General features: G+C 37.2%; 1 protein-coding gene across 1 annotated transcript; it reads left to right on the top strand.

Moving 5' to 3' along the window:
- The first annotated feature begins 7665 nt into the window (after window positions 1-7665).
- LOC140168772 (uncharacterized) lies at window positions 7666-49588 on the top strand. Its single transcript, XM_072192182.1, has 4 exons — window positions 7666-7693; window positions 28757-30046; window positions 47906-47914; window positions 49128-49588. Exons 1-4 carry the CDS (start codon window positions 7666-7668, stop codon window positions 49586-49588), a joined length of 1788 nt encoding a protein of 595 aa, XP_072048283.1.
- Window positions 49589-63393: the final 13805 nt, after the last annotated feature.

A 63393-nucleotide genomic window follows, 5' to 3' on the forward strand; every position in this document is an offset into this window, starting at 1 on the left:
TTCTACATAACATATCTGAAAATGACACCAAAATTTAGGTCTACTTTTTGAGAAAAATAGCGCTATATAAAAGGGCCCGATTTTCCCGTGTTTACGTCCGACTGCTAACCGCGTTTTGACCTCGTGTGTTCATGCGCTCATCATCGTAAACATCACTCAAATTTTCGCGTTTTCTGTTCAAATTAGTATAGATCACATTCACAAGTTCTAGCAAAACACGATTTGCAACACTAAAAGTGTTAATATTGTACCGATTGTGCACAATTTTTATGCAAAGTTGGGACTATAGGCGTGATAAACTTTTGCCGGAAACCGCTCCACAGGCGGATTTAGTAGTATGTACCCTAAAACATCTTCATACCATTAATTAAAGAGGGTCATCCTCATCGTTTACCACTGAAGCAAAATGTAAAAGGTCATTTTGAGACGATGTCCAATTTACACCGTGCATTACAATTATTTGAAGATTCTAATTACTTTTGTTGTGATGAGTATTGTATAATAATAATATTAAACACGTACTAAATGCAGAGCGATACGAATTCTATTTTCGGTATGGGGAGCTTGCCCAAGTACAAAGAATACAAAGCATACGATCAGATACATGGTCAAAATAAGCAAAAATACGACTATTAGTAGGACTATATTCTGGATTCACCAAGATATTCCCTGTTTTTTGATATCGAGCACACCATCGTCAAAAACAACCCTATTTTTTAAACATCACGAACATAAAATGTTTGCAAACATAGTTTACAAATAACCCCTTCTTAGCGAAATTGGGAAAAATCATGCGTTGTGTTTACCCAATGTATATGTGGTATTTTTATTTGGGTCAAAGGTCATTAAGGGGTCACTACCGGTATAAAACGAAATACCAACAAATTTTATCAGCAAAGAAAACAGCACAGTGATAGTATGTATACAAATGAATTGTGTTTATATATAAGTGGTATTTTTTATTTGGGGTCAAAGGTCATTAAGGGGTCACTGCCGGTCCGAGACGAGAAACCTTCAAAATACCTCTTCTGCCACAAATAACATAGCAGAGTGATGCTACATGCACACACGCATTGACATTAGCCAATGTCTATTTAGGGTTAATACATTTTGGGGTCAAAGGTCATTAAGGGGTCACCCCTCGGCTGTGTTTGTGGTCTTAGACCACAGCTATGTCTAGTTACACAGCCGTGACGTTAGTCACGGCTGTGTCTTTTTTCTTACAGGTTCTTTCTTTCTTTCTTTCTTTCTTTCTTCTTTCTGTCAACCATTACATTTGCTCTCGCACTCACATGCTTACATTGATTTTGACCTAACTTGGTCACAATGATCATTGACCGTGCCCCTACATGTCACATGAAACTTGTGGGGTCAAAGGTCACGCAGGGGTCACAGAGGTCAAAACGTAATTTCAGCTCAAAATGCATCTTCTCCCACATATAACGTAGGACAGTAATGCCACTTGCACACGTGCATTGTGATTACCCAGTGTCTATTTGGTGTACACAGATTTGGGGTCAAAGGTCATTAAGGGGTCACTTCCGGTAAAAAACAAAAAACCTTCAAAATTTTTTATTAGCTAAGTAAAACATAGCACAGTAACGGTATGTTCACATATGATCTGTAGTCATCCAATGTATATGTGGTATTTTTTTTATTTGGGGTCAAAGCTCATTAAGGGGTCACTTCCGGTATTAAAAGAAATACCTTTAAAATGCATCTTCTTCCACAGATTATGTAGGACAGTGACGCCACTTGCACACATGCATTATTATTACCCAGTGTGTATGGGGTGTACACAGATTTGGGGTCAAAGGTCATTAAGGGGTCACTTCCGGTATAAAACGAAATACCTTCAAACATTTTTATTAGCTAAACAAAACATAGGACAGTAACGATATGTTCACACATGAATTGTGGTTACCCAGTGTATATGTGGTATTTTTTTTTTTTTGTGATAGGTCATTAAAGGGTCACTTCCGGTATAAAACGAAATACCTTTAAAATGCATCTTCTCCAACATATTACGTAGGACAGTGACGCCACTTGCACACATGCATTGTCATTACCCAGTGTCTACGGGGTGTACACAGATTTGGGGTCAAAGGTCATTAAAAGGTCACTTCCGGTATAAAACGAAATAATTTCAAAAAATTTTATTAGCTAAACAAAACATAGGACAGTAACGGTATGTTCACACATGAATTGTAGTTATCCAGTGTATCTCTGGTATTTTTTATTTGGGATCAAAGGTCATTTAGGGGTCACTTCCGGTCTAAAACGAAATTCCTTCTAAATGCCTCTTCTGGCACAAATAACATAGCAGAGTGATGCCACGTGCAAACGTGCATTGACATTAGCCGATGTCTATGGAGTGTTCTGAGATTTTGGAGTCAAAGGTCATTAAGGGGTCACACCACGGCTGTGTTCGTGGTCTTAGACCACAGCTAAGTCTAGTTCTTTCTTTCTTTCTTTCTTTCTTTCTTTCTTCTTTCTGTCAACCATTACATTTGCTCTAGCACTCACATGCTTACATCGATTTTGACCTAACTTGGTCACAATGATCATTGACCGTGCCCCTACACGTCACATGAAACTTGTGGGGTCAAAGGTCACGCAGGGGTCATAGGGGTCAAAAACGTGATTTCAACTAAAATGCATCTTCTCCTACAGATTACGTACAACAGTGACACCACTTGCACACATGCATTGTTATTAACTAGTGTCTATATGGTGTACACAGATTTGGGGTCAAAGGTCATTAAGGGGTCACTTCCGGTATAAAACGAAAAACCTTCACAAATTTTTATTAGCTAAGTAAAACATAGTGCAGTAACGGTATGTTCACATATGATCTGCAGTTACCCAATGTATATGTTGTATTTTTTTAATTGGGGTCAAAGCTCATTAAGGGTCACTTCCGGTATAAAAAGAAATACCTTTAAAATGCATCTTCTTCCACAAATTATGTGGGACAGAGATGCCACTTGCACACATGCATTGTTATTACCCAGTGTCTATGGGGTGTACACAGATTTGGGGTCAAAGGTCATTAAGGGCCACTTCCGGTATAAATTGAAATATCTTCAAAAAAATTTATTAGCTAAGAAAAACATAGGAGAGTAATGGTATGTTCACACATGAATTGTGTTTAACCAATGTAAATATGATATTTTTTTATTTGGGGTCAAAGGTCATTAAGGGGTCATTTCCGGTATAAAACGAAATACCTTTAAAATGCATCTTCTCCCACAAATTACTCAGGACAGTGATGCCACTTACACACATGCATTGTTATTACCCAGTGTTTATGGGGTGTACACAGATTTGGGGTCAAAGGTCATTAAGGGGCCACTTCCGGTCTGAGACGAAAAACTTTCAAAATGCCCCTTCTGCCACAAATAACATGGCAAAATAATGCCATGTGCACGCATACATTGACATTAGCCAATGCCTATGGGGTTTTCATATATTTTGGGGTCAAAGGTCATTAAGAAGTCACAACACGGCTGTGTTCGTGGTCTTAGACCACAGCTAAGTCTAGTTAACTTTGGTTTCAAAGCAAATAATACAAAAAATGGTATCAATCTTGTTTATAAATGCACCAAGCTATATACATAATATCACACAAAACTTCAAAGGTTTTTAAAAGTTGAGTTTTAAAGAGATATGTGGTCTGTCATAGACACTTCTGTGTTATTCTGCCTGCTTTGAAACAGCAGAGGGCGGTCTAAATGTAAACATGTGACATCATAGGTCACCTCATCTATATTAATTCAGCCTGACAAGGAATCCAACAAGCATAATAGATTCCTGCAAAAAGAGCAGTTTTTTGAGAGAATCACTACATTTGAAAAAAAGAATGGCCTGTGAATGTATAAATAGTTATAATTAAAAAAAATTGTTGAGATAAATTTTTGATCCTCCCCCCTCCCTTTTTTTAAGATTCTTAGGCGCCCTGGCTAAAAAAAATGGGTTAACCTTTTCGGGCTGTTGATGGGGGGGGCACATTTTCACTTTCCTGCAGCCACCGGGATAGGAGCGGTCACGGTACGCCACTGTTCCTTGACAAGATACCAGTAGCACGATGTGTGACCAGTGGCGAATCCAGGAAAGGGCGGCACATTCAAAGTTTTGAATGCCCGCGAAGCCCCATCGCGTCGCGCGACGAAGGGGGGGGGGGATGTGTCCCCTCAGCATTGGAAACTTGGTCAAAATAAAGATATTTCAAGGACCATTTTTAAACTATTGTTGTAATCATTGCTAAAAGGTGTCTAATAACAGAACCCAAAATCGACCCTTCTTTTATACGCAGGGTGGTGTATGGGGAGGGATGTCCCACCTCACCTCGAAATAAAGGCCCAAATGAAGCCATTTTGACAGTATCGTTATTATCATTGCTATAAAACAATAAGTGTACATGTGTCCAAACAGACACGTCTTTATCCATGCACAGTAGTAGAAGTGAAGTCCATGGAAGACAGCTGAGAAACGCAGCCCATATCTCCAAATTGCGTGCGCGCACAAGCAGATTTGCCGAAAGCCCCATTCCCTACTACATTAATCTGCTGAATAAGCAGTAGTTGCCTGCGTGCTGGTGGCTTCCCATTGTGCCCTTTTGCATCTCTCTGCTGTTTGCCATGCCAAGTTGCCTTTTTTCTTTTTTTGCTTTATAATTTTGTGTTATTGGTTTCTTTCATAATATTTGTTTCTTGTATAACATTGGACTTCGGGTATATATATAAATGCGCATTTATAAATGCGCACGTGACATCTACAAGTCGCCATACCGTGTTCAACGATGTAAGGTACCCGGATGTACACAAATTCCACACGCAAAAGTATAGGCAAAAATGACAGGTTACAAGGAAAATTGGTTTTGCAAAATAGTGGCATTGATTGCAAAGTGCAAAATAATTTGACCCGAAACATAAACTCTTTATTTGGATTTTCCATAACGGACACAAAAAATTAATGACGGAAAAGCTAGATATAGCTGATTTAAAAACTTGTATTTCATTATTTTCGTGCTAAATGGGCGTGGCAATTGGCCACATTGATGACGAAATGTGATTCTTACTGGCATTAAGGTCAGAACTGAGTAGCTGCCGATGATGTTATTAGATAATTTTTGCACATGATGATATGGAACTTAGGGGACTGTGATTTTCTTCGGGAGGAATGGGTCATGGATTAATTTATTTGGGAGCCAAGATAAGTATTTCCACTCCCCCCACCCCCCCGTAGTGCCGCCACTGAATATAACCATAATTTTAACTCTAATTTTAACGTAAATTGACGATACTATAACTTCAGCCCTTTTCGGAATAATGACCCTCTCGAACTTAATAGGCTAGATGTTCCCGCCCGACCTCCTCAACCTCAACTTACTCATTCGCTCGCTCACATTCAATTAAGTATCAAAATGGATAAAAAAACAAATTCAAAATGTGTTTTTAAGCACCTTTTTGTGTCCCCCATGCTAAATCGGTAATCTGTACACCCTTTGACGTACAATTTAGAGTATAAACACTTAGATGACTTTGCATGAATCATCCCGGCTGGACCCGGCTGGAAGATGTTGAGGAAGACTCGTATACTATACATCACGCTCATACGTTATATGACAATTTGACCTACAATAACGTATGTTATGAATGGCTTATTCGGCTAGTATGGTCGTCATACACATTATTGTCATGGTATAATATATTGTAATTGTAAACGTCAATTTTGTTCAGTTTGGTTCAAACTGCTTATAAAGTTTTACTTTACACGGAAGGGGAATCTTAGAAAAAACAAGTAATTTATGAGTGTAAAAGGGGGGTGGGGGTGGGTTTTGCCTAGCCGAAAGGGGAACAAATAATATTTATAAAATTATAAGTAAGGCTGAGAAAAACCTGTTCTACGGGCAGACGGCTCGTTTCAAGTAGGTTTGAAATAACCCAAAAAAATCACCAAAATCTGTTAATAATTTGCAATTTGAGAAAATTAAAAAAATTAGAAAAATTGTTCCTGAAATTTCCGAAATTTGGGTCGGCATTCATTTGTACCGAAATTTTTTTTTTCCCAATTTGTTCAAAATCTGGGTCGGTCGGACCCGTAGAACAGGGTTTTCTTTTTCGTCGCCTAAGTACATAAGTAATAATAAATAAATAAATAAATAAATAAATAAATAAATAAATAAATAAATAAATAAAGAAATATATAAAAAAATAAAAAAATAATAAAAATAAAAAAAAAATAAAAAATAAAAAAAAATAAAAAAATAAAAAAATAGTTATGTTTGTACATGGGGGGGGGGCCTTTGTTTCCAATGGACAGTTTATTGTGAAATGTCATTGTACAAGGAATACATAAAAAAAATTCCACATAGCCCCCGAATGAAAAGTATTTAATTATCTTTGTAATCACTCAAAAAGCATTTTGTGTGAATTTTACATCCGAACTAGAGGCTATTTAATTTTTACGAGCCTTTTTGTTTTACATGTAAAGCCTATGGGGGTGACGATTAGAAATGGACGGCAATATTGAAAAACCCTCATTTTGGGCCATTTTAGACACTAAAATGCCCATAAAAAAGAATAGCCTCTAGTCCGGATGTAAAATTCACACACAATGCTGCTACCTGAGTGAGTACAAACATAATTAAATAAATTTCGTTCGGGGGCTATAGCAAAAGCAGAAAGGGTCCTATACCTTCATGGTTATGAAACAAAGGTGGGGGGGGGGGGCAATAATCATGATCCTTCGATATCCATGATTTATCCTTGCAAATTTATAGCATCGAACCTCCAGCCAATGTTCCTTGCCAGTGCTAGCCACGAAACAAGGTCACAAATGTAGCCACTCCCTCAATGGTCGTCATTTCAGTGATTGACAGTGATGTAATGCAAATATGGCACTGGCCATCTGGTCACGTGCGCATTTATAAATGCGCATTTATATATATATATACCCGAAGTCCACTGTATAATGCAATTCGGCCATTTGGCCGCGATGTTGTGCAGGTTAATAAAATCATATGATAATAATCATATCATATCACACAGGGGTGTGTCTTATTGTACCCCTTCAGTATTTGTGGAAAATCGAAATAACGGCCTAATTGAAGTCATTTCATGGACCATTGTGACACTATTGCTTAAAACACAAGAAGTGTATGCGATTGTCCAAAACAATGATAAAGTGGACACTTCTTTATCCATACGCAGGGGGGTGTCTGGGGAGGGATGTCCCATTTCAGTATTTGAAAAAATTCAAAATAAAGGCCCAAATGAAGCCATTTTGTGTACCATTTTGACAGTATTGTTATTATCATTCTTTGAAACAATAAGTGTACATGTGTCCAAACAGAAGCCAAAACAGTTCCTTCTTTATCCATACGTAGGGGGGGGGGTGTCTGCGAGGGATGTAACCCTCAGTATTTGTGACAAATCGAAATAAGGTCCCAATTGAAGCCATTTCATGGACCATTTTGACAATATAGTTGTTATCATTCATTGCTTAAAACACAAAAAGTGTATACGATTGCCCAAAACAGTGCCAAAGTGTGCACTTCTTTATATCCATATCCAGGGGGTGTCTGTATTTGGGAAAAAATAATTTAAAGGCCAAATTTTCACACGATGTGAATGTTTCAGTGCCCGGCACATTTTTTTTAACATGAAAGATGGGCTTCTAGACCAGAAAAGTGAGATTTCCTGACTAGATGATAGTAATACATGTCTAGTGACATTGTTTCGCAAGGAATTCATGCTCTGTACTTCAGTTACCTGTCTGTCAAGTGGCCTGTTACAGCGCTCTTGTGATCGGCTTGTGATTTTATTTGTAAGAGATACCACACTCTGTACTACAGTTAACTGCCTGTCAAGTGTCCTGTTACAGTAGGCGTATGTGATTTTCTGATATATCATTCTCTGTACTACAGTTACCTGCCTGTCTGTATCCTGTTACAGTGCTGCGTGATCATGTGAGAGATAGTATCTAAGAGATACCATTCTCAGTACATTTAACTGTCTGTATCCTGTTATAGTGGGTTGCGTGATTTCTATTTCTAAGAGATACCATTCTCGTGATCTTGTGATTTCCATTCTCTGTACTACAGATAACAGCTGTGTATGTTTAGTCAATTGGCGGTCACTATAGCTCCGGGGGGGTCACTCCCATTGTGGCCTGTACACCATCCGCGATAATGAAAACACGTAAAAAGGGTCGTTTTTCGTGGGTAGGCACGATACGCGCGTATCGCGTTTATGGTGTCAAAAACATGAAAAATTGGAAAAAAGGGTAGCAAAATTGCAATTGCTAAATACGCGGAAATGAAATTTAGGGTATGAAATTTGATGTTAGGAATGAAATCCCTGTTTAGGGTGTCGTTTTAGCCAAGGGTTAAATCCTTGTTTAGGGTGCTTTTCAAAAGTTGATTATCGCGGATGGTGTACAGGCCACAATGGGAGTGACCCCCCGGGCTATAGCTTAGTTTATCTAAATGCAACCCATGATATAAGTGATGCAACTATGGGCTTGAGGAATAGGCCTAATGTCACTTGAGTTTTCAATTCTATACCGACATTGAGACACTCGAAGTCCGACAATTGAAATTTGCCTGGATATTTTGAAAGACAACTCATACAGGGTGTCCCAAAAAAAAAGAGGCCCCTCATTGCGCCCTCTTTTTCTCCTATTTCTGAAAAGTTGATCAAATACATTTTGGTATGTAAGGAAACCTTGAGTCGTTAGCTTTAATAAACCAAAACAATTATATCAATCGGCTCACAACTTTTGAAGATATGCTCTTTTAAAGAAATGTACCTGTTTTTCACTCTGTCCACGGAGAAGGTTTCGCTACTTCAAAAATTGAAAAGGAGTACACATACTATGCATGAATATCAAACATTCCTCAATGATAACTTTATAAAATACCTTTATTTATGGAATGGGCTTTACCGGTGGGTTTATGGGCAATGGATTTTGTTAATAGTGTCATTAATTTGTGGGTAAAATGGATGCCGAATGGGACTTCTTTTGCTTTACTTGCAATTACTTATTTTTTCTTGGTTATGTATGCCTTTTTGTTTTATTATGTTTCTTACTTTCTTACTTTGTTGTTTCTTGCTTTCTTTTCTTTTATTTACAACATAAGTCATTTCTCTTTTTAGGGTAAAGGTAGCCCTAAAAGGCTGTTTGGTTTGTCTTTAGTTCTTCTGAAGTGAGTTTACTGTGCTGCTCTGCCCTCTACCTGGTTGCCTCCTTGGCGAATACAGGTTTCAGCCTTGGTCCTCATTGCATTAATTGCATTGCGTACCATCCTTGAGCGCCGGATACGTGCGAATGCATTCAGTAATACGTTTGCGAAGATCTTGGATTTTGCCATAAAGGAAAAAAATCAAGTGGTGTGAGGTCTGGTGATCGTGTAGGCCACTCCACAGCATGAGCCATCCAAACCACTCTGTTTGCTATCCGTGGACAGAGTGAAAACGGGTACTTTTATTCAAAAGGCATATCTTCAAAAGTTGTGAGCCGATTGAAATAATTGTTTTGGTTTATTAAAGCTAACAATTAAAGGTTTCTTTACATACCAAAATATATTTAAATAGCAACTGTTAACATTATTTTACAACGTTGTGTGTCTTCAGAATGCTGGTCTAACATGTGCCAGTGCTAAACGTTTACAATCTTTAAAATAATATATACAATATAGGTAATCCTGTCGCATCTATTCATACATGGTCCTTTTGTTCATCCATTTGTACATCTTTGAATAGATGCGACGGGATTACCTGCGGAATTATCTCTATTGTATTATTTTATTAACCCTCCTCGACCTTCTCTAGGTGTAAGGCGGCGTTTATTTGCACAACTGTTGGAACTGTATTGTGTTGTAAACTATTAAATCATTCTTTTGTCTACCTATGTTTTCGCGGAAGGTGTAAAACGGGTGATGGAATGCAGTTTAAAATTTCCGCCAAGGCCGAATCATTTCACATTTTGGATGCATTGTAGCCGACGGGGACCCAACTAAAGGCTGCTAGTCAGGTGTAGGAATGCGTGTATTTGGATTCGTCTATAGCGATTACCATTATAGTGTAATATAGATATATGGACTGGACATGGCAGCCTTCTTACATTCTAATGTGTAATCGATCAGCAAGAGCATTCAATTTATTTAAATGAAACGCCTAACGTCAGGTGGGTGGTAAAGATGATTGCATCGACAGCTAAAGCCTCCTTATAGACTTCAGACCCACACATTCCGGCCCTGATTTGGTAAAACGATCTAACTTGAAATTTTGAAATTTTGAGATAAATCCATATTTTGGGTAATATGAGGGTGCTCTTTCCATTGGTGACATCCTCAAATCACCACCATGCTTCGTTTTAAAGATAGCAGAACCTATCTTGGCACTTTTTTGTCACTTTCCGTGTATTTAATATGGTAAAATGTTAGATCATTTTACCGCATTAGCCAAGATCCCTAGAGCACCAGAACACATTAATGATAATACGGCAAAACAACCTATCTCAAGATAGATCATTTTACCAAATAAATGAGTATCGCTTTGTTTATTTTTGTTACAAAGTAAAACAGTGCAAAAGAATCTAACTCCCTAAATATTGTTGTTATTTCAAAATTACTCAACCAAATTAGCCAAACTTTTGCAAATGATAAGATTGTTATATTTTCTAAGATATTAGATGTGTTTAATAATTTATTTTATAAAAAAAAAAACGTCAAGTGTTCAAACTTAAAAGCTCTTTTTCTCAAAACAGCGATTTTCAAGTTAGATCAGTTTACCAAATCAGGGCCGACAAGCACACATTTGGGATACGTGAGTACAATCCCTCATTTCAAATATATAGTTTTGGTTTCTCTATTGTTCAGAAACCAAAAATCAAGGGATTAAAATGTGGAGATGAACTGGTATGCAATCATAACACTATTGTGCTGGGAGGACACAAGAGGGTATATAATCAAAAGTATAATGGCCTATAACCATACGTATATAATAGCCTATTGTGCTAACATTTTCATTATCGATATCTATCAACGCGGGCAACTTTTGCCGTAGGTGGCACACTTCCATGACACCATAAAATTACACCCGAGTTCCGAGATTCGTTTGATAAGTTATGCATATACATCGTTGAGACACAAATGATGGATATATACGAGACCTAGGCCTACATGTAGAAATCATGTGCATTTATTGAGGGGTGGGGGGGGGGGGTGTTTTGTTTATTTGTCTGAAGTATAAACGATGCATGATGATGTAGATGATTTGATTATGAATTAGATTATTCCCCGGAAAGCACAACCCATACCTCTTACCTATGTTCCCTCCGCCACCTATATATAACCTCCTCCCTCCCCCTCCCCACACTCGATATCGACTCTTCCCTATTATTCCACTCCACTCTTGAGCCCCCTCTCCCCTCCTTCCCTTCCCACTTCCAATGCTCTCTCCCTCTGTTTCTCTTTCTCCCTTACCCTTACCCCCCCCCTCACACACACACACATACCCTCTTTCCCTGGCGATCTCTTCTATCTCTCTCTCTCTATTCTCCAATAAATAAATTGAATAAAAGTTAGTTTAAACCAGCTTTCTATGATATTGATCTTCCGTCATGCGACATGCACATAAATAGAGTTATGTATAATAGTGTTGATATCAATGAAGTCATAATCTGTCAAGTGGCTATTGTAATGTCTGTGGAAATATTTTGATGGTCTATATATTTTCACAGTGAAATCAGCTTAGGCTAATTCGTAGTCTCAAGTCAATGCTTTCAAACTAAATCAATGCTTTCAAATGTAGACTGCTTTGTTCGACTTCTCTGCTCGTGAATATTGCACTGCGAAATTTAAACATTTCTTTTGTATACTTAGAGTAGGTAACTTCAAATCAAATAATTTTACGATCCACACCACTTATAAGAAACTGAAACCAAAACCGAAACTGACTGACACAAATGTTCGGTTTTAAACAAAAGGTAGAAACAATGAGTTCGATATCTTATGATTCAAGTGCTTAGGCAGGACAATAGGAAACCACGTGACCAAAACCAAAACCAAAACTAAAACTATATATTTGAAATGAGGCAATGGTACCACTTTACACATGACTGCCCTTACACATGACTGTACATGTAGTGTGGTCACTTATTGATACTCGCCTGTTGTGTAAAGCGTTAATATGATGCCGGATCAGTGACCAATTTAATGGCGGAACGCCTTTATTCGAAACAATGGTACCACTTTTATGAATAGTCTGTCGCAACTTCTAATCGGCATCAAACAAAAAAAAGATTATATAATCTATTGCGACTCTATTTCTATTTAAAAGCTCTTTGCTAATAACCACTTGCCTTCCGTTGATACACATATCCCGAGTTTAAACGAGTAGACGCTGTTGATGCAGTAACCTATGCGACGTTCGCGTTCAACTAAACTTGAACAATTGATATTTCTGAAGTTGCTCCAGTTGAAGTAAATTGTCAATTCACTCCACTTCGCAAACTCTCTACTGTCGTTTTTAAAACTCGATGTTATCCTTTCTTCTGAACGTCATGTTTTTATTCTTGACGTCATTTTTAAGACTCTTCGTGTTTTTTTGGTTTTTTTTACTCAGCGTTTAATGGCCGCTGTTCTATACGGATCTGGCACTTTAGTCCACCACACAGTTCACTAGCAAGTTGACGCTCACAATACACGCCATGATCATGAATATCTCATGCACTGACATCCCTTAACTACTGCTTGGTACACTGTCCGCTGTCATTTTATTTATTTTATTTTTTAACGAAATCTCTTAAGGAAATTGATAGATAAATATCGCCTTGGGTCTAGGTAAATATGCTCAGGTGCCACTTTGTATTGATATTAAATCTCTACTGGGAATCTACAGTTTCATCTATGTAAATAAACATGTTTTTGTCTTGTTATTTTTATCCGGGTTTTTATCCTATTCTTGTGCAACCCGGGCTGTGCCATCACAACTCTCTGTTTTATAAACGTATTTCTAATATCTGATAGTTTCAGACCGGAATATAACTGGCATCTTGTATTTACATTTTTCAAGATAATTCCTACTCTCAACCTTGTCAATAATATTTATAAAGGTCGATATCTCAATTTCCAATTTTATGATACAATAACTTACGAACTCAATATCTTCGCTTAATAATGTCCGATTTCATTGGGGAAAACGGCTTTGTGGAGCAAAATATCTCTATATTTAAGATATGTAAAAACCCGACAATTGATAACCAGCCCAAAAGTATTTCCTTTTCCCATGACACGACACATATTGCCATATAATATTTTATTGGTGCAATTTCTTTAATTTGATAATTTTTGGTGCTAAAAAAAGATCGTTTTACTGATAATAACTGAATTGTTGGAAACTGACCTGTATCAATGTTTTGTTGAATGAGTTTTCAACACTGTTAACAATGTGGATTTAATCGAAATACAAAAACATTTATTGTAATATATTTCCGTCGTCCAATAAAGTAGAATAAAACTTGAGAAATGTGCAAAGACTATAAAGACAATTAAGCATTTCAAAACCCAAGTCAAATTAATTACGTTTAGTTCTTTACTCCTTAAAAGTAATTTTAAGGTTAGCAACTATTTTAAGCTGCTGTGATTTGGTAATTCACAACATCTTGCTAATGGTAGTGAGCTTTGGCAAAAATTGCATTGATCATTTCATATCGAGCGTTTAGAAGAATTCAAATATCACAGATATACGTTTGTAGGTCCTGTGGGTCTTGAGTTATGCTGTAAAGAGGGCTGAAACAACAATACTTTGTAAAACGTAAAAAATCAAGCAAGTGTTTAGTATACAGGGTGTCCCAGAAAAAAATACCGAGTGAATAAAATTGAATGTTAGTCGAGAAATAGACATCAGAATCAAACAATTTAAAATGTCACGCATAGCCTATTTTATTGTGCATCACATACGAAAATTTTATTTGATTCGGTTGACTGGTTGCGAAGAAATTAACGATTACATAATGCGCGCATCAATGCAGTTCATTCCAAGTTTGATCAACAGGCACCTTTATCATACTCGCTCACCGCTTCCTAAAGTTTGTGTATCTCATTAAATTTAGTTCACATTATATGTTTTGTAATTCGACGGTGTTATGCTATTCATGCTTTCACTGCTTTGTCCGAGAAAACTTTGATTTCTGCAATTGGTAGCTTTCCAACTTTAATTCTTTAGGTTGTGCAAATATGTTATATTTTAACTTTCCAAAGAACATTTGAGCCAAGAATGACAATGATCAAGTGCTTACAGCTTCACGTGTAATTTTTGATACCATGCGACATTAATGTTGAAGTTTTAAACTTTGCATTACAATTTCTTGGAAATATTCCAAAAACATTAACGTGTGTGAGAAAGATTTTTAAGGAGCTGGAATTCTGTATGCAATAATTCTTTATGCAACATTTATATCAACATTAACGAAAAAAGATATTTACAAGTACTGAGCATTATCTTACATGCAAGCTATCTTATTTTTCAATATCGTGCAGGTTTCAAATTTGAACACAACCTAATTAAATGTTTTGCAAGAAAGATTATTTTCAAATAACCACTAGTGCGCATTGTGTTGAATGGTCTTTCTTTCAAACTTGGAATGAAGTGAACTGACGCATGCGTTATGTAAACGCTCATTTCTTCGCAATCAGTCAACCGATTCCAGTAAATTTAGCATATAAGATGCAGAATAAGATGGGCTACACGCTGATATTTAGATTTTTAGATTCTGATGTCTATTTCTCGACTTACGTCCAAATTTATTTGCCCGGTAATTTTTTCTGGGACACCCTGTATATTTTGTAGAATGAACTTTTGTAAACCATCAAAGTGTTGTTTTTCAAGAACATATTTAGATAATGAAAATCGATTTTTATTTACCCTTAATCTACCCTTAATTGTGTGTTTTACATGAGGTAACATTGAATTTATCATGGTAGTTTTCGCCCTACTTTGGTTTGCATGTTTAAATTGTCAGGAAATTGAAAGAAAGCAAACTCAGCTTTAATCTGATATTCAGAAAAATTCACTTATTAAATTATTTGAAATAAAAATTGCAAATGTTTCGGCATTTTTATTTGGTCACCCTGTTTATGGTTAAACCATCACAGCTGTAATAACACATGTAATACGATAGACCACTCTTTGTGTATAGTCCTTTAAGTTAACACTTAAGGGCTCGGATAACGACGTTTTGGCATATTTCTTGTGGGACCTAAAGGCATATCAAACATATACGAGGAATGTTCTTCTGATTTTTGTTTATTTGATTTTTTTAAATTGGTAATATAATACACATTTAATGGCAAATTATTAAAAATTGATATTTGTTTTAAATCCACAGTCCTCGAGGTAAATTGTATAAATCTAATGATATGTGTACTTACAATGAATGTAGCTGGGATGAAAAAGCAGTCCATCATATATAAGTTTGACCTTTTCTGACCATTGGTATTGAAGATATAGATTTTTCCCCAAACACCTAAAATTTTAGTTCTTTTTGGAAGCAAAAAATTATATTCAATATAAAAGGTCAACATTTTCAATTCACGGTCGGCTTTTCATCCCAGCTGCATATACTTTTTTTATCATTAGATTTATAAAGTTTACTTCGAGGATTGTCAAATATTGAAAATATAAAATTTTCAACCTAAGGTTTTGACATCGATGGCTTTGACATCGATGAATCAAGACCTGCAAATCACACTAGATCACACGGCTTTAGAAAGAGCGCATCAAACTAAATTCCTTGGTGTACTAATAGACGAATGTCTCACTTGGAAATGTCACATAGATTGCGTATCTAGAACAATTTCAAGAAATGTTGGTGTCATGAATAAATTGAAACATTTTGTTCCAAGTCGTATTTTATTTACACTTTATTGTTCGTTAATATTGCCTTATTTAAATTATGGAGTACTTTTATGGGGAAATACATGTAAAACTTACTTAAATAAAATTGTAAAAATTAAAAAATGGGCTATTAGAACGGTGGCAAATGTTCACTATAGAGACCACACAGCGCCATTGTTTGCTAATTATAACATATTAAAAGTTGAAGATATGTACACACTGGAATTAGGTACATTCATGTACAGGCACTCTATAAATGAGCTGCCCTGTTCATTTGATAATTATTTTACCAAACGTTCTGACATACATAACTACAAGACACGATATGTAAATGACCTAAATAAGACCAAAAATAAGAAAGTCTTTTCTGATCATGCCATACGTACAAGAGGTCCCATTCTTTGGAATTCTTTAGATAAAAATCTGAAAGCTTCAAAATCTGTTAAACATTTCCGCAATCAATTCAAAACAAAACTGATCTCTATATATAATTAATCTTTTTCGTGAGCACCCCCCCTTCTCCCCTTCCCTTGTCTTTTGGTTATGTTATGTGATGTTGATTTATTTTGTTAATTTCATTTGGTTTCAGGGAAAGGCTAACTTTCAGACCTTTTTGGTCTTCCAGCCTTTTCCTCCATATGTACCGTGTTTATATATTATTTTTTATGTAATGTCTTTGTTTTTTATGGAAATAAAATATGAATGAATGAATGAATGAATGTTAAATGTTAACATTTTATAACGGATACATGTGTCAAGAAATGTATCGAGTATCTAAAGAGTGTTACCCCAAAATATTTTATTAGCACGTGTTTTAGAGTGTATGACAATTCTTGAATACTAGAACATTGCTCTACTTTGATGGACATTGCTTATAATCTATAGTAAATTAATGTAAGTTGAACACATAGAGCGTTGGGATGTGATGCTTGTCAGAGACAACCTTGTAATCATTCAAGTTGGTGCATAAGACGAGTTTATACGATAGATAACGATGTACCTCGGATTAGGGAAGGACTGCAACTCAGGGAACGTAATTTATTCAAGAACATTGATAGAATGTATATTAAGCCTCTTATCGATTACAAAAGGTTTGTTGAAATGAAAATAACATTTAAAATGTGTCCACCAACACGATCCTGCATGCACCCTTACAAGATGTCTCCGGCAATTACAACATTATGCCTTATATGATCGTAAATTAATTATCAAGCACGAATCACGTGGTTTTATTTGAAACAAACTTATAGTGATCATAAAAACTAATTAATACCGGACAGCCGTCTCTCAACACGCGTTTTTAAAAATTCCCGGGCGCCGAAATTGTCCAGCGCAATGACGTCCTAGTTATGCAATGAAGGCTGACAGCAATAATATTATTGAGCACATGTAACCATGACTTCGATACACTAGACAATTTCGGCGCGTGGGTTTTGAATATCGCGTGTAGAGAGCCGGCTGCTTTTATTATCTTTGTTTTGTTTTTTTGTTTATTTGTTTATCATAGGAAGGGTAAGATATTAGAGCGTAACCTTCACTTTGCAATCCAAAGATCTTACATTCTCATTTTACCGGTTACAAAATCCTTGAGGTGCGTTGAAGGGGATGAGAATATTAAGTTCCTCGATCACAAAATCTCCTGAATGTTAAGATAATTCCCTCTGGCTGGTTAGATTCAATGGATTTATTTATTTATTTATTTATTTATTTATTATTGCTTGTTTATGTTCAACAAAAGTTAAGCTTATAAGCTATACTTTTGTAAATATACACCACCATCAAACGTTAAGAATAATTATGATTATATCTTCATGCGATACAATCATGAGGCTAAACTGAGAATAGGTACCTATTCAGGTCAATATCAATAAATCCAAATTGACAATGACCTATTTTGCTGCGTTACCTAGGCACTAGGTCATTCTAGGTGGTTCAAACTATTCTTTTTTTTTTATAGTTGTTGATACAGAAAGAACCATTTGAGACCATTTTTATCACAAAAGATCATTTCTCTATCTTAACCGCTGTGGAATTCTTTTTTAAAAATTCGACCTTTTTGCTCATAACTCCACAACGATATTTCATAGATATAAGAATCAATTTTATTATATATAATCGTCATAAGGATTCTGAATCCTTATGACGAGAGGAATCATTTCACAGTGAACAAAATTGGGCCAGTTTTTAATTCAACTTTATGACGAGAGGAATCATTTCACACAGGTGTGAACAAAATTGGGCCAGTTTTTAATTTTGACCCGTGTATAAACTTTGACCTTCGATATTTCGAATTGCCAAACGGTGATTACTTTCCACCTCAGTTTCAATCTCAACATTAATCATATAAAAAAACCGTTTTAACTGGCAAAATCTTGGCCTACCACCGGAATAAGTGTAGGCCAAATTGAAATTGGCATTTGAAAAGTATATAAGTACTTATAGTTTGTATGGTAAACTAGTTAAATGGTTAAACTGTTAAACTTTATCATTGGTTTGCAGATTGATAGATCCTACAGAAGTAGTCGCAAAGGGAAATTGTATATTTCCGATTGAGCTTGTGAATTAAGAAATACTCGCTTTCTTGTTGAAAATCCTAAAAGATATTAGATTTCAATTAATTTATTATTATAAAACTATCGTACAACATATTGATTAAACAAAATGCTCAAAATGAGCTATTCCATATAAAATCCACACTACCCCTATGGAAGATTTAGCTAAAGTCTGCTACAGAGGGAATATCAGTTTTAATACACAATTGGGTAACTTCCATTTGTAATACTCACTCCAGTTGTGGAAGATATAGGTAAAGCCATAATACAGGGGGAGTATGGGTTTCAAAATTATTAACTCTAACCAATTACATTAAAAAACATACTCCCTCTGTGGAAGATATTTCCAAAATCATCCACAGGGGGAGTGTGGATTTCAACTGGAATAGCCAAATGCTAAAAAGATTAACTCTCTCCACACACGTATCGACTGTTACCAATTTATCTATTTATTTATTTCAATTCAATAATTTCAGAATTGTAAATTTTCATGACCATATTTGGATCCAGCATCCCAAAAAGAAAATATCCAGTTTGATTTGGGTTCATAAGATGGGGTCTTAAATCAAGACCTACCAAAGGTTTATCACAGATGAATTTATTCCGCATAGTTTGATACCTCATTTGTCCAAATCGATGCAGAATTGATTTTAAAAGTTGAAGTAATCCCTATTGATGTGGTGTTCCTGCTTCGCAAGATTCTTAATAAAGGTACGCCATAACAGAGACCGCCTAAGTATGTTTGATCTCACTTCGTGTATTTTATTCAATACAGATACTCTTATACCCCTTCCTCAGTGTTTTACCCTTCACTCAGTATCTTGTATGTCCTCCTGCTGCATCAATGACTGCCAGATATCTGCGGCGCAATATCTCAGTGAAACGTCTAATGCGCCCTGGCCTTGATATATCGCTGCCCATGAATAACTACACTTCTCCGTAGTCCACTTGCTGATTTGTATTAAAGGGGGGTAACCCTATTGGTTTTGGATATGGATTGTCTTTAAAATTACATAATAATATCAAATATCGCCTCCTTTATGCTGCTTTGTGAAAAAACGAGAGCATTTTCAGCGTAAATGTGAATAAATAGCCAAATTTGCAATCCAATACCTTGGTATACGTGAATTGCATTCTGGGCAGGCAATGACGAATGCTGACATGCTGCACAATGCCCGGCCCGTATTGAACGGAAAATGTTTTTTTTTTCGTACCGTTTCAGAAAAAAAGGAAACAAAATATATTTCCCCTTGCAATATGTACATTTCAAATGAATATAAAAAAGTTTGGGTAAAATGGAGAGGAAAAAAAACCTTCCGAGACCGGGTTTTGAACCGGGTACCTCTCGGGTAAAAAAAACAAACGCGCTAGTCAATTGAGCTATTTAGCACACCACGCTTACTGTTGCCGTTTTCATAACTATATATACGGCGCACCGTCTCCTCAGCAGTTAGTGTGGTTCGCTTTTTTCACAGAATGTGTATGACGCGAAACCAAAGTAGCTGTTGCGGTGACTGATATTTCGTTCATAATTCCCTCCCAGAAATCCAAAGTATTTACCATTGTTTACAAACTGGTATACCTGTAAAAACCGCTGTGATTCATGATTTCTCCGGAAATACATCGACTTGGAGTGTCAAATTTCAGGATAGTAATGAGAAAAATAGTATCTATTATGTGATACCAAAACCTCATCAACAATGAAAAAAATCGGGGGGATGATGCTGTCGATCGGGTTACGGACCTTTAATTTGTGTGTTATTGATAGATTTTCACATCTGATCTTTTCAGTCACCGTACTCCCTCTCGTACTCCCAAGTGGACTACTTAGATTGCGGTTAACTTGCTCAACACGGTTGTCTATGGATGAGATCATATTTCTGGCCTACTAAAATTGGCCATGATGTAATGCATCTATAGGCCTAAATGGATTTGGCTTGTGATTGGTTGCCCATATCTCGTTATGGTTTTCCTCCGGGCACGTGCCATTACCATTAAATACGTCGTACGCAACTAACTCTGGAATGTGCGGCGTTTTGTGTTGGCGCGAACGTTAAACTATCACTTGGTGCATGGACGTATGCCTAGCGCGTTCTTGTACTACTATGCTTAGTGCTTGTGGTTAAATTGGACTAATAAACAAGTATGATTGACATTCCCTCATTTCAAATGTATAGTTTTGGTTTCTCTATTGTTCAGAAACCAAAAATCAAGGGATTAAAATGTGGAGATGAACTGGTATGCAATCATAACACTATTGTGCTGGGAGGACACAAGAGGGTATATAATCAAAAGTATAATGGCCTATAACCATACGTATATAATAGCCTATTGTGCTAACATTTTCATTATCGATATCTATCAACGCGGGTGACTTTTGATGCATGCTCTCTGCCGTAGGTGGCACACTTCCATGACACCATAAAATTACACCCGAGTTCCGAGATTCGTTTGATAAGTTATGCATAGACATCGTTGAGACATAAAGGATGGATATATACGAGGCCTAGGCCTACATGTAGAAATCATGTACATATATTGAGGGGTGGGGGGGGGTTGTTTATTTGTCTGAAATATAAACGATGCATGATGATGTAGATGATTTGATTATGAATTAGATTATTCCCCGGAAAGCACAACCCATACCTCTTACCTATGTTCCCTCCGCCACCTATATATAACCTCCTCCCTCCCCCCTCCCCACACTCGATATCGACTCTTCCCTATTATTCCACTCCACTCTTGAGGACCCCTCTCCCCCTCCTTCCCTTCCCACCCCTCTCCCCTCTGTTTCTCTTTCTCCCTTACCCTACCCCCCTCCCTCTCACCCCCCCACACACACACACATACCCTCTTTCCTGGCGATCTCTTCTATCTCGCTCTCTATTCTCCAATAAATAAATTGAATAAAAGTTAGTTTAAACCAGCTTTCTATGATATTGATCTTCCGTCATGCGACATGCACATAAATAGAGTTGTGTATAATAGTGTTTATATCACTGAAGTCATAATCTGTCAAGTGCCTATTGTAATGTCTGTGGAAATATTTCGATGGTCTATATATTTTCACAGTGAAATCAGCTTAGGCTAATTCGTAGTCTCAAGTCAATGCTTTCAAACTAAATCAATGCTTTCAAATGTAGACTGCTTTGTTCGACTTCTCTGCTCGTGAATATTGCACTGCGAAATTTAAACATTTCTTTTGTATACTTAGATCAGGTAACTCGAAAATCGCGTAATTTTATTCGTCACACCACTTATAAGAAACTGAAATCAAAACCGAAACTACCTGTCACAAATGTTTAGTTTTAAACAAAAGGTAGAAACAATGAGTTCGATATCTTGTGATTCAAGTGGTTAGGCAGGACAATAGGAAACCACGTGACCAAAACCAAAACTAAAACTCAATATTTGAAATGAGGCATTGTGTGTTAGAGACAAAGTCCCGGGGTAAGGTCCTGCTTAAAAATCCGAAGTACATAGTCGGATTTTTTTACTCGGGCTTTCGCGATCAATAAACGGGTAGATTCCAAAATCAGAATTGTTTAATATTGAAGTGAGCCATTATAATTATGCAAGATATTATGTTGCATTCGATAACTTTTATTGTCACTAATCATCTATATAAACTATTTATGACCAATTTACTATTGACACTTTAATTTTAACATGTTTAATAAACATCAGTATAATTTTGAGTTCAGCTGAATGCGTTCATTATGATTAAATAATAATAACATATTATTTTAATTAAAATTCGACTATGGCATAGTCTAATGAATAGCAGGACCAAATCAATAGGAATAACTGCAAATTTTTATAATTGATGTGATAGCATTTAAAAAGCCACTGTGTTATCAATTCTGTATTGATTTGGACAAATAAGGTATCAACAAACTGTGCGGAATATAAAATTTATCTGTAACCTACTTTAGGTATATCTTGATTTATGATCCCATCTTTGACTTATGGACCAAATAAATTCAAACCGGGTACTTTCTTTTTGGGATGCGTTTATTACTAACGGGTGCCACTCATACAGCTCAATTATTATTATTCAGTTAGGACGCTGGACTACCGATTGTTATTGTTCTGCAAGGCTCACTCAGTCATTTAATAAGGCAATACAAACGATCGAATTTGGTATTCAAATGAACAAAATTTTGAATTTTTTTTCTCGGCCAAATGAAAAGCAATAATTTTCATTTTTTCAGTAAATGTCAGGAAAAACTGTAATGCTTGATACTGTATTTTTTTTTCAAATCTTAGTGTTAAACTTAGTCGTGAAATTCAGTCATTTAGTGTAAGATTTTCGATTTTGATAGGCTTCAACTCTGCCCGCGAGCTTTTTTTTGGATCAACCTTTTAGCTTTTCAAAGTAATATAGTTGGATTTTTCCCAACTTTCTAACGCACATCACCGTGAGCGATATATCATAGTTTTGTCAGAATTTCCGTTTTGATTCCATAATTTTTGACTACCAGCTGAAAAATTTTCAAATCCACGCGTGAAATTTTAGGCCAATACTAGCATTGTGGATCGATATCTCTGGGTGCCCGGCCTGGATACAGAGTTGCCAGAACTTCAATATAGCAAAGAAATTACCTAGTGTTTCGATTGTCATGAAGGTGACTGGGTATAGTGCCTTTTGTTTGTGTTTGTTTGAAATTGCTTAAACCCACCGAAAGTCATAATGAAGCAGCCAAAACAATACAAGGTTAAACATGGAAGTTTATAACAACCTATTATAATGACCTAAAGGAAAAATCATTTATGGCAACAATGAGCCTTGCATTGTAAGTCATGGTTAAAATGTGTTGAGTACCCACTCCACCCCCATAGGCCTACATAATATTACATACCGGTACCATATAATATTTATATAGAAAGTAGGTCCTATAGCGCTAACTTATGACAAATAGGCCTACACAAACCCGAACGCAAGTCTGAAGGGTGTAATGAAAATGCCAACCCGCGATGGGGGGGGGGGGGGTCATTCAAAATTCACCTGGAGATAGGAGGGACAGAAAATTAAAATCCCATCTAATAACACGCGAATTTTTCTAGGTTTGGACAGTGGATTTTCCCAAGGACCTCATCCTAGGTAAATAAACTAACAAACAAACAGACAAAATGGTTTTCATAATCATGGAATCCATAGCCCCTATAAATTGAAATTACAGGCTATCACGGGAGCAAATTTCCAAAATTCACCTCATTTACTAGAATTGGGGATTTGGGCTACCAAATCGCTGGTCAGGAAATCCTGGTTTTCAATGGAAAAGGGGCCTGGTTGACAACAATTGAAATATCGATTATTTCTGCTGGTTGTTCTCGAGATAAAGTACTGAGTTTGACATTTTCGGAGCATGAAGGGAAAAAGGGTAAATAAAAATGGAAATTCTGACAAAACTATAATATATAGACCCACACGATGTGCTTTACAGAGGTGGGAAATATCATTCTTTAGCAAACTATATTAGTTTGAGACGCTAAAAATGAATTCCGTAAAAAGCTCGCGGGCGAACTAAAGGCCTATAAAAATCAAAAATATCACACTAAAAGACAAAATATGATGCTTGAATTTTAACACCAGGATTAAAAAAAAAAATGTATATCTAAGCACTATGTCTTTAACTGACATTACTGAAAAAAAAAAAAATATTGCTTTATATTTGACCGAGAAAATAAATTTCATAGCAAAAAGGTGTATCTCTGAATTGTGCTGATTTTAACATGTATCGATCGACTTTTAGCGCGACTATGCATTTCTAAAGAATTGGTAGTCCAGCGTCCTAACTGTATTCATGATAGAGCAGATACCGCAAATTTTGAAAATCGATCCCTTGAACAATTTGAAATCACATCTCATTTTGTGTGCAGTCCACCACATTGGTTAGACGACAATATAGAGCTTTTCATGTTAAAATATTGATCTCTTTACCCAGGCTTCGGCGTATATAAAATACCTCATTGCGTGACATAACCCGGTCTTTTTATCTTTTCGGTTTCTGTTTTCGTTGCCGTTTACGCTTTCGGGTGACATTGTTATTTGAAGTGTTAGCCTCCTAGGTGTGAACAATTTGTTTTATTATAGCATTTTGTCACTCACTAACAAGTTGAAGGAAGCCAATTTTTGTTTTCAGTTTCGTGAGTTGTGTAAATGTCTGACTTCAAAGCTCGAGGTGGGAGAGTACGTGCTCATCATACTGCAGTTACTGTCCGTTTTCCTATACACAATACACAGTGCTCTCACCATTGACGCGTGACCTCTACAAATGATGTACGTTGGAAGAATGGGCACTTGCCTAGTTAACATCACTGTGTGAAAAATAACCAGCCAATATTTTAACTATTCTCCAAACTTCTAGCAAATATATTTCTCTAACATGACCTAAAATTACAGCTAGGTTAGATGTTCAGAAATAGTCGCACTTTTGTAAAATATGAGTGAGGGCAAGGCATAGCTAGCCAACTCCCCGTGTTAATTGAATGGAGATTTGACCGAAAATATTGGTATCGGACCGCTCACTTCTGAAGGATGCCACAAAAAAACGGTACAAGCTACATTTTAACTATTCTAAATAGGTTCTAGAAAATATAGTTTTGTAACATGTCCTAAATTTTAGCTAATTTAGATGTTTGGAGAGGGTCGCACTTTTGTGTTTTAGGAAGGATATGTAAACGACAGATAACACCAAAAATATGAAGAAATTATTTCCAAACCGTGTTAAGTCAACAATCATTATGTTGCTCATTTTGAAGAATGCTGGTTAACAAAAAGCAGGTCTTTGTCTCATTTCGTGAACAAAGGTACACATACCATTTACCCAGTTACCCAACTGAAGCTATAATACCAGCTTTATTGCGATGTCGCACATTGAAAACAGACACTTGTGCACAACCAGAGAAGATCTGATTTAATCAGTTGAGCTGCTTCAATGAGTGTTATCTTGGTTTAATAGCTTTTAATGGGGTTTAAGTCCTGCAAAGGTCGAGATGAATTCTACTGTAGACATGACTGCATCATGTTTAGACAAAAGAAGTATCTAATTTGTACGGCCCAAACTTCGCAAGAAATTGTACGGCTTCATTGGTTTGTGTGTATTCTCCTGCCTAAGCAAGATTACTCGTTAAAATAGTCTAGCATCGAAATATACTAACTAGTGTTGCCAAGATTTATTTGGCTTTGTTTGATGGCATGTAAAACTACGTCATTTTAAAGAAAACGTGAATAGCGCTATTTATTCTTAAATTGTGATTTTATCTTTTCAAAATGTAGACACTGGTATAGTGGCATTAAAACACCGGAAAATGTGTAACAATTATCATGGAAATTGTCAAAAACCTTTTTATCGTTATTATTTGGCGAAATTATATTAAAAATATGTGTAAATAGCACCCTCAATTTGAACATAAATATACAGCATATAGAATACAAATTACCACAAAAAAGCAAAAAAAGATGAATAATTTGATAAAGAAACGAAAATTTATGTTAAAAAATTTATACTAATGTGATAGCTGTTGGTATTGTCCAGGTCTAGAATTGAACATTATGATAATGTTTTGTTAGAAAATTTTATAAATGATCACATCAAACAACCGTGGCCAAGGCACGAGAAGACGGTCATATGATTTATTATGTGGATAACATGGGCGATTTGTCACCGCCCAATCAAGCAAGAAAGTGTGTGGTAGTGTGTCCACAAGCGAATTGAAGCTATTGATTCCTTTCATTTTCGTACCAATTGGAATTGGCAATTATTGTATTGCCTTAGGCAAGCCAGACTCGAATCGTTTTTAAATGTATATTATTTTCAGGCAATGACAAGGCTGATAAAGATTGCAAATTGCGAATAAGGAGAGAGGAAAGATGAAGAGTGTGGGAGGATAAGAGGAGGAGAGAGGGAGGAGGAGATAGATAGGAGGGGAGAGCAGAGCAGAGCAGAGGAGGGCGAGTAGCGGAAGGAGGAATAGGTCCCCAACAGCATTCAACTACTAAAGTTTGAACATTGCGTAGCATGGTATTAAATGTCACATCCAATAAACAGATAAATTAAAAAATCAAAAATGAAAAAGATGACAAACAAAAACCAAACAAACAGGGTGAATTGAGTGTGAGTGGAGAGGGGGAATGAAACTCGCGTGCTGTTTCATACTGCAGTTACTGTCCGTTTTCCTATACACAATACACAGTGCTCTCACCATTGACGCGTGACCTCTACAAACAGTGTATGTTATAGGTATATGGGCATTGCCTAGTTAACATCACTGTGTGAAAAATAACCGGCCAATAGTTAACTATTCTCCAAACTTCTAGCAAATATATTTCTCTAACATGACCTAAAATTACAGCTAGATGTTCAGAAGGGGTCGCACTTTCGTAGAATATGAGTGAGGGCAAAGCATAGCTAGCTCATAGCTAGCCAACTCCCCGTGTTAATTGAATGGAGATTTGACCGAAAATATTGAGCTATATTGGTAACGGACCGCTCCGTTCTGAAGGATGCCACAAAAAAACGGTACAAGCTACATTTAAACTATTCTAAATAGGTTCTAGAAAATATAGTTTTGTAACATGTCCTAAATTTTTAGCTAATTTAGATGTTTGGAGAGGGTCGCACTTTTGTGTTTTAGGAAGGATATGTAAACGACAGATAACACCAAAAATATGAAGAAATTATTTCCAAACCGTGTTAAGTCAACAATCATTATGTTGCTCATTTTGAAGAATGCTGTTAACAAAAAGCAGGCCATTGTCTCATTTCGTGAACAAAGGTACACATACCATTGTTTCCTTTCGTTTCCTTTATAATCGCTTACCCAACTGAAGCTATAATACCAGCTTTATTGCGATGTCGCACATGTAAAACAGACACTTGCGCACAACCAGAGAAGATCTGATTTAATCAGTTGAGCTGCTTCAATGAGTGTTATCTTGGTTTAATAGCTTTTAATGGGGTTTAAGTCCTGCAAAGGTCGAGATGAATTCTACTGTAGACATGACTGCATCATGTTAAGTCATTTTAAGTGTCAGATTAATATGGACCAGTTTAACGTCAATTTCGGACACAGTTCAGACCTGTTGTAGGCTTCATGCCTATAAAAGCAGTAAATTCTAATAATCACCAAGATCATGATGAGTCAGAGGTGCGCTTGACTACTTGAAGCACCGGTGTTGCATATAATTGATTTATCCAGCCTTTGACAAACATGAGTGTGGCCCATTATTACTTGAAAGCTGTTGAAATCAGAGGCATTGATGCGCCAAATGCAACAGTGAAGTCAAATTACAGACCATTGAATACCTTGTATTTTCATTTCCTAAACAATAGACTCCCAAACCCGTTTTAAAATCACGTCCCTGAATGAAATTGTTGGCCAAGTACCCTAAGCGAATCACTGATAGAGCCTTTAACTTACTTAGCTTTTCAGAAATAAGACAATAAATAAATCCATTTAATCCATAGAGCTAGAAGGAATTGCTTTCTAGTTTAGAACTATAATGGCCTTGTGGAGATTCAGTGATCTAGGAAAACCTACTTAAATATTCTCAAGGAGCTCTGATTTAAATCGACGGTCGCAACACATCGTGGCGTACGTGAAGGACAAAATACGTTTCCAAGTAATACGTATTTGAAAGATACTCCGGATCGATCTTCCACTGTTATATTTCAGTGACCCGATTCCATTTGAAATTAAATTTTAAGGTTCAAACTATTAAACTATATTTTCCATAGCTAGACGGAATTATCAGGATTATAGGATATAGCTAGCTCTAAACCTTTACGTCACTATATGAAACGTTGGAAAAATCACTCAACGCCACTATGTGTTGCGAACCGACGAAATAATTATTTTGTAGTTGAAGAAGGTCACTCAATCAGTTTAGTAGCTTCGTTTGAAACATCTAGTTAGATAATTTCGCCGGTTGCAACATAGTGGCGTAGAGTGATTTCTTTTTCAAAAGTTTCCATTTCACATAGTGACGCATGTGTCTGTTTTGGACAACATTAACACAATATATATTTATTTATTTATTTATATATTTATAACAATAGGTTAGGACACCTGGACAAGCCCAATAGTGAAAACACTTAATTAATGGGATGTCCATTACATCAAAAACAAAAACGATACAAAATATAACACTGTGTATACTTTAAAAAGAACAAAGACATTACCATCCTTCCAGCTGATAAGGGGCGGTGCACAGTGGTGTTGAATTCGTCAGACTATGACAAGAAAGCCAAAGAGTTGTTAGGGGATACAAAGACTTATACCCCCTCAATAAAGACCCCACGAGTGGTATTAAACGCAAGATCGCGGCTAAGTTGAATCAATTCTTGGAGAAAGACAAGGTTATTGACATCAAATTGAAACATCAATTATACCCCACGTCTGAAACTATACCTACCTTCTATGGACTTCCGAAGGTTCATAAGGCCAGTGTACCTTTACGTCCTATCGTCAGCAGCATAGGATCGGTCACTTATACCATTGCCAAGTACCTCGCTAAGATCGTAGGCCCTTTGGTTGGCAAATCGAAACATCATATTTGGAATTCAAAGGACTTCGCGGAGAAAATTCAGGGTATTGTGTTGGACGCGGACGAGACGATTACATCCTTCGACGTCACTGCCTTGTTCACGAGCATCCCTCCAGCAGACGCGGCACTCGCGGTTCGGGACGTTTTGAAGGAGGATAAGACTTTGTCAGAACGCACAGACTTGTCGCCAGATCAGATTTGTGAATTGTTGAGCCTATGTTTGGACAATACTTATTTCAGCTATGGCAATAACTTTTACCAACAATGTCATGGTTGTTCGATGGGCTCCCCTGTGTCGCCGATTAGTTCCAACTTGTACATGGAGCGATTTGAACAGTGTGCCTTGTCGTCTTACCCCGGATCTCCACCTTCCAAATGGTATCGTTATGTTGACGATACTTGGGTTATAGTCAAGTTTTCGGAGCTCGACAAGTTCTTTGCGCATATCAACCAAGTGGATAATAACATCAAATTCACCCAAGAAGGTCTGACGGACAATAAACTTCCATTTTTGGATTGCTTGGTTACTGTCAACCAAGATCGCACTCTCTCAGTATCAGTATTTCGCAAAACAACATATACTGATCAATATTTGCAGTTCAGCTCTAATCATCCATTGGTCCAGAAACTCGGTGTAGTGAATACTCTTTATCACAGGGCCGACACCATCATCACAAAGGACTCTGATAAGATCAATGAGCACCAACACTTGCGCCACGCCTTGAAAACGTGTGGCTACAAAGACTGGGCAATTGACAAGGCCCTAAATCGTGGTGAGAAAGACGCTAAACCAGCCAGCGAACCCACCGCGTCTTCTGGTACCAAGACTTTTGTCACCATCCCCTACCATGGGGATGTTTCAGAGAAATTAAAGAGGATCTACCGCGATCACGGCATCACTACACACTTCAAGCCAACCAATACTCTGCGGCAGTCGCTAGTACACCCAAAGGACAAACAGCCCAAGGGCCGTTTAAGTGGTGTTGTGTATGGTGTCCAGAGCGCTGAAGATCAGGTGTGCCAAGAACATTACATTGGTGAAACCGGCCAACCACTGCAGAGTCGCATGTCCCAACATAGACGCGCCAGTTCAAGTGGCAACGATTCAGCTGTCTACAAACACCTAAAGGGCAGTGGTCACAGTTTTGACATTGACGACGTTGTCATTTTGGACCGTGAACCCCGTTGGTTTGAACGGGGAGTCAAAGAAGCAGTGTGGGTACGAGCCGAACAACCGTCACTCAACAGGAGCGGGGGCGTTAGAGTGAATCTGTCACATGGTTGGGATCGGGTCATCAAGCAACTTCCTCATCGATTGACCTCGGATGACCCTAAATCATCCACCCAGCTGAAGGCCAAAGGTTTTGGCCGAAACGTCGGTGATTCCATCTGACCAAAAAGTGAGTTTTTCTGGTTGACCAGATTTAATTATCCACTAATTGATACAAAATATAATAATAATAATACATTTCAGGACAAGGACAAGGGCAGTTGGAATGGAGAAATAATAGGAGACCAAACGAAATGAGGTGGAGACAAACAGATTAAAAGGCTGGTAGCGGAGATGCATTTGACAACATCCTCAGGCAGGTAGTTCCACAATGTGGGAACATATGGGTAAGAAGACCTTTGGCAGAGGATGAGCCTTCGAAAAGGTGTATCAAAGAGAGGGGCTATTACTGAGATTACGGAGAGTGGTCTAGGGGTGTGGCCTGTTGGTTAAAGTGACATTTTAATGAATGGATGGTGATGCTGCCATATTCCAGGATTGGTTGAACAAGGGCTAAGTAGAGCAAATGCCGGATAGTCGGGGATGCACAATAAAATGCTCTATGGAAATAGCCATTCATAATTTTGTCAAAATTACCTCATTTTATGTCATATTTGCATTTAAGCTTTAAAAATTTTTCCAACGTTTCGCGCGCATATGTACCGAGGGACTAGATTCTCTCTACATGTACTTCAAGTGGTGTTGTGTATGGTGTCCAGAGCGCTGAAGATCAGGTGTGCCAAGAACATTACATTGGTGAAACCGGCCAACCACTGCAGAGTCGCATGTCCCAACATAGACGCGCCAGTTCAAGTGGCAACGATTCAGCTGTCTACAAACACCTTAAGGGCAGTGGTCACAGTTTTGACATTGACGACGTTGTCATTTTGGACCGTGAACCCCGTTGGTTTGAACGGGGAGTCAAAGAAGCAGTGTGGGTACGAGCCGAACAACCGTCACTCAACAGGAGCAGGGGCGTTAGAGTGAATCTGTCACATGGTTGGGATCGGGTCATCAAGCAACTTCCTCATCGATTGACCTCGGATGACCCTAAATCATCCACCCAGCTGAAGGCCAAAGGTTTTGGCCGAAACGTCGGTGATTCCATCTGACCAAAAAGTGAGTTTTTCTGGTTGACCAGATTTAATTATCCACTAATTGATACAAAATATAATAATAATAATAATACATTTCAGGACAAGGACAAGGACAGTTGGAATGGAGAAATAATAGGAGACCAAACGAAATGAGGTGGAGACAAACAGATTAAAAGGCTGGTAGCGGAGATGCATTTGACAACATCCTCAGGCAGGTAGTTCCACAATGTGGGAACATATGGGTAAGAAGACCTTTGGCAGAGGATGAGCCTTCGAAAAGGTGTATCAAGAGAGAGGGGCTATTACTGAGATTACGGAGAGTGGTCTAGGGGTGTGGCCTGTTGGTTAAAGTGACATTTTAATGAATGGATGGTGATGCTGCCATATTCCAGGATTGGTTGAACAAGGGCTAAGTAGAGCAAATGCCGGATAGTCGGGGATGCACAATAAAATGCTCTATGGAAATAGCCATTCATAATTTTGTCAAAATTACCTCATTTTATGTCATATTTGCATTTAAGCTTTAAAAATTTTTCCAACGTTTCGCGCGCATATGTACCGAGGGACTAGATTCTCTCTACATGTACTTCAAAATTATCAACAAAAGATATTTCAACAGTATATGGCCTCATTCTTTCTAGAATGTTTTGTACATGTATGTGAAATAGCTTCAACAATGGTTCGCTGCATAATGGTAAAAACAGCCTTGACCTAAAAAAGGGCGAGAGGTACCATATTTACGGATTTGTTTTTTAATCGATTACAAAAATTAAATTTTGTCATATAAAGAAATTGTGTCTGGCGTGAATTACACTACAGTTTTTTATTCTTAGGGCTCTTTGACTTCTTCAAATATTTTTTTAAATGATAGAGTGAATCCCCTGGCCCTCTGTAATTACGCACAAAAGATCGAGTCCCCTTAAGGTCAGGTGAACCCTGACAACAATCACACAAACAACAAGCAATGCCCCGGGGCAATACCTGACTGTCAATCTAATACCTTTTAGAAACAATCTGATTCGATTCATTTATTCGTCGTTTAGACAACTTTGATTTTTGATAAATTATTGTTGGCTTATCTTTTGAAAACAAAAATGCCTTGGAGTAATATCGTTAATCCGCTTATGTATGATATAATCTGTAATAACATACGATAAGAATACTAAGCGGATATATTGTGTTTTTTTATAATCCGATAAGCTGTGCGTATCAATTTTGTCCTTTTTGCAAGAACGTGGAATCAGTTAAGATGTTTTGATATAAAATGCGCCCTTTTATAGTCACAGTGAACTTGAAGCGAAGCCATTTATAGAGCAATAATTTTACTCCCGGTTAATCAACATGCTTAACATGAACCAATGGCAATTTAAAATCGAGTTGTATTAATCAGACATTCATCATATTTTGTAATTGATGTGAAATATCTGTAGTAAACTAAATAGATTTAATTTTTATATATTTTTCAAAAGAAATAAATACATAATATAGCTGGCAAACTGAAAAAAAAGTACAAAACTATGGAAAACACTCAAAACGCAATACCCTAACCTAACGTTAACCTTACGCCAACGTGATCGCCGTGTAATCCATATGGCGTTACATTTCGTCGGCTTCGTTCCATTGTGGCGTATATGTCCGATACGTCACTATGACATGTAGCGAGGTGTACGCCACTATGACATACAATGGTTTTTTTTTCCTTTTCATTTTTGCCGATATTTCTTAATTATGAACTGTGTATAGAAGGTGGCGTATAGTCGATACGCCACTATGGAAATCACAAAATTTCACTTTGTAACTATACGCCACATTTAATTAAGTAATTAATTACTAACTAATTAGCTAATTTTTTACAGATGAGACTTAGAAAAATGAAAGAAAACACCATTAAAAACATATGTGCCAATTAAAAAAAAAAAGACCAAAAATCACTATACGTCACTATGGAATACAGCCGATGACTTAATATAAATAATATTTAAATTTACATATTTAGCTAAAATTCCAGTGAGTGACGCAGGTTAGTACGAATGCTTATTAAATATAAACGATAGCCTTAAATGTCATTGTTTGTGTTAGTAAGATCAGGTTGTGGTCACCGTACATTCTCTAAATTCAGTAAATTTGTATCGTCAACCGTGCAATTGAATAGGATTATTTTGAAATTTTAAAACGGTTGAAATATCACAAACAAATGGGCCTATGTTAATAAATAATATAAATACAAGCTTGAACTTCCGGCTCTATCATGCCACTCGCCGCCTGGGTAACATTTTTTGCGGCGAGGTACACTGACATTATGATGTCATAGTGACGTCATGTGGATAATGTTGGTATTTTGTTATCGAAAAACATAAAAGCTGTCCCTCGAAAATCCCTTATTAAATCATGTAAACCAAAATACCGCAAATGAAAAAAACATAACCTTATTATAATAAATAGAATACTGACTCAGAGAGGCTACCGAGCAATATTTTATAGACAAATATCTGTTATATTGAAAATAAGATAGATATTTAGAGCACTGCGTTAACTTATCTGCTCAGCGTTGAATTGTGTTCGTGAGTTTCGTTGCTTGATTATATAAAATCGTGAATGTTTACACAAAACGCTGATTCTAGCACATTTGGCATGGTTTTTGTAAAAAATTGGTATACTGTCGGATTGCCAAAACAGCAAAAGTAGGTATAGATAAAGTCAGCATCCGAATGTTTGAAGACCCCAAGCGAGGTCATTCATTTGAGTAATTTTTCAAACCCTCATTTCAAATATATAGTTTTGGTTTCTCTATTGTTCAGAAACCCAAAATCAAGGGATTACAATGTGGAGATGAACTGGTATGCAATCATAACACTATTGTGCTGGGAGGACACAAGAGGGTATATATAATCAAAAGTATAATGGCCTATAACCATACGTATATAATAGCCTATTGTGCTAACATTTTCATTATCGATATCTATCAACGCGGGCGACTTTTGATGCTTTCTGCCGTAGGTGGCACACTTCCATGACACCATAAAATTACACCCGAGTTCCGAGATTCGTTTGCATAGACATCGTTGAGACATAAAGGATGGATATATACGAGGCCTAGGCCTACATGTAGAAATCATGTGCATATATTGAGGGGGGGGGGGTGTTTTGTTTATTGGTCTGAAATATAAACGAGGCATGATGATGTAGATGGTTTGATTATGAATTAGATTATTCCCCGGAAAGCACAACCCATTATACCTCTTACCTATGTTCCCTCCGCCACCTATATATAACCTCCTCCCTCCCCCTCCCCACACTCGATATCGACTCTTCCTTATTATTCCACTCCACTCTTGAGCTCCCCCCTCCCCTCCTTCCCTTCCCACTTCCAATGCTCTCTCCCTTCTGTTTCTCTTTCTCTATTACCCCCCCCCCCCCCACACCACACACCCCACACCCTCTTTCCCTGTCGATCTCTTTCTCTCTCTCTCTCTCTCTCTCTCTCTCTCTCTCTCTCTCTCTTCCCAAATAAATAAATTGAATTTTAAACCAGCTTTCTATGATATTGATCTTCCGTCATGCGACATGCACATAAATAGAGTTGTGTATAATAGTGTTTATATCACTGAAGTCATAATCTGTCAAGTGTCCATTGTCTATATATTTTCACTGTGAAATCAGCTTAGGCTATTTCGTAGTCTCAAGTCAATGCTTTCAAACTAAATCAATGCTTAATGTAGACTGCTTTGTTCGACTTCTCTGCTCGTGAATATTGCACTGCGAAATTTAAACATTTCTTTTGTATACTTAGATCAGGTAACTCGAAAATCGTGTAATTTTATTCGTCACACCACTTATACACCAATCCGACTAGGCCATTCCTGCGGTGTCCCCGACGTAAAACTGCGGTGTCCCAAGGTCGGGGGTTCAATCAATTACTTGTTAGTGTGCTATACAGAATTGTACACAACAGTAATTTTCAATACACGACCATGAATTGATTGAACAAATTAAATCTCCCGCACTGGTACAATTGTGGTTCCGTCAATAGAGGGCCAAATACAGTAAACGCTTCTCGGATTGGTGTATAAGAAACTGAAACCAAAACCGAAACTACCTGTCACAAATGTTTAGTTTTAAACAAAAAGGTAGAAACAATGAGTTCGATATCTTGTGATTCAAGTGGTTATGCAGGACAATAGGAAACCACGTGACCAAAACGAAAAAAAACACACCTAAAACTCAATATTTGAAATGAGGCAATGTTTGGTCAAGTTAGTAGTATTAATCAAACATACCCTCCATCCCGGACCGATCCTAACTAGAGCGGTTACCGCACCATAGCTGATGGACAACAACGCGATGGTAAATTTCGTAGTACTGAATCACAATACATTTCATTGGATTGAGCACAATGCACACAAGTACTCGATAAGTCCATTTAATAGTTCTTCCACGTTCATGTGAAAAAAAATTCGAGTCAATCTATTCAAACTGTATGACCCGATAACTGACTGACTGATAGCGCCTTTTAAACTTAACTTGGCTTTTCAAAAAAAGTCAATAAATAAATAAATCCATTGAATCCATACAGCCAGAGGGAATTGTTTTCTAGTTGAGGACTATAATGGCCTTGTGGAGATTCGGTGATCGAGGAAAACTTACTTAAATATTCTCAAGGAGCTCTGATTTAAATCGACGGTCGCAACACATAGTGGAGAACGTGAAGGACAAAATACGTTTTTTGAAGGATATGTTACTGAAAACGGAGTCGATATTCCGGATTGATCCTCCACTGTTATTTCTCAGTGACCCGATTACATTTGAAATTGAATTTTAAGATACAGTCTATCAAACTTAATTTTTAATAGTTAAAAGGAATAGCTATTGTCATGATAATTGGATATAGTTGGCTCTAAACCTTTACGTCACTACGTGAAACGGAAAATTTGGAAAAATTGCTATATGCCACTATGTGTTGCGACCGACGAAATGTTTCGTAGTTGATGAAGATCACTCTATTTAGCAGCATCGTTTCAAACAGATAATTTCACCGGTCGTAACACACAGTGGCATAGAGTTATTTAATAACTGATTTCACGTTCTTGCAAAAAGAAAATATTGATACTGCACATCGGATTATAGAAACTTTATACATCGGCTTTAGTATTCCTATCGGGTGTTATTGCAGATTATATCATACGTAAGCGGATTAACGATATTACTCGAAGGCATTTTTGTTTTCAAAAGATAAACCAACAATATTAAAAAACAAAGTAGTCTAAACGACGTATAAATGAATCGAATCAGATTGTTTCTTAAAGTTAAGCTTGACAGTCAGGTATTGCCCCGGGGCATTGCTTGTTGTTTGTGTGATTGTTGTCAGGGTTCAACTGACCTTAACAATTTTGAAGTAGATAGAATCTAGTCCCTCGGTACAAATGCGCGCGAAACGTTGGACAATTTTGCCATTTTAAAGCTAAAATAGTCCAATATGGCGTAAAATGAGGTAATTATTGTGAAAAAGAAATCCCCAAACCTTTGCCATTGTAAACCTAAAAATGGTCAGATATGCTACCAGTGTGGTCCAAAACACATCCATGCGGTATCAACATGATTGTACGGAGCATTCCCCTTAAGGTTACACAAAGAAACGTATAAAAAACGTATAAAAGACGTATAAAGTTGTTCTCTAAAACCGCGTTTTCTCAGCAATCAAATATCGCAGTGAGTCAAATGTTGGTGCATGGATGTATCTTTACATTATTTTTGTGTGTTTATACAAACTTTTAGAATCTGTTTGAAAATCCTTCGTTTTTTACGCACCATGTTCACAAGATCAAAAACGCGTTCTACAAAACTACAAATCGACCAAAGAAATAATGTTGCCATGGGAAGAACCAATTACAGTACCGATTAAATTTTATTAGCCCGTTTGTGGGAACAATTTTCGAGAATCTTGTACCACAAAACACTGTTATGTAACATTATCGATATCTGGATTGTGGAACGTTAATTTTGATTTCTAACTGCTTACATTAATTCTCAAATGTCTGTCGCTTACTTTACCATTTGAATTTCACTCCAAATTTAAGCTACTTTTGCAAAAAACGAGGTTTTTTTGCCATCGATACCTCCGACATTTACAGCGGTAATGAGCTTGTTTATCATAAGAGCCTGTTATCATGGTTATGCACTATTCCATAATAGTCAGTTTGAGATCAATCAATTTTATATGGCCCTTCAGTGGCTCAATCGGTTAGCGCGCCGGACTCACGTTCGACTATATAATACTATACTTTTGAGCTGGAAAATTTGGTACGTATTCGAGTCCCTACGTGGTCCATTCCGTTTATTTTATTCTATTTTTCTCTCACTTTTTTTCCTTTTTCTTGTTCGTTTCTTTCTTTCTGACTGCAGCGATTGATTGTTTTTGCCCATTTTTTTTCATTATATAATTCAGGAATTTTTAGGCTATACTAGTCTAATAGGCGCGGCCTATGAATATATTTTTACAAATTAGATTAACAAAATATTGGTTGTTGGCTTTGTTATTGTTGTTGTAGTTATTGTTGTAGGCCTATATATTGCATAATCAGGGTATAAATAGGCCTACTAGGTCTATTATAGCATACTAGGAAGCATTGATTTATTTCACGGCAGATATCATCCAGGATAATTTTAAAAATTGAAAATTTATAAAATCCAAAGGAAAATTGCCGAAAACGGCTGCCCACAATCACCCCCCCCATCAGCCCATGGTCCTATCATGGTCGCCCCTTCCTATCCCTGCAACATAATAGGATGATGACTCACGAGCCGCGGTTTGTCCGTGGCCCTAGTTCAGATTGATACACTATTGTACGCGTGAGTTCATTCTTTTCTGCATGGCTGTTTCCATTATTAACTTACGCCCCTCTGGAATCAAGCCTTGAAAATCTGTTGTATTTAACCTTAAGGGAGATGTTATGAGCGAATCGTGGTTTGGATTCCAGAGGGAGGGTGTCTGTAAGAGGCACAGCCGTCAGAAAATGAATAACTGAGATCGCGCGCCAAATAAACTTACTACAGAAATTTTCCAAGTCTTTAAAAAAATAGGCATAGGTGGGAATCGAACCCGGCACCTTCCGGTTCTGAATCAACGGATAGTATCACTAAGCCAACTTTCTATCTGCACTAAAACCCGTGATATTAATTCTTGATAATGCTTAACGGAAAAAATCAATACTAATGTACGATGTCATTCAAAATCAAATAGAAATCCCACAACTAAAGTAGCAATCGATAAATCTGCTCACTCAATCATCAAATAATCAATCGAAAATAAATAAATAAATAAATAAATAAATAAATAAATAAATAAATAAATAAATAAATAAATAAATAAATAAATAAATAAATAAATAAATAAATAAATAAATAAATAAATATATGTGTCCGTTCTCTCGAGCCCCAAAACGTCATTAGATAATTAAATAAAATAACTAACTAACTAACTAACTAACTAACTAACTAACTAACTAAATAAATAAATAAATAAATGTGTCCGTTCTCTCGAGCCCCAAAACGTCATTAAATAAATAAATAAAATAAATAAATAAATAAATAAATAAATATTACAAAAAGAAATTATAAATTAGTTTTTCTAGGCCCTAACGGTGGAAAAATAAAGCAGCATAAGAAAAGTGACGCGACGCCCAGAACAGCAACTTCGAAACCACAACGCCTTAGACCGCTAGGCCATAGAATCACACAGTTTCTTCGAAGTCAAAGAAATGTATTAACCTTTAACATTACGCAATATTGGCACATGACACGGGCACATGTCTGCGGGTAAAGATACTGCATGATAGAAAGGCGCATAAATAATCGAAGGGTCTATCCCTGAAGTTAATGGTCATTGACATGTAACCAATTCTTTGTATACCAGTGTATATACCAGCTACAGTCAACATATAAAAAAGAAGTATATTGTTAGGCGTAGACGCAATCATCAATGCGGGAAGTATAAATCCATAGTCGCCACTCGTGCACTTGTTTGAGTCCACGGGTATTCCGAAAACAGTCTTCAACCCTGAAATCAGAGGTCGGTTTTGGGTTGTTACATGCAAATATAAACTAAATATATCATGAAATATTTATTTACAAAAGCCGACGATCAAAGTGAAATTATAAAAGGAGCAAGACCAGATATCAACGTTAAATCACGGTAAGCCTAAAATCGCATCGAAAACGCCAAAATGCAATCACAAAATTTATAAAATTACTAAATCACCAAAACGAATTGTAACGTAGGTACATGTTTGCAGAAAAGAGTTGTATTAGCAATAACAAAGTATGTGCAAAAAGATTTGTCTTTGCATGTCGCTTTTTTTGAAATATCACCAAAAATATCAAATTTTGGAAACAAACACGAACCTTCCAAAATAAATATATATTAACACTCGGCGGCCAAGTCACTACCTGTCGCTGTGATTTGGGGTAACTCGTTGCTTCTCTTCTCCAGATACCTGTACTTCAAGGTCGCTCATACCCCACGCCTTAAGATGTTTTGATATAGTATTAAAATACGCCCATTAATAGTCACTGTGAACTTAAAGGAAAGCCATTAGAGCAATAATGTTACTCCTGGTTAATCAACATGCTTAACATGAACCACGTAACATCCGCTAATTCCTGGGCCATCCTTTGAGTATTAAGATAATGTAATTATATGATAAATTTGTATATGTATCTATTTTTTCGGCGAGGTACACTTGCACTATGATGTCATAGTGACGTCATGTGGATAATGTTGGTACTTAATATAGAAAAACATAAATGCTGTCCCTCGAAAACCCCTTACTAAATCATGTAACCAAAATACCTCAATAAGAATCCGCAAAATCAAATGAAAAAAAAACATTGCCTTATTTTAATAAATAGAATATTGACTCAGAGAGGCTACTATACCGAGCAATAATTTATAGACAAAGATCTGTTATATTGAAAATAAGATACATATTTTAAGCGGGGTCTAATTATGAGGAGTGTCACCCCGATAAGGAATGTTTACACAAAACGCTGATTCTAGCACATATGGCATGTTTGGGTGCTATTTGGGTGCTTTTTGTGAAAAAAATAGGTATACTGACGGATTGCCAAAACAGGAAAAGTGTTCGAGCATAAGTCCATCTAAGTCCATAAGTCCATAGTTCGTCTCAAAGACTCCGCGCGCATTAGTAAAGTGAAGTTTTCTTCAGCTCTTTTTTTTCTTCAAATACACCACACAAAAATATCACGTCTTACATCTCCAAATGTCAAAATGTGACCCGGCAGCACAAACGAGCCGTAAATTCCCTAAATTGTATTCTGTGTTACGGTGTAAAATGGGTACGAAGGTCGTATTCATCGATAACTTGTTGGCCCGACATCCGTCTTATTTTGATAGTCAAAACTAATCAATAATCCTATTGTTGAAGTGGATAATAAGCTTCTACCTTAGATGGCCGGCTATAGAACTTTTAATAGCTCTGGTCTTTGTTTGCTTTTGCTAAATCCTGTTCAAGTGGTGGGTTACCAGGCATTGTATTTTGTACAGGTATGCATAACCAACAATTAACAATGACAGAACTTTCTTAAACCTCGTTGACTTGGGGATGATTTGAAATGACCGCCAATTATGACTGTTTGATTATATTCCCAGCAATGTAGAAAAAGAGACACATGTAAAAACGTAAAAAGCTATAATTTTGTTGAAGGAGCAAAGTTTAACAAACCATAACCCCGCTTCTGGATATCGTTTGAAGTCAAATGATATACCATTTTTAAGTTTATGATGTTTATTTTTAAACACGAAATAAAACAAAATTGACCGGGGAGGAATTTACGGCTCATTCGCCGTGGACGGTCACTAAATAGCCCAAACGGTAAATCTCAATTAACTTCTTTAACTTTACCACAATGAAACCTTCTTGAGAGATGAAAAGGTGGTCATTCTTGTCAAATAGATTTAAAAAAAGAAACTATTGAAATTCATTGAAAGTCTACTTTTTAAACTCGTTGAAGCTATGCCGATTTTATATGGTGGGTAAACTTTAATGTGACGTCGGTAAAATGTTATGGTGACCATAATCGTTTAAAATAACAACCGGATTGATAACGAATAGAAATCAAAGCCTTCAGTAATTGTGATGGTTTAGTTTGGATTTAGCTTGACATACACATGTTCCAACTTAATATTTATTTCCAATTTGTTTTTGAATTATTTTTTTTAAAGTAACCTTCAGAAAAATCGTGCTACCTGAGAGATTTATTTGAACGTCGTGGTAAGTTTAAATTAGCTATGGTTATCATTTAATGTGGTACTACACCCCTTGATAAATTTGTGATTATTGTTGGATTTTTCTCAAAAAATGATAACACACTGGAAACAAAGGTTATGTAATATTATAGGGGCAAGGAATCCAGTTACTACACTGGAATTTCATTGACTCGAGACAAGCGGTACGTTATTTATGATCAGAAAAGAGGTACCGCTAGAATGTACTTCATTTCTTAACATAATACAATGAATCATTTGTCTTGAATCACTGACATTTCAGTGAAGTAAGCGACGGGGAGATTCTTAGCTGGGGGTATTGCTTGGATCATAGTAGGATCCAGATGTGAAGCTCCAGAAGCTCCAGGGTTTTATGCACTCCATACTCTTTCCATTTCGGACAGAAATGTGAAGCTTCTCAATTATTATTTGCCCAAAAGCGAGACACGTCATTGAAAATACACATAGAATGTTGCGCCAAGTTTGTTTCCTGTCAGTACATTGGTGTGTAGCCATCTATCTAAATAACAATGGGGCCTTTGTAGTACACAAGTACAGGGTGATGTATGTATTTTGCTGACAGGAAACCAGTCAAGACTACTGTTGTTTTCAATATGACGACCCGATGCACAGTGTCATCGCCCCGATATCTTCATGGCAGAAATCGCCATGGTAGGTTGAATCCACAGCCACGCATGGCCATTTTGTTCTGACCTGTTAAGACGCATAATGAGCCGAGGGACAACCGACTAAGGCTAGTGACAATAGCCTGGTAATTGACCTCTAAGTGTGTGAGTGAGCATGTATACGCCATGAGGTCAAACAGGTCATCTGTTTTTAGACTGCCTCCACGAGTGAGTGCAGCTAGCCTACGCTGCGCTAAAGTTCGGCACATACAAAGTCAGAAATTTTTGTCAGTTTTTGAGTTCAAGACGCACGGTTCTTTCTCAAGACGCAAGCTAACGACTATCATATCCGTTCAACACATATATTCAAGTGCAAGGAACTAAATATGGCTTCTTCCATTGTGGTCTCAGGTGTTGACCAATTCCTCAGAAGTTTTTAAAATCATTAGGTCGTTGAAGAATGGTAAAGCCTCTGGGCCTGATGGCATCACATCAACCATGCTCAAGCTTACTGCTGCTCAAGTTTCTTTTCCAATTGCAATTATTTTTAATATTTCTCTTACAAAAGGTACAATCCCAGATGATTGGAAAAGAGCTACGGTTGTACCTATTCATAAATCTGGGGATATCACTAATTTGAAAAATTACAGATCCATTTCCTTGTGTTCAGTGGTAGGCAAAATGTTAGAGAGAGTGGTTACACGTAATGTTGTCAATTATATGAGAACGAATGGTCTTGTTTCACCTCAGCAACATGGTTTAATAGCTGGTCGTTCCTGTACCATTCTCCTCAGTAAAGTTTGCCACCACTGGCTACAAATTCTCGATCAAAGATCTCCACCAGATGTTGATGTCATCTTCCTGGACTGGAGCAAGGCTTTCGATAAAGTCAGCCACTCTTTGCTCAAGTTTCATCGTTATGGTATTTGTGGTCCTCTCTGGCACTGGATTTTCTCATTTCTTTTAGGTCGCTCGCAGTGTGTTAAATTTCGAGGGGCATCTTCAAATTGGGTTTCTGTTGGGTCCGGGGTCCCGCAGGGTTCAGTCCTGGGGCCTCTGTTGTTTAACCTCTTTGTTTTGGACTTGTAAATGATAAATTTTGATATTTATCTATTTTTTCGGCGAGGTACACTTGCACTATGATGTCATAGTGACGTCATGTGCATAATGTTGGTACTTTATGTAAAAATAAAAGCTGTCCTCGAAAACCCCTTACTTAATCATGTAACCAACATACCTCAATAAGAATCCGCAAAATGAAATATAAGGAGTGTCACTCCCGATGAGTTACATTATTTATTATTTTCTCTTTCATTTGACACTACTCGGATGTTCAAACTACTTCTGGGCATTTCGAGATATGAAAAGGACCCAATATAATATTGACCCGGGTATATGAGGAATGTGTCACCCCGGTAAGAAAATTATTTTTATTATATTCTTTGCTCTGTCATACCACTCCGGGGGTCATACCTTCTGGACATTTTGAGATATGAATATTGACCAGGGTCTTTTGATGAGTATCACCCTCGTTTAGGAAATTAATTTTATTGTATTCTTGACTGCTTAGTCTGAAAATGCGCCCTAGCCATTTATAGCTGACGCAGTGACGAGCAGAATCGTTGAATTCAGCTAGGTCCTCATGTGTGCAGTATTGCCCCATCTGTGGACAGACCAGCAGGTGATCCATAGTCTGTGGAACAGTTCCCCGCTCACAGGTAGTGTTTTGTTGTCCTTAGTAAGTAAGTTAGACTAATGTAGGCTGATACCATTCCATGGTTCGGCAAAACAACTAAAGAAGATTGCTTCATGCATTTATCATATATCCCGGATAATACCGGGATTGGACTTTGTTTTAATACACACTGTGCAAATGTTACCCTGAGACGACAACAACAACGGATTAAGGACTTATAGTATTTACGAGTATAGTATTTACCTCAGTAAATAGATTCAACGGTTTTTAAGTATTTACCTGTCCCAGGTACCCGTGAGATATGGGATTTCCCTAGACAATATACAGATCGCATCACTTTTAAAAGAATACTCATTTTAAATTTCCACTAGTGTTTGTTTTCTACAACAACGCGATGATAAATGCCGCAGTACTGAATAATATATGACATTAGAGGGATTGAGCATAATGCACACAAGTGCTCGAGCATAAGTCCATCTAATACTCGTCCCAAAGACCCCGCGCGCATTAGTAAAATTAAGTTTCTTCAGCTGCGTTTTTTAATACACCACACAAAAATATCACGTCTGTCATCGCCAAATGTAAAAATAGCCTAAATCGTAAATCTCAATAATCTTCACCACAGCTTCTTGAGAGATGAAAAGGTGGCCATTCTTGTCAAAAAGCTCGTTCCATAGATTATTTTTAAAAACTCCGAAAATTTCCGAACTATTGAAATTCATTGCAAGTTAACGTTTTAAACTCATTAAAGCTATGCCGATTTATATGGTGCGCAATCCTGTTGGGTACTTAAAAAGATTCGGGAGAAACTGTCAGTAACCAAGGAAACGATGTATATTTGTTGTAAACTTTAATGTGACGTCGGTAACATGTTTGTGTGGTCTGCATAATCGTTCAAAATAACAACCGGATTGATAACGAATAGAAATCAAAGCCTTCAGTAATTGTGATGGTTTAGTGTGGATTTAGCTTGACATACACATGTTCCAACTTAATATTTATGTCCAATTTGTTTTTGAATTACCTTTTTTGGGCATTTAAAAGTTGTCCTGTTTTTATGATTTATATATGTTTAACTGGGTATTTGTTTATTTATTTATTTATTTATTTATTTATTTATTTATTTATTTATTTATTTATTTATTTACTCATTCGTTTATTTATTTATATAAAAGTGACAACATGTGTCAAATTTGAACCCGGAAGTAACCCGGAAGTAAGCTTTTGGGCCGTTGTTGGAACAATTCAAAAATCCTTGGCAAGGACTGTAACGCAAATATAAGATGCATCAAGTCCTTTTGGGAAGAGGCCCCAATGTCATGAACAGGGACGACGAGGCAAAAACATCTAAGTCACGTATATGATCCTCTACTGAGTGAAAATTCTACACCCTCTGTGGTCGTAATTTGTCCAACCGGAAGAAGTGATCATCAATCTATATTCTGATGATGCATGATGCTTTTCGTCCACGATAAGCGTAACGTCAAACTAGTTAGTATATAAAATCTTGTTATGTTTATATGATAACCGATAGTACCCGTGTAGTTAACTATGGGTCTGGCTTTATTACCAGGCTTATGGATCTTAGGCGTACTATAAATCCTAGGGATGTTTTCCGCCATGGGAAAAGTGAGGTCATATTGAGAATTGCCGATCTGCTCTTCTTTAGGCTACTAAATATAGCCATTATATATTCTTTTAAAGCGCTGTGTAGGATCAAAAGCGAGGGTTTCATACGTTCTTTTATCATTGAGCATCTAAAATAATTTCTCTTCATATTCTTGCACATCCATAATGACACTAGTTTTACCTTTGTCCGCTGAAAGAACAAGCACAGACTTTTCATTCTTGAGCTCGTCAATTGGCTGCCTTTCTTTCCTCGTGATGTTAGATTTGGGGGCCAATGAACTACGTAACACGTCGGCCATATTCTAATTTGAACTAGTTGTTGTTTCACTTTTTCCACAATATTCCTGGCTTTCATTGTATTGATTCAGGTGTGATATGCAAATCCTTGCAACGCAGTGTAAACACAAGGTGATTCCTGTGACGGGCGATCTTCAGGTTTGAAGATAAATATATACAATCATCAATCTATATTCTGATGATGCTTTTCGTCCATGCGAAACCGTCAAACTAGTGAGTAAAATTTGGTTTTGTTTATATGAAATTGTATATCCATTATACAACGTTCCGGCGTTGTTTTGACGTCATTTTGCTGACGTGCCCACTGGGTAAGGATTATGAATAAATGCAATTACCGAGATACTATGCAGCATTTGCTGAAATACCATGAATTAGGTTTTATACTACTATAAATCCAATCCCTTTACAGCCTTTATCCATATATTTCCCTGTATTCCTTTTCTTCTGTCGCATCATGAAGCACCCTGTTCCAGAAAATGCCAATGTTTGAAAATTTAAGGTGAACAATGTATTAACAAAATGCCTGATCAGGAGACAATAGGAATGGAAAACATGACCAAAATAGGTTCTTACCAGGGTTGTGTGCTGTGTAAGCTGGTCCCACAGCGGATGATTCAATAAGGTAATAAAAGGTTATCGGTGGTCTTACCAACAATCACAGGAACACCCACTCCCCCCCCCACCCCCTCCACCCCCCACACACACACCTAGTTACACCAGGATTCATGTGGGGTCCAGAATTACGTGTGTATGAAATAGGCCAGTGGTTCTTTATAGGGTATATTTCTTATCACACCATTCTTGTGAGGTACCAAGAAAGTACCACCAATATACAGGGGAAATAAGAATTACGCATCGCACACTAGCACAATTAAACGTGAAATTACAAATTGAAACATTTATAACATGACGAATCCAAATACACGCATTCCTACACCTGACTAGCAGCCTTTAGTCGGGTAGCCGTCGGCTACAATGCACTCAAAATGTGAAATGATTCGGCCTTGGCGGAAATTTTAAACTGCATTCCATCACCCGTTTTACACCTTCCGCGAAAACACAGGTAGACAAAAGAATAACACAATACAGTTCCCTTCGACAAAACACACAGCATGTTCTATTCGTTGTTGAAGTGACATAATAATCGGATTAACTATACGCGGTATCTATGCATTGATGTACTTGCGAACAAAAGGACTATGTATATGAATAGATGCGACGGGATTACCTGCGGAATTATCTCCATTATATATATTATTAGCTATTATTCTATTAACCCTCCTCGTCCTTGCATCTTCTCTAGGTGTTAGGCGGCTTTTATTTGCACAATCGGACGCTCAAAACACCAGGTTGGTGCTAGCGGCTACCCAAAGATGTCCGACCAAATCCTGACCATGACTTGGCTACTTGGATTCGTCTATACCAGAGAAAAAACTCTGGACATACCTGCCTAGTGTGCGATGCGTGATTCTTCTTTCCCTGTATATTGATATATTATGAATAACGATTAAGCATCATTAATTTGATCTCGTGCACTAGTTTGTAACGTTTAAATGTTTCTATGTTCCAGTGTATGATGCGTAAGCCTCTTCCCTTGTTTGTACCACCAATATTTTGTGGGGAACGTTTTTCACACAGACCCACCTTACCACCCCCCCCCCCTTATGGGTCCTATAAACTATTTTTTCTTTATGGGATCCATGATTTATACCCCACAAATAAGTTGTACCCCATAAGATATTGCTGCAACTTACACAGTACCCTATTAGAATGCTGGCACAAGTGCACCCCGACACAGACCTTTACTTTCTACATGCGATGGTCAAAATTTGAGAGTAGTCCAAGTTTGTTTTTATCCGTCCGTTATGGGAACAAGAATTAATTGGATAAGTGAACAAGCCAGATTGTAAGTGAATAATGTGTAATTCTGCATTGAATGCACCAAATTTAGAATGGGAAACAAAAGATTACTGATTACTTAATTCTTATTCTTTCGCTTCAGGGTATGAAAGTAAGGGTTTCTCCATATTGCTTTGCAATGGTTTCAAAGCTTTCAAAACGTATTTTCCTTTACAATAAATCAACGGATGAATCTCCTTGATTTCGCAACATTATTGTACTAATATTTGCCATTACCTTATGCAAAAGTTATGTTTGGTTAAAGGTATTACTCGGTATTTTCGGATTCCTTTTTGCTGTTTTTTACAACAAATCAGCATACTAATGTTTCACAAAAAAAAAACCAGCACCCGAATTTGCCCAAATTGAATACCTTTACTGGAACTTTTGCCCCAATGCGACTAATTTGGAGCATTTTTTTTCACTGAAAACCCAACATCGATACCAAAATGACTGAAAAGGTACCCGAAACTCCGGGCCAAAACTGTGGCACATACCCGTACTTCTTTAACAAGGGAGAACCCCCCCCGTACCTATTATCTGAGGAGGTAGATAAACTGAAACATCTATTATCTAAGTAAAGTCAAACCAAACCGTGAAAGGTCATAATATAATGGCAAGCGCCATCGTGATGCGATGACTCCGCCTTTTATTTGTTGCTCCGTTCACCTTGTAGCGATTACCGTCTTGTCATTTTATGCTGCAATTTTCAAGAGATAGCACTATAACAGTGCTTGAGTCGTCAAGCATGGCAACTGGCATATTATTTTATCATGGTGTTTGCGCTTTAGTTATAGCAATCCTTAACATTTTTCTGAATCTATTAACAATCATCGCCTTCTTTAAAATCAAAATACTGAGTTTGAATCCTAGTAATCTCCTCATTCTTGCTCTGTCGTTCGCCGATTTGCTCTACGGTACCGCGGTCTTAATTTTCAGCGCTTTTCCATACACGTTTTTCCCGACATATTTCTATGGTGAAATTGGTTGCATGCTGCTGGTCGCCTGCAGTAACTTTTATGTCGTCGGAAATCTGATTTTAGTCGCCATCAGCTTAGATCGCGTTTTACTGGTGTCATTAAATTATTCTACATACATCAAGATACAAACCAAGTTGAGAATGAAGATTGCTATTGGCATTTGCTTCACGACTGGATTGATATCTGCTCTATTTGAAATGAGCCTCTGGGTATATGCCAGGAAAACAAACCCAGTGGCCGCCAAGTTTGATTTTCGCAAGTTTTGTTTTTCTCCGGCTCGTTTTACTCGCTGGTTCGGTTTATTTTATTCAATTGGTCTGTTTTGCTTCCCCGTTTTACTTATAGCTATTCTCAGCGCCGTCTTTTTCTGCTTGCTCCGAGGACGGATCAGGAAAGTCAGTAAAATCGGAAGTTCCTCTGCTTCAAATAGTCATAATGTCCAACCGAGTGAAGGAGGGCAGATTTCAACCGTGTCAACAAACCAGGTGGACCCGAACAGAGATCCACAGAACCGGGATTCGAACCAAGAAGGAGTTGAACCAAGAAGCCGTTACATCAAAGCAGCAGTAACACTTGCAGCTCTTGTGTCAGCTATGGGGATTTGCATCCTGCCTTATTGTTTCTACATCATAGTGGGAATATTTTGCCCAGAATACACCAGTACTAAAAGGCTGTACATTGTACTGACAGTCGTTCAGATGAACCCACTACTTGACCCGATATTCTATTCAGCGACACAGAGAAATATCCGTGATTATTATAGAAATAAGTTCAACAAATTATTGCGATGGTGTAGAGGACGTTAGAGATCCACATCCGAAAACTGATCGTTTTCGATTCACCACTATCATGGAATTAGTATGGACCACACCCGAACACTGATCGTTTCGATACATCACCCTTAGTATGTGCCACACGCGAACACTGATCGTTTTCGATTCACCAATATCATGGAATTATTATGTGCCACACACGAACACTGATTGTTTCGATTCACCACTTTTAGTATGTACCACACGCGAACACTGATCGTTTTGATTCACTACCCTAATGGAGTTAGTATGTACCACATCCGAACACTAATCGTTTTCGATTCAACACTATCATGGAATTATTATGTGCCACACACGAACACTGATTGTTTCGATTCACCACTTTTATTATGTACCACACCCGAACACTGATCGTTTACGATTCACCAGTATCATGGAATTATTATGTGCCACACCCGAACACTAAGCGTTTCGATTGACCACCCTCATTGAATTAGATGTACCACACTCGAACACTGATCGTTTTCGATACACCAGTATCATGGAATTGTTATGTGCCACGCCACACCCGAACACTGATCGGGTGCGATTTACCACTATCATAGATTTAGTATGTACCACATCCGAACACTGATCGTTTTCGATTCACCACTATCATGGAATTAGTATATGCCACACCTGAACACTGATCTTTTCGGTCCAAGACTCTTATGGAATTAATATGCACCACACCCGAACACTGATCGTTTCGATTCAACACTATCATGGAATTATTATGTGCCACACACGAACACTGACTGTTTCGATTCACCACTTTTAGTATGTGCCACACGCGAACACTGATCGTTTTCGATTCACCACTATCATGGAATTAGTACGTACCACACCCGAACACTGAGCGTTTTGATTCACCAGTATCATGGGATTAGTATGTGTCACACCCGAACACTGAATATATACCACACCGAATACTGTTCGTTTCGATTCACTACTATCATGGAATTGTTATGTGCCACACCCGAAGGCTGGTCGTTTCGGTTCAAGACTCTTATGGAATTAGTATGTGCCACACCCGGTCCATTTACTTCTGAGATATCATCAAATGTTTGACTGTCCAACACGAAAATTATAACAGGGCATACATTCTAAGATAATTTCATAAGATACTAACAAATTTGCAAATAGATTCATTAGGATTGTCCGTTTAGAACCTTGTAAATAATATACTGATAAATTGTTCATCTTTGAAGAAATTGACTGTATCAGCGTCTGAATAATTGCAAAACTTATGGCTGCGTATGTATTTAACGTATGTACGCTTGTAATTAATGCGAACTCACATAATTATAATGTATTGTTCATTGAACTGATCACTTGTCGACATATGTATTTATTTTATTCAAAGTGCTTTACATTGATTCCGTTGCCACTAGGATATTTCACGCCATATGGCGCTGGTATGATTGACTATCCCTAACAGCTCCTAATTATACAACTGGGCAGAGTGGAACAAGTGAGATCAAGTGTCTTGTCCAGGGATAAAATACGTTGGTGCTGACGTTGGCCTTGGCGAAGTTCGAAAACGCAACCTTGCGAACGCCCTTAGCATTAGGCTGCGGTACTACTTTATCTCTCAGGAACGCCGAACTTAGAACCTATTTCTAATTTTCCAACTTTTCCAATTGACATCCACACGGCCCCTGCCATAAGGAGGACATGACCTTAATTTCCCACCCAGGGGTGTAGATTCAGGTAACCCTATTTAAAATAAACACTCCCTGTGTTGGCGATTAAGGTCGTGTCTTCTATAGGGGTGTATGGATTTCATGGGGGAATGACAGTTTTGAGGGGGGTCGGGTCTTTGAACCATGAGGAATGGTGAAAATTTTAAAATTTTAAAAGGGGAAAATTGCGATAACGAGGGGGGGGGGCATTTTTAGCGGACGTGAGGGGCAAACGTAAAATCTGATGTTGATTTTTTCCAAGACTCCCATTGCCCTATGGCGTAAATACTGAACGGTCCTTAAATTATTCTTGCACCCGAAAAAATAATTTCACATTATATGAGCCTGTATGGCTTTATATTGGTCATGATTAAGCACTTGTCAAAGTCAAACTTGGAATAATGGTGACCGTACTTTCCAAATGAGAGCGGCTAAACTCTGGAATAATCTTCTCGCACGCATTATTTTGTAATACTTATGATCACATGAGTATATTACAACTAAAGAATGAAACTTTTGTTTGATAATTCTTTGTATCTTATTGTAAAATGATATTATTGTACATGAAAATATCAGGAAATAATTTCAATGGATATTTATTATTCTTGTATATGTACTTTATATTTTGCTATACCGTAAACGTTCGCCTAATGGCGCACTTGGGCTTCTTTGCCTGGAGGTAAATTTTATGTATAAATAGAGATCTCCCTTCTCTAAAAATCCTAACAAGAATTAAGAGTATGTGCCCTTATTTTCTGGTGGAATTTTTATGTAAGGGCACTTTTAGTTTGTGTCTAAAATTCCAGTGTTGTCAAGGAAGCCCATAGCGCCATTAGGCGAACGTTTACGGTATTATTTTATTAAAATGGTGCTTTTTCGACGGGAATAATAAAATGAAAATAAAACTAAGATAACATTTTATCATAATTCGCCTATTCCTGTCGAAAAAGGTCACCGTTTTTCATGTTTTGTTTCTCTACAGTTATGACTCTAGTCTATGTATACCTGTTCAAGCCCTAGATACTATGAGATGACTTGCATGAAGGAGGTAGAGTTGAGTGACTGCTTATAGGTTGAATTCCCAGTCTGCCTAAACATGAAGCTCTCTTGGCGAAATGGTTACGGCGCTGATCTCGCAAACCAGAGGACCTGGGTTCGATTCCCGGGTGGATCACTTTTCCTATTCCTCCTTTAATAATGGCTCGACGGCGAAACTGATAACATTTCATCATAGTTTTTTTTTGTAATGTACTCTTAGTATGCACCACACCCGAACACTCAAGGCCTCTTTGAAAATCAGTGCTTTGTCATCGAAAGGGCTTCCCTGCCTAAAGAAATCGATAAAGATAAAGATAAAAAGATAAATCGTCGGTCGTATTACATACTGACGTATTCGACATTTTTAATATTTTTGAGAAAATTGGTATATTAGTTTTTTATGTTCTACTCTATATATTCACCAAAAACCAGGCCTCACAGTTGCTTAATTAGTAAAATATTAATTAATTTAATTATGTCATATTTACAAAACCTTGAAATGTCTGCATCACATAACGACGTATTTGCCGATCACTTATACTGACCAAGCCCAGTATATCGTATCTGCAATTTGAAGAATTTGCCGTTTCACATACTGGCGTATTTGCGCTACGTATTTGCGCGACTCTGTCATTGCACGGGAAAATTGCTGTTTTGTACTTTTCACAAACTGACGTATTTGCGCAACTGTTTCACATATTTACGTATTTGCACGACGTATTTGTCATTTGAACGGCGAAATTGACATTAGTCCTTTTCACATAGTGACGTATTTTATCTAATATTTATTTTTTGCAGAAAAAGTTACGCTCTGATAGTGATAAGTGAATTATATCGAAAATATGGTATATTTGCATTACTGTTAACCTGGTTTTAATCGACACTAATATTGTAATCAAGTCTATGCAGTAAATGAAAATCGCTAGTTCGATTTTCTCGAAATGCGTATTTTGCAAATACGTCAAAATGTGATACGACCGACGAAATAAATAAATATACTACTCAGCACAATGTTATGATGAACATTTATCACTCATGTCACTAGGATCCACAACATGCTTATCTATCAGGGGCACAGTCCTTTAACCCAAATACGTGTATACATTCATTGAGTGGCCTCTGAAAATGTGGGTACCAAAGACTCATACTTTACAGGTTGAGGTCAAATTTTGCACTATGATTGTTGAAGTTTTATGGACTATGTAATTGGGGTGAGGCCATTGTGGTCCACAGTGCATGTAGCAAAAATGCGTACATTGACATTCAACAATTAAATATCTTATTGCAATTAACATTACTACTTCTAGGTAGTAACAAGTTCAAATTAATTGTTCTGTTCTAATTTTGGGGAATTGAGGAAGACATAATTATAATACTATTGTGTCAATATTGGACGGCAAATACCGGAAAATACTGGGAATATCATTGCAAGTGCATTTTATAACATGCATACATGAAAATATATGACATGACATAGTAAAACACAATTAAGTAGACGGCAAGGGTGCCGGGTGGGTACCCTGATTGACAGCCTCATCCCCCATTTTACCCCCATTAAAACACAGACCTTGGTGTCAGGTGAAATAATTATTGTTCTCATTAACATACCGAAATAAGACGTAAATTTCTAAAAAAATCAGAAGGATATTCCTCGTATTCAGAATGCAATTCGATATGTCTGATGTGCTCACATGTCCCACAAGAAACAATGTCCAAAAGCTTATACCCTATCTCTTAACACAATTTATAGGTATACAATATATACTCTGATCAGCTCTTAATAGGCGGGAACTCATAACATCGTGGATTGATATATAGAACGACATACACACAGCTGGGCGCAGCAGTTACGCGAACTGCGCTTTGCGTTTTGCGTAAAGACGCGTGTTTTTGTGAATTTACGCGTGCGTAAGTTGGAACTTTATTGACTCGCGCAGTAACAAAAACCGAATAATTCCCGCCTATTAAGAGCTGATCAAAGTATAGTGAAAACTTGTCTTGTCCAGAAAAACATATGAGAAGGTCTGACTACAAAAAAACGATTCTCTTATAAATGCATCTACGCACAGTTTGCACCTCGATACACCCGAGTACACAAACATTTCCAGCACATCGAAAATTAGCGAGTCTAGTCTCAACGCAGTCTGTGTTATACTACACGGTTGAGTGCATAGCATTTTAAGAGCTGTGTGAGATCTAGTGAAAAATAGACATCTGTGATTTGTTTTTGCCCAAACCTCTAAGTGTTCCCTTTATCCAATCAGAATTGTTTTATATCGAACGAAAGCTAACACTTCACCTAAAAACACTTTTTGTCATTAGTCAACAGGATGACGCAATACAATTTTTATATAAACGCGAATGTAAAAACTCTGTTGAAAACGACCTTTTTGACCAAATGTAGATTTTAAAAGTCAAAACCTCAAGTGTTCCTTACAATATTTTTCAAATTTTATGTCATTGATTGAAAGTGAATCGTAATCATTTATTTAGTAATAATTTGAAGATAAAAGAAAAAGTTCACTATTTTACTATTTTCTTGAAAGTGAAAGAAGAGTCAAAAGCATGCACCGGCATGTTTACTGACAATCGAGCCACAAAAGTCAAAGACTTGGAACAAGTCTAAGCATTCAAAATCATGATTTTATGTCACGATTTTGCTCAAATTTTCACTTTTTTGTGTTACTTTAATTAAATAATTGGTTATAATAATGCAGCATGTCTTTTCAAAAAATTAGAATGCATATTATTGCATAAATTGAAATTAGACTTCGTAAAAGTCTTTAGACTTGATGCCAAATAGTGAAGATTTACTTTTGTTGCCAGTTAGAACTAAATAAATGATTCGGATTGAGCTAGGTTTCATTTGCCAGAAAATGATACTATTTTTTTTTAATCCCATACAAATTAGTGCTGTATTTTTCTGGAATGGGGAGTAATAATCTTACAATTATTATGTTTGATCCCTCATATGAAATACATCGTTCTGCATTGGCAAATTTTAATTAGTTTCAGAATTTCCGAATGATCATGATGATACTGTTTGTCAACCAGGAAGCGGATGAGGGAATTTCAGTTATTTCATGATTCAACCAGGAACAAAACTCACCCATCCTTCTTTCATTTTTAGTTCTGAAGTTAAAAATACTTTATTACACATTTACCTTATATGGATTTTCAAAACATGTTTAATAGTAGAGATGTCCAACGCAAAGGGTCTATTGTTCTATTGTGTCCGATTTGAGCGCAGACATATTGGAAAATGTTGCCAATCAATATTCATGAAGTCGTGCGATCGACACCTACAGCTGTTCAATTAGGCGACTTTATTGTTAAGTGCTTGTATTCATTCATTGGGCGTATCGAGCTGCATCGGTTGGCTTGCAAAATTCGGACAAGTTTGGTCCGCTATTATTTAATATAGTTTTATAGGCCTACAAGTATGATTTGCTTTGCTTTATTGATTGATCGACTGACTGGCGGCTGACTGAATGATTGATTGATATGTTAATAGATCTATTGATTATGCATATTTACCGTTAGGTATTCATTTAGCATTTTATTTCTTTATTTTGTACCTTTTTTGACCAATCTCCATTAATTTCTTTATTTATTGATAATTATGGTAGACCTTATTTGGAATTATTTTTGTTTGTGTGACCATTGTAAGTCAAAATTGTTCTGTTCACCTGACACACATAACGAATTTGGCTGTTTCCATATGAGTTGGGACATGTGTAAACAAGATGATAGCTTGACTGGATAAAATACAATAAAAATACCACTGGTAATAGCAAGTAATGGAAACATTATTATCTAAAATACGTTTGATAATCTCATAATTGGGAGCGCGATGGCCGAGCGGAACGGGCTCCGACTCATAATCGTAAGGTTGCGGGTTCGAGCCCCGGCGACGCCATCGTGTTTTGCCCTTGAGTAAGGAACTTTATCTCGATTGCTCCTCTTCACCCAGGTGTTTAAATGGGTACCGGCATTCTTAACTGCTGGGAAGGTAACAGACTCGCTGTAGAGGAGGTGTACCGATCCCCCTATAGCAACATTGCATGGAGGAGTCTGGGCCAATCGCCAATGAAAGAGAGATGGGCACTCCGATCAATGCTTATATGCAGTATCGCCTCCTGTTTTTAATCTCATAATTATAGTTGAACCATCATTTGAAATACATCGTGCACTTTTCGCTTCATGTTTAATTTCATTTATTAAACATTTTCCGAATATTGATACTGATGCTGTGAACGAGGATGTGGCGGTGATGAAATTTAGTTCATGTAAATTCCCATGATTCAAACAGGAACTAAACTCGCTCATTCCTCTTTTACTTTTGGTTCTAAAGTTAAAAACAATATACTAACAATTTCTGGTGCCTATTTATACACCTCTACCTAAATGGATATTTAAAACATGTTATTCTAAACACTGTAATAACAAAACTAGGAAATTAGCCAATTCATATTGAGATCCTTTTCAATATTGCTGTTACTAGGTACTTCACCCACAAGTGAATCCGTTTATAGCGGACGTAGAAATGGATAAAAGCAAGGCCTACTGATAAAATAACACACGTGGACAATATTGCTATCAAATCTCCACTTGCGGCTTTTTTAAACGTGGAAATGTGTTTTTCATTTGAGTCGTTGACACATGTTGTATAATCATGAACCATTCAAAAGAGTCACCAAATCCAGGTAAGCTATACGCTGGCGAAGTAACGTAATTAATCGGATTAATTACCAAGGCAATAGGTGAAAACAATTTTGAACATATCGCGCTGCACTACAAGCAGGTTACACTCATCACCTGTGTATGTCTGCAATCATAGATTGAATACAATACTGGTCTTTTCAAAGATACTAATCTTACAGGTGCAAGTGATCAGCATGATATGGTTCAATGCATAGGTACTCTGTGAATGTTGTAGTGCAGCGCGGTATATTCAAAAATTGTTTTCACCTATTGCTATGGTAGTTAATCCGATTATTACGTAACTTCGCCAGCGTATGGTATTTTATTCAAGGATTAGTAAATGAAAAGTTGTTCGATTGTGAGTCACGGTTGTTTGATGTGATCATTTATTAACTTTTCTAACAAAACATTATTATAATGTTCATGAATAATACCAACAGCTATCACACTAATAAACTGTATATACACATACCGTATATTTTGTAGCAATTTTTAACATAGACTTTCGTTTCTATATCAAATTATTCATCTTTTTCTGCATTTTTGTGGCGATTATAATTCTATAAAATGTACATTTGTGTGCAAATTTATTTTATAATTTTTTTACATATATCTTTTATTTAAATTAGCCAAATAATATGATTTATATCTTACATTTCACATGATAAAAAGTTTTTTGAAAATTCCTTTGTCACTTGTTAGTGTCTTTGCTGATGTTCTAATATAGTTTAACAAGTCTACCCCTTGTAAAGATGCAAACAAGATTTTAGATAAATAGCGCCATCATTGTTCAACTTTTCTTAAAAATGACACAGTTTTACATGTCATCAAACAACCGTGGAGTAATTAAATATGCAATGTAGTGGTAAAAGTGTGCAGAACTACGTGTTCAAAAACACAGAATTACAGCTTTGGACGTACTAAAGAAACAATTGTCCAACAAGATTGAACAGACAACTTGTTAAACTATGGAAGCATTTCGTGTACCTATCCTTAAAACTTTTAATGCAAAGGTTGGCAGCTAGAATTTCCATGGTGTATTTAATTCATACTGAATGTCATTATTGACCAGTTAACAACAGGTGAAGGAGTCATATTAACATCCGATGACCTCCGGTACATTTCTCCCACAGTGAAAACAGTATTATATCAGTATATATAATTTTCACAGCAAGCATATGTTCATTACAAGTTAGGTTAGTGTGCAAAACATTTACCACTCACACACGTGGGAAGCTGAAAGTTTCTTAGAGTCTATGGTTATCTTTATGTTAATCAGTGGGAGCTTTATAGACGAATCCAAGTAGCCAAGTCATGGTCAGGATTTGGTCGGACATCTTTGGGTAGCCGCTAGCACCAACCTGGTGTTTTGAGCGTCCAATTGTGCAAATAAAAGCCGCCTAACACTTAGAGAAGATGTAAGGACGAGGAGGGTTAATATAATAATAGCTAATAATGTATATAATGGAGATAATTCCGCAGGTAATCCCGTCGCATCTACATAGTCCTTTTGTTCGCAAGTACATCAATACATATATACCGTGTATAGTTAATCCGATTATTATGTCACTTCAACAGCGAATAGACCATGCTGTGTGTTTTGTCGAAGGAACTGTATTGTGTTATTCTTTTGTCTACCTGTGTTTTCGTGGAAGGTGTAAAACGGGTGATGGAGTGCAGTTTAAAGTTTCTGCCAAGGCCGAATCATTTCACATTTTGAGTGCATTGTAGCCGATGGCTACCCAACTAAAGGCTGCTAGTCAGGTGTAGGAATGCGTGAATTTAGATTCGTCTATATTATTATATATCAGTACAATGGCCCAACGTCGCACAGTGACATCGCCCGATATCTTCATAGTAGAAATCGCCATGGTAGGTTGAATCCACAGCCACCCATGACCATTTTATTCGGACGTTATGAGATGCATATTATTACTGAGGTGACCTGACTAAGGCTACTGACATAGACGGGGTAATTGATTTCTCGCTCTGTGAGCAAGCTTGTATACGACATTGCGGTCAATGGTTATACTCTCTCCACTTGAGTGAGTGCCGCTATAGCCTGCTGCGCGCTGTAGTCCATACAAGACCAACGCAATATAAAATTGAGAGTCTTGGTCAAATTTTGAGTTCAAAGCGCACGGCCAATTTTCAAAGCGCACGCTAACGACTATAATATCTGTTCAACACGTATTTTCAAGTGTATGAGACCACATCTGGTTTCTTGAGAAAAATTCATTTACGGGAGATATTCATCATTTTCTAACTCAGTATCCGAAGATTTTCGTCTGATATCAAAATCGTGCATAGCAATTCACGTGTATCGATCCCGTGTATTCATTTTAATGTCACTGCTGCACCAAATAATTATTAGCCAGGCGATGTCGGTGTGCGTCGTGACCTCTTTTCGACGTTTCCCGGGGCGTATCCTGCTTACCACGGACAGGCTTTAACATGCATGCTTAACCCTAAAACTACTTAGCCATTTTGTAGCACAGACTACGAAAGGGTGGGGGGTGTTGTTGCAACCCCCCTAATTTTCAATTATAAACGTCATATACCGTTTGAATGAGTCTCAATGGGTCTCATCTATTCATTGATATCAAAATAAGTACAAACATATGTTATATATAAATGACCTTCTATTCAGGGGTGTAGCAAAAGCATCTGGGAACCATTGACAAGAAAAAGTGTGGGCCCTTCTAACATCTCCTTTTTCAGTCCTATTTTTTTTAATCCAAACTCATAATGTGATATAGTCCTCTTGGCCCCTGGACTTTGTCTAATCTGTCCACCCGCTTGTTATGCCCTGCTTCTATTTTGTTGCAAGTCTACTAACGATTTTGCTCGTCTCCAGCGCTTGTTCATCTACGTATATACCTACACACTCACCTATACTGATTAATTGCTGCTGTACAGGCTTTTTTTTTCATGTATCTGATATTGCAGTTTATTGTTCGTGGAATGTTAATAAAGTGCCTGGGTCAGTACAGCTGCTCCTAAAACTCACCTATGCTGATTGCTGCGCTACAGTTACTGATGTTTACAAAACATGCACTAAGCAGGCTTGTTCACAAACTATTAATTATTATTTGATGCATGTTTAATTAATTGATGAATTTGTTAAATTGTTTTGATCATCTATTATATTGATATACAGGTGCCAGAAACAAACCATTTATGCCCCTAAGACCACCAGCAAATAACCATGGTAACAAACCATCCGAGTTAAATAACGCCATGACGACTAAACACATCAATGAGCATGATGAGAATGGAAGGATCCAAGACAAGCGTGACCTTGTGCCTTCTAGTGGTCATCTGACCCCTGAACGAAAAGCACTTCAACCACCATCCAATAGAGAGGGAAGAAATGTGAAGTCAGATACGAATGCGGCTGATTTAGGGCAATTAGGCACAAAAGAGAAATCCAGGGTGAAGAGTCCAGGTCCGCATCAAGGTATGGGCACCAAGTCAATCCAAAAACATGACAATAACAAGTAAAACAATAACAAAGGTGCCGTGTTATTTTTTCTTATCATGCGACAAGGCTGACGAATTCAGGATGGTACGTTGACGCCGAAAATGCATAGAGAATAGTATTTTGCACTTAGAATTTATATTATGGAATAGACTTGATATTGTTAGCCAATTGGCCTATGTGTTGATCGTGAGGTGCAGTTAGACAATTTTGTTTGTACAGAAAAGCTCTGAATCTGCTTTTAGGGATTACACGTAACGAAATACTATAATTGATATTCATATCAATAAATACACTTCAAGGCGTTTTCTTCTTTGTTTGTGTCTGGTGGATTAGATTACGTCAACACTTAAACGAGAATTATACTGGTCATTCTTTGTCAGTGGGAGGGTCTAGTTCAGGCCTTCTCAACTAGTTTACTTGAAGTGCCAATTTTAAATTTTTAGTGATCATGAAGTGGATTTTAAGGTTTTTGTGAGGCCCAGATTGGGTATTTTCACCCCTTTTTTGTTCAACATTGAGGCGAAAAAATTCATAAAATTACCGTGCGCCACTTCGTGCGCCACTTCGACTATCTCCAAGCGCCACAAGTGGCGCGCGCGCCGCCAGTTGAGAAGGCCTGGTCTAGTTCGTAGACACATAATCTGATTAGACACTCGCATGATTTCGGGTGCCGTCTATCAGGTCGTAGACGAGCCCACTACATCATGAGTGTTGATAACGCGTAATTTTTTTGCAAAGACAAAAGATGAAAAATGTGCACCTTTTCAAGAAAGTTTGGAAAAAACACCCTTTGTCAAACCAAATTTCCATTACTTTGGTTTGGGTGGGGATGTGCGGCTGGGACGATAAACTACCCGACTGCAAACCAAAATTTGACGAAAAACAGACCCGACATTTTTGGAAAAGTTTCGCAAACTTTGCAAAAGCGAAGGGTGAAAAATTTGCACCTTTTCGAGAAAGTATGGAAAAACACCCTTTCTTAAACTATATATTCATGATAATAGGAGCCATCAATAAACCAAACTGACTGAAAATGCACACCGAGCCTACACAAAATGGCTGAAATGAGACAAATTTTAAGGGGGCACCTTTTGGCGAGAAAAATCAGTTAATGTTACAAATGCGCGCAAAAAAATGGCACTGCTTAGGTTAAAAGTGGCAAAATAAAATGTAAATTTGGGCAGAAACACAAAAAAGTCTTAAATGTCGAGGCGGTCACCATCCCACAGTAGGGCGGGGGGGGGGGGGCAAGGGGGCAATTAAATAATTGGTTATAATAATGCAGCATGTCTTTTCAAAAAATTAGAATGCATATTATTGCATAAATTGAAATTAGACTTCGTAAAAGTCTTTAGACTTGATGCCAAATAGTGAAGATTTACTTTTGTTGCCAGTTAGAACTAAATAAATGATTCGGATTGAGCTAGGTTTCATTTGCCAGAAAATGATACTATTTTTTTTTAATCCCATACAAATTAGTGCTGTATTTTTCTGGAATGGGGAGTAATAATCTTACAATTATTATGTTTGATCCCTCATATGAAATACATCGTTCTGCATTGGCAAATTTTAATTAGTTTCAGAATTTCCGAATGATCATGATGATACTGTTTGTCAACCAGGAAGCGGATGAGGGAATTTCAGTTATTTCATGATTCAACCAGGAACAAAACTCACCCATCCTTCTTTCATTTTTAGTTCTGAAGTTAAAAATACTTTATTACACATTTACCTTATATGGATTTTCAAAACATGTTTAATAGTAGAGATGTCCAACGCAAAGGGTCTATTGTTCTATTGTGTCCGATTTGAGCGCAGACATATTGGAAAATGTTGCCAATCAATATTCATGAAGTCGTGCGATCGACACCTACAGCTGTTCAATTAGGCGACTTTATTGTTAAGTGCTTGTATTCATTCATTGGGCGTATCGAGCTGCATCGGTTGGCTTGCAAAATTCGGACAAGTTTGGTCCGCTATTATTTAATATAGTTTTATAGGCCTACAAGTATGATTTGCTTTGCTTTATTGATTGATCGACTGACTGGCGGCTGACTGAATGATTGATTGATATGTTAATAGATCTATTGATTATGCATATTTACCGTTAGGTATTCATTTAGCATTTTATTTCTTTATTTTGTACCTTTTTTGACCAATCTCCATTAATTTCTTTATTTATTGATAATTATGGTAGACCTTATTTGGAATTATTTTTGTTTGTGTGACCATTGTAAGTCAAAATTGTTCTGTTCACCTGACACACATAACGAATTTGGCTGTTTCCATATGAGTTGGGACATGTGTAAACAAGATGATAGCTTGACTGGATAAAATACAATAAAAATACCACTGGTAATAGCAAGTAATGGAAACATTATTATCTAAAATACGTTTGATAATCTCATAATTGGGAGCGCGATGGCCGAGCGGAACGGGCTCCGACTCATAATCGTAAGGTTGCGGGTTCGAGCCCCGGCGACGCCATCGTGTTTTGCCCTTGAGTAAGGAACTTTATCTCGATTGCTCCTCTTCACCCAGGTGTTTAAATGGGTACCGGCATTCTTAACTGCTGGGAAGGTAACAGACTCGCTGTAGAGGAGGTGTACCGATCCCCCTATAGCAACATTGCATGGAGGAGTCTGGGCCAATCGCCAATGAAAGAGAGATGGGCACTCCGATCAATGCTTATATGCAGTATCGCCTCCTGTTTTTAATCTCATAATTATAGTTGAACCATCATTTGAAATACATCGTGCACTTTTCGCTTCATGTTTAATTTCATTTATTAAACATTTTCCGAATATTGATACTGATGCTGTGAACGAGGATGTGGCGGTGATGAAATTTAGTTCATGTAAATTCCCATGATTCAAACAGGAACTAAA

This window comes from Amphiura filiformis, chromosome 13 (genome assembly GCF_039555335.1).
Source record: "Amphiura filiformis chromosome 13, Afil_fr2py, whole genome shotgun sequence".
Lineage (NCBI taxonomy): Eukaryota > Metazoa > Echinodermata > Ophiuroidea > Amphilepidida > Amphiuridae > Amphiura > Amphiura filiformis.

Excerpts from the sequence above, each read along its gene's own strand:
- LOC140168772 (XM_072192182.1), top strand. The coding sequence starts at position 7,666 with ATGAAAGATGGGCTTCTAGACCAGAAAA. Across the intron at positions 7,694-28,756 it reads TGGGCTTCTAGACCAGAAAA|ACCCCACGAGTGGTATTAAA; the intron begins GTGAGATTTCCT and ends CCCTCAATAAAG.